This window comes from Fistularia commersonii, chromosome 6, assembly GCF_037954325.1.
Source record: "Fistularia commersonii isolate RoL2024-O1a breed Wild chromosome 6, RoL_Fcom_v1.0, whole genome shotgun sequence".
Classification (NCBI taxonomy): Eukaryota; Metazoa; Chordata; class Actinopteri; order Syngnathiformes; family Fistulariidae; genus Fistularia; species Fistularia commersonii.
This window is the reverse complement of record NC_141289.1, coordinates 20,758,893-20,822,403: the sequence shown is the minus strand read 5'-3', so window position 1 is coordinate 20,822,403 and position 63,511 is coordinate 20,758,893. Positions and strand designations below refer to the sequence as shown.

The window sequence follows — 63,511 nt, the reverse complement described above, 5'->3', positions numbered from 1 at the left end:
CACATACACACAGACTCACACACGCACACATACACATAGGCTCACACATGCACACACGCACACATACACATACACCCACACACACTGACACACACAGTCACTCACACTCACACATACACACAGGCTCACACACGCACACACGCACACATACACACACAAACATTCACACACACAGACACAAACAGTCAATTACACTCACACTCACACTCACACACACACATGCACACACACACACACACACACACACACACACACACACACACACATACACACACACGCACGCACACACACTCACACACATACACCCACACACACTGACACACACAGTCACTCACACTCACACTTACACACAGACTCACACACGTCACATACACACACAGACACAGATAGTCAGTCACACTCACACTGACACATTCACACACACACACACACACACAGACACACACACACACACACACACACACACACACACACACACATATATACATACCGACACACACACACACACACACACACACACACACGCAGTCACTCACACTCACACACATTAACAGTAACAGTGATGTCATAGAACATGGATGCAACATTTGTTTGTAATATGCCATTATTAGAATAATATTTTAAATGATTGTGCAAAGGTTTGAGTGATTCCAGTATCGGATTTAAATATCCATACTTTTGGGGTTTTTTTCCCTTAAACAAATCCAAAATCCAAATATTTTATATACATTATATATATATATTCCCGGCTCCTCCTGGTGTGTTCAAGTGTTGCAGATCAAGACGTCGAAGCCCAGCAGCCGGTGGACGGTTCATCCATGATCCATGAACCAATTTCCCCACGGGGATTAAAAAAAGGATAAATTATTATCATTATTATCATATATTTCCATCGTGAACGCTCTCCACGTGCAGGGATCGCTCACGGCCCGGTGATCGCCGGCGTCATCGGCGCCACCAAACCCCAGTACGACATCTGGGGGACGACGGTGAACCTGGCGAGCCGGATGGAGACCACCGGGGTCAGCGGCAGGATCCAGGTCCCGGAGTCCACCAGCTGCATCCTGGTGCAGCGAGGCTTCCTGCGGCAGCTGAGGGGCAACATTTACGTCAAAGGCATCAGCGAGCATCACGGCCAGGTGGGACACGCTCGCTATATTCACCTGGGATGAGATGGTTGGTGGCAAAAGTGAACGCAAAGTCTTGATTTGACGATCGGCAGAAAAGATAAGATAAGATAAGATAAGATAAGATAAGATAAGATAAGATGAGATAAGATAAGATAAGATAAGATAAGATAAGATAAGATAAGATAAGGTAAGGTAAGGTAAGGTAAGGTAAGGTAAGGTAAGGTAAGGTAAGATAAGATAAGATAAGATAAGATAAGATAAGATGAGATAAGATAAGATAAGGTACGATAAGGTACGATAAGGTACGATAAGATAAGATAAGATAAGATAAGATAAGATGAGATAAGATAAGATGAGATAAGATAAGATAAGATAAGATGAGATAAGGTAAAATAAGATAAGATAAGTTAAGTTAAGTTAAGTTGAGTTGAGTTGAGTTGAGTTGAGTTAAGATAAGATAAGGTAAGATAAGGTAAGGTAAGGTAAGGTAAGATAAGGCGAGGTAAGATAAGATAAGATGAGGTAAGATAAGATAAGATAAGATAAGATAAGTTAAGTTAAGTTAAGTTAAGTTAAGTTAAGTTAAGTTAAAATAAGATAAGATAAGATAAGATAAGATGAGATAAGGTAAAATAAGATAAGATAAGATGAGTTAAGTTAAGTTAAGTTGAGTTGAGTTGAGTTGAGTTGAGTTAAGATAAGATAAGGTAAGATAAGGTAAGGTAAGGTAAGGTAAGATAAGGCGAGGTAAGATAAGATAAGATGAGGTAAGATAAGATAAGATAAGATAAGTTAAGTTAAGTTAAGTTAAGTTAAGTTGAGTTGAGTTGAGTTAAGATAAGATAAGGTAAGATAAGGTAAGATAAGGTAAGGTAAGGTGAGGTAAGATAAGATAAGATAAGATAAGATAAGATAAGGTAAGGTAAGGTAAGGTCAGGAAAGATAAGATAAGATAAGATAAGATAAGATAAGATAAGATAAGATAAGATAAGATAAGATAAGATAAACTTTATTGATCCCCATTGGGGGAATTTAGAAGATAGCAAGACATCCATGAACAAATGTGAATTGATTCTTTTGAATTGATAAAATTGATAAACATTTTCCACAAACAATCCTGATTAAGACTACAGTTTAAAGAAAAGAGAATTGGGATGAATGTGCTTAAAACAAGAAAACCAATAAAAGAATCGATAAATCTTCAATAGATGAAACCACCTGGCGTGGTGGAGCTGTGGTTGCTCCCCGGCCTTAAAGCAACGCTTACTTTTATAAAAGTCCGTTTAGTGTGACGTTGAAACGTCAATGGAATTTTTCCATTATATTTTAATTGTCATTCTTGTCATAATACAATTCAGATTGTAATAGCTGCGTTTCCTTCAGGTTCGGACGTTCTTCATCAGCAGCCGTGACGAGTGGTCGGTGGTGACGGAACGCAGCGTCGGCCGCGGCGTCCTGCAGAGCCGCAACACCCTGGGAGCCGTGGTCTACAGCCTGGTCCAGACCAGGAAGAGGGAGAAGACGCGGGAGGAGAACGGAGGCTTCCATTTGGTGGAGGCGTCGTAGTGGCCGACGTCCTACACAGGTGGGAACCCAAACAAACCGTCGGGAGCGGGAAGAGTCTGGTGGAATCATCTGAGGGGAACCGGAAATATGTGGAGAACATCGAATTGGACCGGAATCGAGGTTTGAGAAAGCGGCGGGAGTCGTCGGGAAAGCAGACGCTCGCTATCGGGGTTGAGTTGAGGTAGAGGTGGCGACCCCGGGGCCTCCTCGGCCCCTCGGTCCGAGGCGAGGGTCCGGATCTTCTCGCCTATGGAGGAAGAACCCTGTTAGTTCCAAACCCATTCATCGGTCATAGAGAGTCCCTTTTATACAAAGAATGAACAATGCAGGCATTGAGAAGTACAATGGCTGCACACAAAACACACAAGACCGGTGTCAGACGGTACCTTTCTACAAGTCCAAGGCAGGACCTTGAGATGATTCATGGCGGTGAGAGCATCAGGAGGACTGAGTCTCAGAGAGAGTGGTGGGAAAGATCTCAGAAAATAGGATGGGAACAGAAAATTATCCAATTGGTCAGTTAAGGAGAAACAAATGCACACTCTGCAAGAACATATCACACACAGATCCATCCATCCATCCATCCATCCATCCATCCATCACTCTATCGTTGGATTTGGATGTGAATCAGGCCCCCATTGAGAGCCACTTCCATGTGCATGTAGTATCTGGTATCTCAGGGTTGGTGGAGCCCATCCTCCAGGTGGACCAGTCGCACACAAAAAGGCAATGTCATGTTCACACCTTTGGGCAAACTTGACTTTTGGCCAACTGACTTTTCCTGACACATGATCTGTGTCGGGAAGCCAAATCATCTGGAGGAAGCCGACCAGGCACGAGGAGAACATCTGGCCCGAACCCAGGGCCTTCACGCCGTGAGGCTGGAGAGTCGACCGTTACATCCCATAACTGCAGCAGAGTGTGGATGGAGATCACCAGGAGCATTAGCGCGTTGAGAATACTGGGATTTTTACGCCAATGGACTCAAGGTTGAGTCCCACTTACGGACCCAAAGTGTCGGGAGAAAACTTCTGCCAAAAGCACAATCAGACCAAGCAGCAGAAAAATAACTGATCATCAGTCGCATTTAAGCCAAGTCAGAAAATACTTTTGTTTTTTTTCAATGTGCTATTAAGAATAAGAATAAGAAAAATTAGCATCAGCTGTTTTTATTTAGATTTACTTTTTTTTTTTTTTAACAAAAACTGTCCTGAATCCATGAACAATGTGTCAATTTTAGAACTTTTACATTGTGTTTCTTTTTTATCCTTCCGTTTTGATTTGTTTTTTATTGCAGACGACAATAACGAGACTTCAAGGAACTGAAAGTTTCCTAGAAATGTGAGATGAGACAATCAAGGTGTTTCCTCTGAATGATCTCACCGGATAGTTTCGCGCGTCGTCGTCGTCGGCAGCGAGTAACCGGGATTTGCCGCATGTCCGTAACGTTTGTTGGGAAATAGCGTTCCGCTAATAAAGTTTAAAAAATGTCAGTGTGACTAACAGCATTTCAAGTTATGACATCCCTCACATGATTGATAGCTCAAGGTTAAGAACCATTCATGAATAGTTGGAGCTTTATTTCCCTGCGCTGCATAATTGAATGATAACAACAGGAAATCTGCGTTGCGGAAAAGATCTCAATCATCTTTCCTGTGATTGAAGCAGGACGGAGGCCCAGATCCAGGCAGACGTTCGCAAACCACAATCAACAACCGCGGTCACGTGTCCTTTTCCCGCCGTCCAAGATCCGAGGAACTCCCTTCCCGAGCGGAAGCTTCGGTTGCCATGGCGCCGACGTTCGGTGTTTATTTTCTCACCGCGTGCCGTTTTCTAACTCCGCCTATTTCGGCATAATGTCGATGTTCCGCTGCGAAGACATGCAACAGATTGTGCCTGTGACTTCCCTCTGGCATGTGAGCTATTTCATTGAAAGCAATGCGAGCGATAACCGCAGCAAATCCGAGCGTCCGAAACAATTCTTTTCACGACCTTCTTCACGTGGGGCGAGCGCCGGTCGATTGGCCACGGATGCTGGCCGGCAAGCTTCGGCGGCAGGATGAGAAATAATCAGCAGGTCTTCACCTCCGGCCATGATTGTGCTGAAACAGATGTTTTGCATCTTTGTTTTTCCACTCACGGCCTGATAAAACAGTTGGTTTTAAAGTCCACTTTTATTTACAGCGCAATCCGTTTTAATTGTGTTCGTTTCATGTCAACGTGGGAAAGTCCGAAAGATCTTCTCCATTCTTCTGGACGTCTGCTACATGTGGAGAAAAGGACAATAATGTGGAAAAAAAAAATCACCTTCCGTATGATAATATTAAAAAATAGTTATTGCAATTCGTCTTAAAATGGAAAAGCTCACATTGATTCAAATTTCAGATTCAACTCCCAGGTAGTACTGCTACAAATAATACCAAATAAGTAGAATAAGGGTTGAGGTGGAGGAGGGACTGCAGGAAGAAGATGGAGGACCAGCAGCTGGAAAACACCAGACGCTCAGGGCGATCTTCTTCTCAGTTGGTCTTTCACCTTTAGGGTCTCCACAGTGAATCCACCTTCTCCATCTCACCCTGTTCTCTGGATCCTCTTCTCTCACACCAACTACCTTCATATCTTCTCTTACCACCTCCATCCATCTTCTCTCTGGTCTTCCTCTAGACCTCCAATTCCAGCATCCATCCACCAATATCTCCACTCTCCCTCCTCTGTCCACGACCCAACCATCTTTGTCTCCAGAACATCTACCAAGTGCCGTCCCTCTGATGGACTCATTCCTGATCCTCTCCATCCTGGTCGCTCCCAAGGAGAACCTCCACATCTTCATCTCTGCCACCTCCAGCTCTGCCTCCTGTCTTTTGGTCGTTGTCGGTGTTTGTAGATCATCTTCCCATTGTCTCCTCCACCTTTCCTTTCCTTCTGGCTGATAGTCCTCTATCTCGTAGCACCCCTGACACTTTTCTCCACCCATTCCAACCTGCTTGAATATGTTTCTTCACGTCGTCCATTGCTTTGGACTCTTGACCCCGAGTACCTGAAATCCCCCACCTTCTTGATCTCCACTCCTTGTATCCTCACCGTTCCACCCAGGTTCCTCTCATTCACACAAAAACACCTTGACTTGCTGCGACTAACCTTCATTCCTCTCCTTTCCAGAGCATACCTCCATCTCTCTAGGTGTTCCTCTACCTGTTCTTTGCTGTCACTACAGATCACAATGTCATCTGCAAACATCATGGTCCATTGAGATTCCTGTTTAAGCTCATCTGTCAGCCTGTCCATCACCACTGCAAACAAGAAGGGGATCACAACTGATCCTTGATGGAGTCCCACATCCACCATGAACTTCTCTGTTACCCCTACAGCACACTTCACCACTGTCTCACAGCGAGCATACATGTCCTGCACCAGTCTAACATACTTCTCCGATGCTGGCTTTAAACCTTAAGACTGAAGACTTTGAAAATACTCCTGTAAAACAATCATCTCACATCTCAGGACTGGTATGCAAAATCTTGAATCTAAGCTTAGCTTTACCGTAGTCTTACTACGCTGAGACCAACAACTGTGGGTCTCGAGTCCAAGATTTTGAAAAGACTTGTGGAAAAGTACAACTTCTTTCAGCAATTCTTTTGCCACCATGAACTGTTTTCAGCGGGTATCTGCAGAGCTCTGCTATTTCAGTCTAAGAATCAGAATCAGAGGAAGAAACTTATTGTGCCCGAGTGCATTTGGGGGACGCAAAGGGTAGCATAGCAACCGACAACCGATGAACAACTCTATTAATATATCAAATAACTACAAATATATAAAGTAAAGGTCCAACATCACTAATACGCCTTCAATCAAATCTATTATTATGATGATCTTTTTTCCTGTAAATACCTGGTTGTTTACCTGAACAAAAAACTGGACCGGTCACATGATACTGATCAGATGCAGATATATTTATATTTCCTACAGCTTGTGTTTTGACAACGTCCTCCTTCGGCCGTGTGAATGGATTAGAAGCTTCCGTGGGATGTCAGGTAAAGAGCAAATGAAACACACACTTTCTCCTTCAAAAGACAGATGGTTCAGTTGAGTCCAGTGTTTTTCATGAATTCCGGTTCGTGAAAAACATTTTATGCAATCGTGCTGTTTTTTTTTTTTTAATGCACATTCTTTTTATTCCCTTGTGCAACATGTGGTGAGAAGTGATTCCGTAAGAATTGCAGTGTTTTTGCGTGCAAGAGTGTGTGTTTGTGTGTGTGTGTGTGTGTGCGCAAATTCCCTCAATTGTTTTCTAGCTTGCTGAACTACAGCAGTGATTACAGAAGTTATAGCTTCCACCCGGAGCTTTAACCCCACCGAGTAAACCGGCCTTTCTGACGCTTTACAACAAGCATTTCATCCTAATAGTTTTAAATCCGAGGTGTTGTGAATCAAAAACGATTCAAAACATACTTTGCAGCCATTCATCGGTCCATCCAGGATGTGGTCTAGGGAGCAGCAACCGAAGCAGAGGCCCGGCCCTCCCTCCCCGGCCACCTGGTCCAGCGGCTCCGGTGGATCCGGAGTCGTTCCCGGGACGGCCGGGACACAAAAAGTCCCCTAGCGGGTCCCGGGTCTTTCCTGAGGGACCGGACGCCTGAGCCACCTGATCCGAGGAACTCCTCAGTCGATCTCTGAGGTCCAGAGAGTCCAGACCTGCCGTGGAGAAAACTCATTATGTCCTTTTGGATGTGTGACCTTGCTCTTTCGGTTCTTCCCCACAGATGGTGTCCATTGGCGAGCTCCGCCTTCGGGTTCGGCTCCTTCTTCACCGGGACGGACCGGTGCAGAGTCGGTGCTGACACCGCATCCATCCTCCTGGGGTTGGAGGCAGGACCTCCTCCTGGTTCAGGCTGAGAACCACCATCTCAGAGTTGGAGGCGCCTCTCACCGCGGGCAACTCCGGAGCAGAGAAGAGTCCAACCCCTCTGAAGGAGACCGGACCTGGACCCGGAACCAGACCCGGACCCAGACCTGGACCTGGACCCCGAGCCGTGCATACGGGTGAGTCCGGCGGCAGCGAGCCGGAGCCTCTCGGCCTCGTGCACCTGCTCAGGTGCTTCCCTCGCCGGAGAGGTGACATGTCATGGAGCTTCTGCACCGAGCGGCTCACACTGACCCGACCCGGAGGACCTTCTCCTGGCTCGGAAAACACCGGACATTTCTCTTATCCGTTCGGACCCGTGCAGGGACTCTCAACCCGCCACCTACCATCAAATCACATTTGGTGAGAGCAGTGAACAACCTGCTGCAGCCCAGACTCATTACAACTGTGGATCACATAGAAACCGTGGATGGATGGATGGATGGATGGATGGATGGATAGATAGATAGATAGATAGATAGATAGATAGATAGATAGATAGATAGATAGATAGATAGATAGATAGATAGATAGATAGATAGATAGATAGATAGATAGATAGATAGATAGATAGATAGACAGGATAAGATAAGATTAGACTAAGATAGACTCTTTCATTGGTTTAACGTGAGTCCTCATAAGAATAAGAATAAGAATAAGAATAAGAATAAGAATAAGAATAAGAATAAGAATAAGAATAAGAATAAGAATAAGAATAACAATAACAATAACAATAAGAATTACAATAACAATAACAATAACAGTAACAATAACAAATAACAATAAGAGCAACTTCATTTATCCCGAAGGAAATTGTTGCGCCAGACCTTCAAGTAAAATATAACAATAATAAATACTAGTAGGAAAATGTATAAATAGTATAAAAAAGGAGGGAGAATAAGAAATACAAATAAACTATAAAGTGTCTAAGTAACACGTCAAGGCTATAAAGTGTCTTCAGTACCAGGTGAAAGATAAGGAGTGCACAAGAGTATGAAAAAATATTGCACATGCAGCTGTTATGAAATGAAATATCGCAAATTATGAATATATATGCAGATAAATTATTATCTTTCTGTCATTTAAACCTTTTATCAATGAGATCCATTATTTATGTATGACAAGATATATTTTGTCATCTGCGGTTTACCGTTACTTGGATTATTTACACCCACCTGGCCTTTCTACTTCCACTCTCCTCTCTTTTCTTCTAGTTTCAGCATGAAGTGTGATGCGCTTTAAAAGGATTCAAGTTGCCCGAATCCCACACGTTGTGGAGTTTTTTCTATGTTTTGGGTGGTTTTGTCGGGTTGGGTTGGACACAGATGACGTAACAACAGCAGTGCTCGTAGCTACAAGGCTCTGGTGATTTAAAGCAATAATGGCTTCCCTGGTGGGACGGCTGCAGTAGATCGAACCACGCCTGCTGGGAATCTGCAAAATGAGAGTCCGGGGAACTCAGGAGAAGACGTGGAGTAACGAACACGCATTGGTAAGATCAGAAATGAGCCCGGCGTCATTTGAAGGCGTCTGGATCCGCAGGCTCTGTCAGATTCCTGCGCTCGCAGAAAAGTAAAGGTGAAATGAACGACACCCTCACATTGGAAAGATCTGGAGCAGCGAGCGGTGAAAGACCATGACTGTGCGCATCGCCTGACTCCCGGCTGAACGGCTTCTGCGGCGTCTTTACCTCCGTGTGACTCGGATCCCGGGTCCAAAACGGTCACGCACTTCTAAAATTTGCGCAAAACTTTACCCGCGGGCTATTTTCAACACATTAATATTGTATCTTCTCTGTTTGAGCGGCTTTTCTGGTCACGATGAGTAGATTGTTTGGAACAAGTGCCTCTGGGCTTTTTGTATGAATAACAATGGTTCTCTGAAGCTCCCCATCGGGCCGGACAGAAGAATCTAGTCAAGGAAAAGTTATCAGACCCTTCAATTCTCCTAAATCAATTCCCAATCAGCTGTTTCCAAGCTTTTAAACCCACGGCGTCTGGCAGGTAGGAAACCAAATTCTCCACTGCCCCAAAGTGCTGACGGCACGTCGAACTGTTGGGTGGAGTGAATGATTTAGAGGGTTTTCAGTCTTCGGTCTGCTTCCCGTTCAACCTTTGACAGGTCATTCTTGAAATCCACAAAGCGTCAGACTTAGTTCAGTCAATTTGCAGCAAATCTGTGTTGACACCGCGTGTCACCATCGCTTGTGAAAAACAGACGGGTAAATATCCTGCTGCGTTTGCATATTTGATGCTCCTGCTGGGTGTGAAATGCTCCTCCTGCAGGATGGGCTCAAGATCAGCGCGGAAATTCCACAGACCGGGAACTGTTTATTGTTTATTTTCACAACTTCACTCCCCCAAAGAACCCCGAATCTGTTTGCTGTTTGTGCTCTGGTTTGTGCCGAGCTGTTCAGTAATAAGGTTAACGGCTTCTTCACGCCACGGGAAAAGGAAGCGACCTCCCGCCCGGGGAAAACGCCATGTTGCAATACTGAGTCAGGTTGGAACCACTAACTGTCACATGACGGCGTCTGGAGGGGGGGGGGGGGGGGGGGGGGGGGTCACTCAGCTAAACACTCACAAGCAGTTTGGTCAATGTTTCAAAAGTCTTTGCCCAAAGTTCAACGTCCGGGTCATAAAAAGAGCAATGAGCCCCGCGGGTTGAATTCCTGCAGAAACGGTAAACTTCAGCTTGTGTAACACGCCGCTGATTGCGTCCCAGAACGCCGCCGCTATAAACTGCAAGGTGGTCATGTGCCCGGCGGCCACGGGAGCCTCACCGTACCTGCACCAACCTGGGCGGGAAATCTAGCTCAGGTCCAGGAGGCCCGATGGGTCCAACAGGGAGGTAGAAAAGACCCTCGTGCGTGCAGAGCGTGCGCAGAGCGTGCGCAGCGCACGTGAATGACCTGCCGACATCAACACCTACTTTCATTAGTGCTCTTGGTGTTTCCTTCTGAGGGCGGCTTTCTTTTTACACCCTTCGCTCCCTTTTCACACCAGCTTCTCAGTCCGAGCTGTTTAAAGGAGTTAGATTAGTGATAAAACCCTGTGACAACAACTACAGCTACTACTACTACTACTACTACTACTACTACTACTACCATTACTACAACACCAAAGATAATAATAATAATAATAATAATGATAATAATAATAACAACAAACCAATAATAATATTAATACTACTACTACTACTACTATTACTACAACACCAATAATAACAATAATAATGATTATAATAATAATGATTCTACTAAACCAATAATGATAATAATACTAATAATAATTATGGTACTGTGACTGCTTTAACGTCTACAACAACGACAACAATAATAATAATAATAATAATAATGATACTACTAACTACTACTACTACTACTACTTCTGCTAATACTGCTACTACTGCTATTACTACAACACCAATGATAACAAGAATAATAATGATAATGATAATGATAATGATACTACTAACTACTACTACCACTACAACTGCTGCTAATACTGCTACTACTGCTATTACTACAACACCAATAATAACAACAATAATAATAATAATGATAATGATACTACTAAATCAATAATACTAATAGTAATAATAATAATACAAAACCAATAATAATATGAATAATACCAATACTACTACTACTATTACCAAACAAATGACAGTAATAATCATAATAATGGTACTGGGACTGCTATAACCACTACTACCACAACAACAATAATAATAACAATGATAATGATACTACTAACTGCTACTACTACTACTGCTTGTAGTACCAATACTACTACTACTAATCATAATACTACCACTAATAATAATAATGTATAATTATTTAAGAGTTGAGTCCATTTTTGATACATTTGATATTTCATACTTCTTTAAAAATCCCTGGCTTAATTCCATGAGACAAACTCTGCGGCAGCAGAACAAAGGGACGATTATTGATCACCTTTTTGTGAAAATCGATTGTTTGATTGAGTAACTAACCGTTGCTGATCTCATACCGCAGCAAACACTTGATCAGTCATCAATTTACCATCAAATAAATGTACGTATTAGTCTATCAGAGTTTTCTTATAATATTGCTGCAACTCCTGGCGCCCTGTGACCGAGTCAGGTGCAGCAATGAGGCGCTGGCAGAAGGGCTCATTTTTATAAATAAAATAGCCGTAAGACTTAATTAAAATTAAAATAAAATCTCATTTTAAACAAGCTTCTTCTTCCTTCTTTGCATCCCAATGCCAAACGGCCCGGTGCTGCCCGGCGGCTTGCCGCTCAGGGATTCATGCATTTATGGGAAAAGTTTTCATTTTTGCAGACGCAACATGTCATTACATAAATTGCATAACCCTAATTGCATAACCCTTGTTTCCATGTGACATCGTCAGGTGCCGGACGATCTCTGGAACCCGTAAAACTTTTGATCCTAGTTTACGGAAAACTACGATTCGCATCTGTGGCGCGCTTCGACGTTTTCACACCGACGCTTGGGTGGTCTGGTGGAAATCTTTAACGCAAACTGAGACACGCACTTTATGCATTCCTACATTTTCTGCTTTCGCGTCAAACTTTTCAGTCCCATTTTTAATGATAAATGGAATTTTTTTTTTTAAATAGTTATTTTGAAAGCAGTCATTATCCGCACCGCTAACCCTGGAGTATCCGAGCCTTTGCTAGCCTTGGTCGGTTGTAGGGCCACGCGTAGAGATGCACAATCTGCAGGAAGCAATCCTTTCCCGGAGGCAAGTCGTCCCCTCTGGGGAAGATGTTGAAGTATCTTGGGGTTGTGTAGACGTGGCTGTAGGACGGAGTCTGAGCCACGATATCGCCTCCGTCGTTGCTCAGACGGGAGCTCGGTTAGTTCACCCGGCTGAAAAGAGTCGCAGGATTGCCGGGGTCACCTTGAGAACCCGGGGTGAACGGGAGAGTGAATGGTTTTCGATCTCTCTCTCCGACGCCAATGGACTTCTCTGTGACGTGTGAATATGGATGAATGCATGAAGCGTCGTCTGTCCTCGTAGAGTGACTGGCTCTATGTCTCTTTATGACGCTTGATTTAAAGTCAAATCGAGAAGCCTTTCCCCAGGGGACACTTAGGCAGGACAAGACAGGACAGAAAACTGTAAAACAAGAGGGGGAACAGCAGAGTCAATAAATATGTAAACAAGTAATAAAGCGCCGCTGAAAAGGTGTAAAGATGTTTCCGAGGTGCTACTTGGGAGCGTGGCTGGTGTCAGAGTTCATCAGTGGAGTTGAGGATGTGGACGGTACAAAGGTCCTTCGGTGTCCTGCTGGCAGCAAGGCCTCTTAAAAACTGCAGAACTTCCATTATCAACCATCTTGTTCATTTTGTTATCTATTTTTTTACCCTTAATATAAGATAAGACATGATAAGATAAGAAATGATAAGATGAGATGAAATGAGATAAGATAAGATAAGATAAGATGAGATGAGATAAGATAAGATAAGATAAGATAAGATAAGATAGGATAAGATAAGATAAGATAAGATAAGATAAGATAAGATAAGATAAGATAAGATAAGATGAAATAAGATAAGATAAGATGAGATGAAATGAGATGAGATGAGATAAGATGAGATAAGATAAGATAAGATAAGATAAGATAAGATAAGATAAGATGAAATAAGATAAGATAAGATGAGATGAGATGAGATAAGATAAGATAAGATAAGATAAGATAAGATAAGATAAGATAAGATAAGATGAGATAAGATGAGATGAGATAAGATAAGACAGTACTTTATTGGGGAAATCATTGTCATAGCAGCACAACAATAACCATATCAATACATATGTTGTTATTTGTATATGTATATGTATATATAAGATAAGATAAGAACAACTTTATTAATCCCGAAGGAAATTGTTGTGCCAGAGTTACAGAAAATATAATAAATATATAATGTATATTGTATATATATATAATAAATAATAAAAAGAAAAAGGCAGATTTTGAAATAAAATAAACTATAAACTATAAAGTGTCTCAGTGAAACTATAAAATTGAAACTACATATATACATATATATGTATATATGTATATATATATTTCATCCTGTTTATCCAATTATCTGTTCCTATCCTTTTGAGTGTCTTTGTCCTTTTAATTGTCTCTTCTATTCATATATATATTCATATTTATTGATACTGTCATTGTTGCGCTGCTGTAACAAATGAATTTCAATCAATCTAATCTAATCTAATCGTATCTTATCTTATCTTAAACAGAGTGTTTGAGTGAGTGTTGAGTGTGTGGAGCCCGGGCTGAAGGCCGGCCCACTTCTCATCCGAGGACGGCCCGAAACAGATAATCGATGAACGATTCTGAATATCTCAGTATTTTCGGTTGTATCACAGAGCAAAACCAAACGCGAGGCAGCTGACGTTCGATGGAGACGGCGAAGCGGTGAACGCGAGTGTGTGTGTCGTCGTAGCGTTGGAAGTGACCGTCAGAGAGCCGGACATCAAGAATGTGTGGCCAATGGCTGTGTTATCGCTGCGTTCCACACACTTTCATGTCAATGGCCATTGCTGTGCGTCCGAGTTATAAAGAGGACGCGTGAGGGACGGATCATATTACTGCAGATCGGTGTTTTTTCCGGGCGCCTGAGTCATGGTGTTTGGCAGAGTCTGGGCTTTTGCTTCGTCAACATCCTCATTAAGGGCCGAGCCGGGGTTTCTCCCGCTCTCTCGCTCGCGGACCTCGAAAAGGCCACCGAGACCTTTGGCAGGACAGAGTGTGAATTTATTTCCACAGCATGAGGCAAAAGAGCCTTTTTATGCTTCAAGCGACAAAAGTGACCCAGATTTTTTTCAAGCTCATTCCATTCCTCTTTGTTCCAAAGACTTCACAGTGCAGCAAAGCTGTGGTTGATAATAATGAGAGATGAGATGAGAACAACTTTATTTATCCCGAAGGAAATTGTTGAATTTTAATAACAATAATAATAATGACAATAATGATAAAAATTACAATTATGCCAATAATAACAATAATAATGATACGACTACCGTTTATAATAGAAATATTATTATTATTAATAATAATAATAATAATTATAATAATGAAAACTACACTAATGATAATAATAATTATAATGATACTACTACCGCTTATGATAATAATAATAATAATAATAATAATGATAAAAATAATACTACTTTTACTACTGCTACTACTAATAACAACAATAATAATTAAAATAATAATAATGATACTGCTACTTCCACTTCTACTACTACAACTACTACTACTGCTAAGAGATAAAAATAATAATGATAATAATAATAATAATAATGATGATGATGATGATGATGATGATACTGCTTCTACTTCTACAACTACTACTACTACTACTACTACTACCACTACTTCCTCTACTACTACTACTAATAGTAATAATAATAGTAATTATAGTAATGTTAACAATAATAATAATTTAATAATGATAATAATATAATGACAATGATAATAATAATAATGATAATGATAATGATAATAACAATAATAATAATAATAATAATAGTAGTGCTTACAATAATGATAATAGTAATAACAATAATAATAATAATGATGATGATGATGATGATGGTGATACTGCTACTTCTACTTCTACTTCTACTTCTACTACTACAACTACTACTACTACTACTAATGGTAATAATAATAGTAATAATAATAATGATAATAATAATAATAATAATAATAATAATAATGATAATATTAATAATAATAATAATAATAATCATAATGATGATGATGATGATACTGCTACTTCTACTTCTACTACTACAACAACTACTACTACTACTAATGGTAATAATAATAGTAATAATAATAATAATAGTAACAATAATAACAATAATAATGATAATAATAATGATAATAATAATAATAGTGCTTACAATAATAATGATAATGATAATAATAATAATAATAATAATTCATGATTGTTTTAAAGAGCTGAGTCCATATTTGACTTCCTTTAAAATCCTTGGCTTAATTCTATGAGACAAACTCATGCAACACATATGTTTGTTCAGCAGACAATTATTGATCACCTTTCATTAAAATTGATCACCTGATTTAGTAGCTTACCGTTGCTGATGCACTGCAGATCCTGAAGGTATCATGACCCACTTGACCTCAGCAAACATTTCATCAGTCATCAATCTGCCACAAAATAAAAGTGCATACTATTTTCTCTGATTTTTCCCATGATATTGCTGCAGCTCGTGGGACCTCCAAACGTTCTCCCATAACTCTTCCACAGCTGGATGTCTCAAGGAATTTGAAGAGATAAGATAATACTTTATTACATCGCAGGGCAAGAGGACGGGTATTAATAAAAGGATTTAGAAACCCTGAACTTTTGAGTCCACAACCTCCACCCTCTCAATCCACCACCACCTCCTTGGTCTTGCTGGTATTGAGTTGAAGACGGTTGTGGCTCCTCCGCACAACCAAACCCTCCGTCGGACCTCCGTCCTCCTCCTCGTCACGTCCTCGATGCATCCCACTGTGGGAGAGTCATCGCGGAACTTCTGGAGGCGGTGGAAAGATCTGGAGAGGTCAAAGAAAGTCTCTGGCGCTGCTTCCCGCTGGACTCAAAGCGGTACTTTGGTACGAGTACGAGGAGATAACGCCTATCTCCCCTTGTTATCTTGTACCTTCTGCACGCCATGATCTGCAGGCTTCTCGTCAACGGTGGATTTTATTCTGATTCACTTTTTGGATTAGAATTGAGTCCATTTATTTAAAAAAAAAAAAAAACTGGATCCAATATTTTTAGTAGAATTATTATCATTTAAATAATTTCTACACACGTATTCCAAATGTACAAAGGTGCATTGATGGGAATTAAAAACACAGATAAGATAAGATATACTTTATTGATCCACCCTCTCAATCCACAAATTCTTTTGTCACAGCAGCGCAATAGTGACAATATCAATTAATACGAGTATAAAAACAAATAAAAGAGGCAATTGAAAGATAGCAAAAGGCATCCATGAATAAATAGGAGGCAGAGTGAACAACAACAACAACAAGGATGATAAAAAGGATGAGAATAGACAAACAAATATATTTGTGTGAAAACGTTTAAATCCTTTTTTTCTTCGTTCCACCCAATTGATATTCTATCAGATTCCATTTTACTACAATTACAAATCCAAATGTATTCTTTCATTCTTTTGCTTGAACTGTGTGTCTTAACCAGCTGAGTGGAAGTGGATCAGGGGTCAAAGGTCAGGTCTTGTGCTGTAATTTAGTCACAGATCTATAATAAGAAGGAAGAATCCGCCCCTATTTTTTTTTTCCTTTTTTTTTTTTTTTTTTTGCAGCAAATACTTGCTGACATTCGGACCGCGGGGTTTGTTTCCACTCTTGCTTGCGTGGTCCGGGCGGGCACGCTCCGTGGACACACCTCTCCCGGGCGGTCCCACGCTGACAAGCCCGGAAAGCTCAGTCAGATCTGCGGTGGCGGAGGCGGACCGAACCCGGCGTCATGGAGCCGAACGGGACCGAGTGCAATGACGAACAGAATTCCGAACTCGTCTTTTTCGTGAACGGAAAGAGGGTAAAGAATTACGCATTTCCATCTGTTTTGACGCGCAGGAAAAGTGCGATCGCGCTGCGGGTGTTCGCTTCTCCCGCACAACTTGTCGTTGTCGTTGCGTGGCGACTTTCTTTTCTCATCCAAAACCAACCAGACTGAAATAATATTCAAAATAATGCCAAAAAAAATGCACCTTTTAAGCTTCTGTTATTACACTTTCAGAGCTTTAATAACGCTGTCTGTCCGAAAATGAAAGTAAACATGCATTTGATGTAAATCCCATATCAGCCGGACACAAGTGTCATCAAACGACAATATTTAGAAAGATGTGAACACACTCGTTGTGTTTTCCCGTCGGCGAGACGAATGAAAGTGTGTGTTGCGAAGGAAACCACGGCGGGGAAAGGAAATAATGAAGGCGACAGATGCGGCGTTGGTGGTGTTTCTCTGGGGCCTTGAAACATTAGATAGAAGATAAGAAAGTGTTTTTCACTGTAAATGTGTAACGTTTCCTCGCCCAACTTGACAGAAACCTCAGAGCTGCAGTTTGAGGAGCTGAAACTAACATCCCCTTCGTCAGGAGAGCTCCAGACTAACATCCAAAGATCCAGGACATGATAGATACACCGAACTGTTTCCCGTATGTGTGTGTGTACATGTGTGTGTGTGTGTGTGGTCGCAGGCGTTGGAGCTGCTGCGCTCTCATTTCCGTGTTTGGATCCGGAGAGATTCCCTGTTGTTTTAGCCTCCATCTCCTTGCTAATCTGTGAGGCGTCCTGACGGCCGGGTGGAGGATAGGGGAGGTATCTTCAGACATGGCTGGAGGGAGCATGAATAACCTCAGGGGAATGGAAACCGCCGTTTTATGATCTGACTCAAACTTTGCAAAGGCGGCGTTTTGGAAGTTTACCGAAGCGATCCAACCTCTTTCGCTCTTTGGATTTCCGTGCGGGGCTGAGATGAACCCGGAGACGGCTCCTAAACGGTTCTTAAACACCGCCGAGGTCCCGAATGTCGCTCCAGTCTCGGAAGACGTGCACTTCCTGTCTGGAACTGTTGCGAGACGAGACAGCGATCAGCCTTTTAGCTCAGAGGGGTTATTAAATCCTGAAAATACACGTTTGTTTGTTTTGCTGAAAGGCATCAACGGTGCTGCGGTGGTGGTTCACAGCGGGGCATTTGCTTGCCGTCTCTGTGGGTTTCCTGCAGAATATCAACCGGAAATCCTTTCCCGAGTGCGCGAACGAGCGAGTGGACGGTTTATTTTTGGGGCGTTCTGGCGAGCGGCGCAGGTTGAACCCCGATTCTGCGGCCCCACGAGCGCCAGATGATGTTCTTCACCACAGATATCGTCTTCTGGAGTTCATCCAGCTACCTTTCGACCCGCGCCTCCACGCTGTTTTACTCATTAATGATTATTTCTGATACGCTGTTCTAGATAATTAATGATCGCTGCTCATTGATAACCTTTAATCGGCTCTTATTGAACTTCAGATGCCTCAGAAGCCGCTCACATGGCTTTTGTTTTTTCTGCTGCAGATTGTCGAGAGGAATGCGGATCCTGAAATGACCCTGCTGACGTATCTGAGGAGAAAATGTAGGCAGCACACACACACACACACACACACACACACACATACACAGACACACAAGCCAACCAGCACTTCCTCTCAGGCAAATACACACACACACACACACACACACACACACACAACGGCTAAATCTAAAAGCGTCAAAACAACCTGCTGACTCGCATTTTTGTATTTCGCCGATGTTTTCCATGTTCTGTTTCGTGACGCCGGCAACCTGCTGACCAAACTTTCACTTCTCTTTCTGGTGTCGGACATGTGAGCTGAGGCTTGCTGACTTCATCCGAAAAGCTGGAAGTGCAGATGTGAACGAGTAGCTGCACGAGACGGATGTTTTCATGCAGACCCGATGATGTTCTCAGCTAAAAACTGAGCATGTTCAGGCTTATTATCTTTTTACACACACAAGGAGGCAAACATTCACCTTGTGTGTGTGTGTGTGTGTGTGTGTGTGTGTGTGTGTGTGTGCAGTGGGTCTCACGGGGACGAAGCTGGGCTGTGCAGAGGGCGGCTGCGGTGCCTGCACCGTCATGTTATCCAGATATCAAAAACACACCGAGAAGCTGGTGTATCCTTGCAACCAAAGCTCACCCTGCCGTCTGTGTGTGTGTGTGTGTTATCAGAGGGTTCTGGTTCAGACATATTACTTGTAGCATCATAAGATCAAGTCTGGTCCACTTTGGAGATCCAGGCTCACAGGGATCTTCTTCAAAACTAGCAAAGGCCAAAGAATAGAACAGAATTTCATTTTCATGACGTCCTTTCCTTCAAACACGATTGATTTTAGAAGGTTTCTTCCTCTCAGAAAGGATTTGAGTTCTCTAGTTTGTCGACCTCGTGTGAGACAGACCTTCCGGAGGTCTGGGTCCACGGCTGGAAGCGCTCTGGTAGAGATTTCCACTGATACTGAGCGGCTTCTTCAGCATCCTCCTCATCCTCCTCCGGCACGGCGGCGCTAACCAGCTCCGTTTGACTCCCACGACCGGGCCGGCCTTCCTGACCAGACTGGTTAGTCCGTTAGCCGCCTTCAGCCTTCAGCCTTTGGTTCCAGCGCGCGACCACGTAGAAGATGATTCCATCTGCGGCAAAGAAAGACCCGAGTCTCCGTTCTGAGACGGCTGGAGAAAATAATGTGCGCAAAATGTTTTATCTTTCATTGATTCGGTCAGAGGTCGGCAACCCGCCGCTCTACGATCCCTCTGGCTTTTAAAAATAATCGCAGAGCATTAAATTAAAATGTATTTTATTTGAGTCAGTTTCAATTTGAAGATTATGGCGATCTTGTAACATCTAAATAAAATCATTCAGAGTCATTTCAGTTCATAAATACAAGAAGGACTCAAATAAACACAGTATTTTTCTTAAAAGTAACTTTCAAACAAACGTCATTTTTTCTCTGCAGCTCTTGATTGATTGAAAATAATTCCAACACATTTTGTTCATACATTCAAAGCATTTATTGATTTTATAGCATAAAGGTAATGAAAATATATAACGTCATATGCAGCGTTAGTTCCATTTAAATTTCATGGATCGTTTGCCTCCCGGTGTTTTCTTTTCTGCGGGGAAACAAACCCGGGAAGGTTTGCGAGCCCTGCATCGGACCAGTCGCTTCGACAAGCGTCGTCTCCGTCCTTCACGTCACGTAGAGACGTACCGACGTTCGGACTTTCCTTCACCGCTCGTAGATGAGGATGGGAAAACAGTCGTGCCGTCGCTCGAGTCCCACGTCGCTTTATTTTTCCAACGGTCCGAGATTCTTGTTTTGGACTTCCTGTGATTCATCGTGGATGCGGCTCCTGGAAGCTCTTGTGGTCCAGAAGTTGTGTGAAAAGGAAGGTGTAGAAAGACGAGATGTGGACGTTTCACAAAGCCTTAACGCGCTGCGCAGCCATCACGCCGTCAACGCCTGCCTGGCCCCGCTCTGCTCCTTACACCTGGCCGCCGTGACCACCGTCGAGGGCATCGGCAGCGTGGCGAGGAAGCTGCACCCCGTTCAGGTAGAACTTTGTGGTGAAACCAGAAAATAGAAACGGGATTTTAAAGGTTATTTTAATGGTTTTTCCGTCTTTTTCTGTTCAGGAGCGAATCGCAAAGTCTCACGGCTCACAGTGCGGCTTCTGCACGCCGGGTATCGTCATGTCCATGTACGCACTCCTGAGGAACAACCCCGCCCCGAAGATGATGGACGTGGAGGAGGCCTTCCAAGGTACCACGGTTCTCAAACTGTGTTTTTCGGTTTATTCTCCCCGGCTCGCGTTCCACTCGTATCCACACAGGAAACAGCAAACAAAAAGACGCTGATTACTCTCTCCAAAACGATTGGCGGTCAGGCTCCGGATCGCCGACCGGCGGCTCAAAGTCCAGTCAGGGCTACGAGCCCGGGGGTGGTCGCTTGCCGCCGCCGCAGGGCTTATCAGATAACGGCGCAAAGCGCAACCTGGTTGCTCCTCGCTCATGTTATGGAGTCTCGCCGTGAGGTCCTGAGGTCCAGGCGGCAGCCATGCAGACGCCGAGGTTCTGGGGTCGCCTCAGGGGAGGCAGGAGAAGCCGTGCCTCACTTGCTAAAGAAAAAAACCTGAAATGAAAAAAATAACAAACTGGTTTTTATCAGTTGTGTTTATCAGTGGTTTGCACTGTAAAGCTCCACCGCTTTTACATTGTTTTGGATTCAAATGGCTGGATTTTCACATTTACTGTCCAAATAGCGACACATTCGGTGACGCCGCGGACTGTTGAGCCTGAATGACGGCTGGCTGCTGGCGTAACACCGACCCTCTGCACTCACACCCGATCGTTGTATCTGTGTGTCGCTACTGAAAGCTTCAAACACTTTTGCTATTTGAATTACATTTCATGCGTGTGTTACTATTCGAGCTGGGCGATCAGAAAATGGCTGCCAAGTGCCGCTAAGTGAGGCAAGCAGTTCTCCTGCCTCACGCTAGCTGCTGCCAATCCAATGGCAAATCAGGGTCCATATGGTTGTAAATGTGAGTGTGTTCCTTCCCCACCCGTGACTTTGAGGAGACGGTTTGTCAGGAAGTGGTGAAATTTTAGGGGCGTCGTTTTTTTTTGTCTGCTTCGTTCACCTTAGGTAAAGAATCGGCTTCGACCAGGCGAACGCTACCGGTTGGTTTTTACAAGCCAACAGGGAAGATAGGCCGGCTGCCATGAACGCGTTCATTTAGCGCCAGCAGAGGATCCAGATAAGCCAAGGTCCTATCAGAGGTGCCGAGCTGCAGCCGCTGCTCCGTTGGTACTTTGCCAATGTTTTGCCAAAACATAAAAACAAGTGCGGCGCACCCTGCGCTCTGCGGCGTTTAGATCCGCCGAAACATGGCTTCTTCACCTTGGTTATTGTTTTGTTCAGATGTTTCTGTTAGCATTAGCCTGGCCCGCTAAGAGCCGGCCGTGTCCCAGGTAGACTCGGGGATAGGCTCAACAGAATTAGTTTAAAGAAAACAATGTTAAACATATTCTGTGTTTTTGTGATTGTTTTCAAATCAAATAAATGACTATTATGACATTTTATCCCAACAGAAAATGGTAAAACTTTTTTGGGTTGGTTGCATACAAAGACTTGTTGGCTGGGCTCTCCTTCAGCTCGGATATTTACCTGGTTTCATTCTTAAAAACAACAAGCCGCTCTTTTATTTTACGACTAAAACGGTCATTTACACTCCTAATGTGAGTTTGAAATGAAATCACGGAGGGAAAATTACAGAAAAAAAACATTTCAGTCTGTTTGAAACTGAATTCAGATGGCATGTGATTCTCACAGATTATATTATAGTCATGATTTTTTTTTTTTTTTAATTTCTGCATGACTGTTTTTATGTCAAACAAATTAGTTTGTTTTCCAACTTCCGATGAACCCGCTTTTTCCTGAATCGTTCTCAGGGAATCTGTGTCGATGCACCGGCTATCGCCCGATCCTGGAGGGCTACAAGACGTTCACCACGGTGAGACGCAATTCGTCGCTTCGCCCGAATAAAATAATAATAAAACACAGAATAAAATCCAGGAAGTGTTTCACGCGTTCCCTGGTCTGGAACCCCAGGACGGCGGCTGCTGCGGAGGACGGGGGAAGAACAGGAGCTGCTGCAAGAACAAACCCGACAGCATCACCGATCTGGACGTGAGTGTGTTTGGTCGCCGACGTCAAAGAGTTTGAAGCGCAAGTAACCCGGAGTTCTTTTTCCCAGGAGGCCTCCTCGCTGTTCGACGCCGCCAGCTTCGCCCCCCTCGACCCCACGCAGGAGGTGATCTTCCCTCCAGAGCTCATGGTGAGGAGCGCCAGAACATTTGGACGCGCGACGCCGTTCGGACGTCCCGCTTACCTTCCGCCTTCTCCGCTCCGGTCCAGTCTCTGAGCCTTCAGAGGTCGCCGTCGCTGCGTTTCCACGGCGACAGGGTGCTGTGGCTCCAGCCGGAGAGCCTGGATGAGTTCCTGGAGCTGAAATGGAAACATCCCGATGCACGTGTGGTGGGTGGAAACACCGAAGTAGGTGAGTTTGACTTCAAATGTCCAAAAAAAAAAAAAAAACCCAAACGTTCATCCCGTCATGCCTTCACACCGCGATCCCCGTGTGTGTGTGTGTGTGTGTGTGTGTGTGTGTGTGTGTGTGTGTGTGCAGGGATCGAAGTGAAGTTCAAGAAGATGTTGTATCCCGTCATCCTGTGTCCGGCGCACGTTCCCGAACTGGCTGCTGTGAATCACACCAAAGAAGGTGCGACGGCTGGATCGCTCACGCCTTTAATTTCAATGTATTTTATTTCAGTTTTGTCATTTTTGAAATGTCTTTTTAAATTTGAAGATCATGGCGATCTTGTAACATCTTAAATAAAACGTGTATATTTTGGTTCCTCTTAATAAGCGACTGCACGTGGCGGTCGAAGGACGTCAGCACGCAGAGGGACGACCACATTTCTGCTTTGCTGCCGGCGGATCTTCTTAGTTCATAAATACAAGAAGAACTCAAATAGACTCGCAGTATTTTTCTTAAAAGTAAACTTCAACCCGATGTTGTTTTTTTTCGGAGTTCAAAATGTTTCGTTGCATGCGGAATTTTTTTGTTTTCACATAGCATAAAGGAAAAAACAATATGTATCGTGTTAATTTTATTTTAAATTTCCAAAGGGTGGTGTTTTTACTTTACTGAAAAAACAAATCCTAATGTGTCTGAGTGGGAAAGGCTGCCGACCCTTCATACGGGTCATTAGACGTGAAGAAGCCTTAGAGATCACTGGTGCAACGTCTGCAAGCGAAGAAATTCAAGTCCAGTTGCCACAACAAGAAGATTTTGACAAGAATCGACACATAAAAACATTTGTAGTTCAGTAAAAGAAGAAGCGGGTAAACAAAAGGTTTGTGTCCGCAGGCATCGTGTTTGGCGCGGCGTGCACGCTCAGCCAGATGGGGGCGGCGCTCAGGACGGCGGTGGACGCTCTTCCTTCCGACCAGACGGAGGTGTTTGGCGCCGTCCTGGAGCAGCTGCGCTGGTTCGCCGGACTGCAGATCCGCAACGTTGCAGTAAGAAGAAATCTCAGATCACGTTTGAATGCACCAAGATGTTGTGTTTCTGAAATGCCTCCTCAAACTTAAAGCATTTTCAACCCTGCTGTAAGATAAGATAAGATAAGATAAGATAAGATAAACTTTATTCCCGTCGGGGAAACTCTTTTGTCACAGCAGTGTAACAGTTATGAGTGTCAAAGAAATATAGATATAAATATAAATATAAATATAAATATAAATAGACAGGACTAATAAACAGGACTTTCTCAGATAATTAGAATATTGTGATCAAGGTCCCTTATCGTCTGTAATGCAATTAAAAAAAACAAATATAAATATAAATATAGATATAAATATGAATATAAATATAAATGTAAATATACAGGACTTTCTCAGATAATTAGAATGTTGTGATCAAGGTCCCTTATCGTCTGAAATGCAATTTAAAAAAAACAAATATAAATATAAATATAAATATAGATATAAATATAAATATAAATATAAATATACAGGACTGTCTCAGAAAATTAGAATATTGTGATAAATTGCCTTATCTTCTGTAATGCAATTAAAAAAAACAAAAATAACTTTTTCATGATATTCTAATATTTTGAGATAGGATTTTTGAGTTTTCTTAAGATGTAAGCCATAATCAGCAATATTAGAATAATAAAAGGCTTGCAATATTTCAGTTGATTTGTGATGAATCCAGAATGTATGACTTTGTATGTATGATTTTTGTTTTTGTGATTGCATTACAGAAGATAAGGAATTTTATCACAATATTCTAATTTTCTGAGATAGTCCTGTATATTTATATTTTTATTTACATTTATATTTATATTCGTTTTTTTAATTGCATTACAGAAGATAAGGAATTTGATCACAATATTCTAATTTTCTGAGACAGTCCTGTATATTTATATTTTTATTTACATTTATATTTATATTTATGTTTATATTTGTTTTTTTAATTGCATTACAGAAGATAAGGATTTTTATCACAATATTCGAATTTTCTGAGATAGTTCTGTAAATATGAATATAAATAGAAAGACAGTTCGAAAAACCAAAAGACATCCACGAATAAATAGAAAGCAGAGAGAAAAAGAACAACACTGAGGATAAGAGTGGACAACAGAATAATAATAAAAAGGAAATGATCAAGTTTTGATTTTAAAGATGTTGGTATCCGTGTCTTTCCCAGGCCATCGGTGGAAACATCATGACCGCCAGCCCCATCTCAGATCTCAACCCCGTGTTCATGGCGGCCAACTGTCAGCTGACCCTGGCGGACAAAGGTGATTGGTTGATTTTCCACCAGGTCGCGTGCGCAAGATGTTTCCTAGGGTCGCTTCAATCGTGATTCAAGACGGCGACATTAACGAAATACGGCGACATTAAAAGAGCACAAATCCGTGCTTTCTGTAATTGTACATTTAAAGCTCGGCCGTGGCCGTGAAGGTTGACCTTTGACCCCGGTCTCCGCCAGGTGGCAGGCGTGTGGTTCACATGGACCACGGGTTCTTCACCGGCTACAGGAAGACGGTTCTTCGACCGCAGGAGATCCTGCTGTCCATAAAGATCCCCTACAGCAAGAAAGCAAGTCGTGACGAGCGTCCGCTTCCTGTTTACCGTCAGCGTCCCGGCGCGTCGCCACGGCAACGGGCTTGTCTTGATTCCCGTGTGCTTTCGCCGTCCAGAACCAGTTCGTCTCTGCCTTCAAACAATCCCCGCGCCGAGAAGACGACATCAGCATCGTCACCGCCGCCATGACGGTGACCTTCACCCCCGGGACCAGCGTGGTGGAGGACCTGAGGCTGAGCTACGGAGGCATGGCTCCGACCACGGTGCTGGCCAGGAGGACGGCCGAAAAACTTCTGGGGAAGTAAGACGCCCGCCTTGAAGCTGACGCTGACGGGAGAAGGCCGGTGGTTGTGACGCGGCGTGATGTTTCTCCAGGACGTGGGGGGAGAAGCTCCTACAAGAAGCTTGCTCTTCGCTGGCCGAGGAGATGACCCTCGACCCCTCGGCGCCGGGCGGCATGGTGACCTACCGGCGAACTTTGACCCTCAGCCTCTTCTACAAGTTCTACCTGACGGTGCTGCAGAAGCTGAAAGGGAAGGTCAGAGAAGAGCTCGTACCTTCAGCCTTTACTCACAAACGTGGTGGTTTGGTAAGATTTGTTGTGTTCCCAGAAACTGGCAGCTCAGGACCGTCAACCATCTTCAGTCACCGTCATAGAAACACATAGTAACTGGAGCTCATCAACCAGCAACCACTAGTTAACCGATTACTACCATCGATGCAGACTAGAAGCCGCCTCTTTCTCCGCACGCTTTGAACGCCGCGGCTTAAACAACCATGCGGTTCATTTGTGGATTATTTTGGGCTGACGAGCTTCACGCCGCCAAAACATTTCGCCTCGTCACTTCGCACCCACAAAACCAGCGTGGAATTCTGAGGCCGTTCAATTCCGACGGCGAAGAAGACGACTTTAACGGTTTTAGTGGGCGGGAGGAAGACCGAGATAGACATCGGCCGGAGGAGGAGGACAAAGCGGGGATAGGATTATTTAATATTCATCTTTTTCATCAAAAAAAAAGGCATTCCCAACACGAATGTGTGGATGTTACCGCTATGGATTTGATTAAAAGTTAAAAAAAAATGTTTTTGGGAAAATATCTGGTGTTACAGCCTGGACAAGTGCGACCTTTAAGAATAAGAATAAAGATAAGAATAAGAATATGAATAAAAATAAGAATAAGAATAAGAATAAGAATAAGAATAAGAATAAGAATAAGAGTAATAATAAGAATAAAAATTAGAATAAGAATAAGAGTAAGAATAAGAATCACAATAAGAATAAGAATAAAAATATGAATAAAAATGAGAATAAGAATAAAAATAAGAGTAAGAATAAGAATAGAAATAAGAATAAGAGTAAGAATAAGAATCACAATAACAATAAGAATCACAATAACAATAAGAATAACAATAAGAACAACTTTATTTATCCCAAAGGAAATTGTTGTGCTAGAGTTTCAAGTAAAACATAATAATAAATAATAGTAGGAAATTGTATAAACAGTATAAAAAAGGGGGGGAGAATAGGAAATACAAATAAAACTATAATGTGTCGAAGTAACAAGTCAAGGCTATTAAGTGTCTTAAGGTCTTAAGTACAGATATTTTGAGATTCCCTGCATGTGAAGGGAGATACATAGATTTATTTTGTTATTTCTAGCCGGTGCAGCTTCTCGCTAGTCCGTAAAGAGTGTACGAAGAACACATAAATATTGCCGTCACAGGAGTAACGCTGATCTCCCGGCAGGGTTTGCCAGCACCTACGCCGGATCTGAAACGTATCGTCCCATGTATCTTCTTATCCCTCGTCTCCAGGGCGTCGCCGCGGAGACGGTGAGCGCCAGCTGTCTCAGCGCCACGGAGATTTACCATCCAGACGTGCCGAACAGCACCCAGGTCTACCAGGTACGGCACGGCCTGGAAAGCACCGCAGGTAAACATCCCTTCTTTACGGGTCCGGCGGTTAAAAGCGGCGTCTTCTGCAGGCGGTGCCCAAAGGGCAGAGCGTGGAGGACGTGGTGGGCCGTCCCGTGATGCACCTGTCGGCCATGAAGCAGGCGACCGGCGAGGCCGTCTACTGCGACGACGTCCCGCTGTACGAGAACGAGCTGTACCTGGCGCTGGTGGTGAGCGGCGTGGCTCACGCCAACATCCTGTAAGTGTCATTCTGCGCCGACCGGGTTCCGTCCGGCGTTCGCCTCGCCTCCAACACCGGCTTCTTTGCGTCGCAGCTCTATCGACACGTCGAAAGCGGAGGCTTCGCCCGGCTTCGTCTGCTGCCTGTTCGCCAAAGACGTTCCCGGTAGCAACGTCACCGGACACGCCGCCTTCGACGAGACAATATTCGCCGACGGCAAGGTATTTTTCTTTCGTCCTCCCCGCCGGCCGAGCGATCGGCGCCCCGGCTGATGGGTCGTCTTCCGGCTTCCAGGTGACCTGCGTGGGTCACATCGTGGGGGCGGTCGTGGCCGACACCCAGAGCCGAGCCCAGAGGGCGGCCAAGGCCGTCGTCATCGAGTACGAGGAGCTGAAACCGATCGTCACCATACAGGTGGGTGTTCCTCAGAGGAGCTTCGGAAGGACGTTAGTCGCTAAAGGGTTTTTCCTACGCTTTGGGTCTCGGTGTCACGGCCTCCCGGTTTACGCTCCCTGAATTACGTGGAGATGAAATCAAACACTCACCGCCGGTTAGTTCGGTGTCTCCCAACCTTTTTTGAGTCGCGACACAGGTTTTACTTCAGAAACATCACACGGCGAATATGTCAAAAACTATATCCACGTCTCTGCCAGGGTTTGTGGCTGTTTGGATGAAGCCCTGAGTTCAGTGAAAGCTTCCAACACTTTCTCTTTTTGGTGGTTTTCTTCAGCAGCCGCCTGTTTCTCAGAAGCTTCACGCACGTGAACCAAATAGTCCGTGTTCTTATCTTGAAGCGAAGGCTGTTAATTTTATGAGATGGCGTTTAAGTTTGCTTGGAACCGCGGCGCCGTCGGACAGCTTTTCCGGCGCAACGGAGTGACCTCGCTGGGTTCCACGGGAAAAGTGAATCCAAACGCAATCTTTTTTTACGTTCTTCTGACCACTACTCATCCTATGTTGTCTGTTTGAGTCAGTGTTTGCAACGCAACACAACACTATGTGACTCACAACTCACAGCAGACGGCAGCAATGGAAATAGCATTTTTACTTCTTCTTAGAAAATACCTCCTTTTCCGTTGGACCCGACACCGTCAGCGGCGAGATGTCGCTGTCGAAAAAGAGAAAAGAGGACATAAAGTGAAGGGTTTTCCAAGATAACAGGACCACTTCTTAGTTGTTGGTAGAGGTTAATAAGAACCTCTGGGTCTGGACGCAGCGAGTTTCGGTGCCACGATGAGACTCGCCGTGGTGGAAAATACAACAAAAGAGAACCAAGAAGACAGAACTGAGGCATAGGGTTGTTGAAATTGCTTTTACTTTGGTTGTTTGTCATGTATTTTTTCATTATATATGAAGATCTTCATCATTTCTCTGTTCTCCTTTGCACTAAAACACGGGAAACATTTGGACTTGGTGTCACTTCTCGGTAATTACGCTATGATTTTACCGGTCCGGTTCCCTCGGCATCGAATAAGGCTGTAGTTTGAAGCTCCTGGACCAAGATGAGTTTGACAGCCCAGATCTAGTGGAGCACCTTTCATTGTTTCGTAGTTCTTCCTGTCCCTGCATGCTGCCCACCTAGACACATTATTAGTGTTGAATTAATCATTTTTGGATCAATCGGGTGAACGTGGGCACATTTCCACGGCTCACCTGATGATCTCTCACGGCACGCTGATGTGGTCGGGAAACACCAGGCCAGTTTATGGCCAGTAAAGGCGATGTGACCCACCGGGCCAGTTTACGGTGCATCCAGATAAGTATTGATCGTGAATAATACTGATAAACACGCTGTCGTCAGCTGATCTACTAACAGTGCAGGGAAACACGAGCAGATAAGGAAACCCTATTAGCAATACGTGCAAGTTACAGTCCGACGCAGACGTGCCCTGAGGTTGCTCTTGGGTATGGACTCCTGGAGATGGACCTCTTCAGTCGCGTCGGTCTCCAGAGACGGCGTCGGGGTTCTTGCGATCTTCTTTGCGATCTTTCCCCCTCGCTTCAGAGCAGCGGCGCCGCCGTTCCACGCCGTGACGCAGCTGGTTGAGATGCTCTCAGAAGATGCTGAGGATCTGAGACCTCTAAACCGTCCGCTTGGTGTTGAGGAACCGGGTGAACCGTTGGCAGAGGCGCAGAGGACGGCCTGAGGAGCTCAGCGGGATACAAAATGGTTCAGAAACAAACCAGAGGAAGTGTTTTTCATTAACAGGAAGCCATAGCGGCTCAATCCTTCTACAAACCAATGAGAACCATCCAGAGCGGCGACTTGGAGGCGGGGTTCAGCGAGGCCGACCACGTCCTGGAGGGTAAGACGCGTGCACGTGTGACCGGTCCGGCCGATCGCTCGTCGATAACGTCCTCATCGTCCGACAGGTGAAATTCACATCGGCGGTCAGGAACATTTCTACCTGGAGACTTTCGCGGCTCTGGCGGTTCCTCGGAGAGAAGACGGCGAAATGGAGATGTTTGTCTCCACGCAGTCGCCCACCGAGACACAGGTAGAACCTCCAGCCGCCGCGTCAATCCGCGCGGATCTGTAACGACGTGTGTGTGTGTGTGTGTGTGTGTGTCAGTCATTGGTGTCGAAGGCGTTGGGGGTTCCTGCGAACAGGGTGGTGGTCCGGGTGAAGAGGATGGGTGGAGGCTTTGGGGGGAAGGAGAGCCGCACCTCCATGCTGTCCACCGCCGTCGCCATAGCGGCAAACAAGTATGTCCATCAGTGGTCAATCTTAGCATGACGATGGGCTAGAAGGACATCACGGTGTGTGTGTGTGTGTGTGTGTGTCAGGCTGAAGAGGCCGGTCAGGTGCATGCTGGACCGTGATGAAGACATGCTGGTGTCCGGAGGAAGGCACCCGTTCTACGGGAAATACAAGGTTGGCAAGTACCTTTGGATTTTCCAAATAATCCTTCTACCGTTCTCTCCTGATGCGGCAGCTTCACCCAGAGATTCAAGGATATTTATTGTCACACCGGCTCACCGAGCAATCTGGGGGACAACATTCGTTCCCTGGTCCAGTTCAAGACATAAAAAAAAAAAAAAAATGGAAGCGCAAAAAAAAGATAAACGAGTAAAATGTGAACATGTAAAAAAGTAAGAGCGGCAATTTAGTCAGGCGAAAGTTAGCACTGTTAGCGCTGTTAGCACTGAAGTTACACTTAAAAGTAAGGAGGGAGTTTGTATTAAAATGTGGTTAAAATATGTAGGGCAGGTCCGTAGCGGGAGAGAGTGTGTGCGTGTGTGTGTGTGTGTGTGTGTGTGTGTGTGTGCGCGCATGTGTGTGTGAGAGAGAGAGAGAGAGAGAGTGAGAGAGAGAGAGAGAGTGTGTCTAAGTGTGTATGTGTGTGTGTGAGAGAGAGAGAGTGTGTGTGTGTGTGTGTGTGTGTGTGTGTGTGTGTGTGTGAGTGAGAGAGAGAGAGAGTGTGTGTGTTTGTGTGTGTGTGTGAGTGAGAGAGTGAGAGAGAGAGAGAGAGTGTGTGTGTTTGTGTGTGTGTGTGAGTGAGAGAGTGAGAGAGAGAGAGAGAGAGTGAGTGTGTCTAAGTGTGTGTGTGTTTGTGTGTCTGTGTGTCGGTGTGTGGGAGAGAGAGAGTCTAATTGTGTGTGTGTGTGTGTGTGAGTGAGAGAGAGTGTGTGTGAGAGAGTGTCTAATTGTGTGTGTGTGTGTGAGAGAGAGAGAGAGAGAGAGTGTGAGAGAGAGAGTGTGAGAGTGTCTAATTCTGTGTGTGTGTGTGTGTGTGTGTGTGTGTGTGTGTGCATGTGTGTGTGTGTGTGTGTGTCTGTGAGAGAGAGAGTGTGAGAGAGAGTGTCTAATTGTGTGTGTGTGTGAGAGAGAGAGAGAGAGAGAGTGTGTGTGTGTGTGAGAGTATTTTTATATATGTGTGTGTGTATGTGTGTTAGAGAGAGAGTGAGTATGTGTGAGAGAGAGATTGTATTTATGTATATGTGTGTGTGTGTGTGTGTGTGTGTGTGTGTGTGTGTGTGTGTGTGTGACTGTCTAGTGCTAAATCAGTCTGACCCCAAAGATGCTCCTCTCTCTGCTGCTGCTGCTGCTGGTGTCTTCAGGTGGGCTTCCTGAGCAGCGGTCAGCTCACAGCGTTGGACGTGAGCTACTACAGCAACGGTGGGAACTCCTTAGACCTCTCCATGTCGGTAAATATCAGAGCAGACCTTCCTCCATGTCGCCGTCCTCCGATGGCGTCCTGACTCGGCTTCCTGTCCTGCGAAGATCATAGAGCGCGCTCTGTTTCACATGGAAAACTCCTACCGCATCCCCAACGTGCGCGGCCGCGGCCTGGTGTGCCGCACCAACCTCCCGTCCAACACGGCCTTCAGGGGCTTCGGAGGTCCGCAAGGCATGATGGTGACCGAGAGCTGGATCACGGACGTGGCCCAGAGCCTGAAGCTGCCGAGCCACCAGGTTCGGAGAAGCGTCTCCGAGAAGACGTCCGGGGAAAAAGAGCGTCCGGTCACGGCTCGCTTCTTCTTGCAGGTTCGCAGACTCAACCTCTACATGGAAGGAGACTCCACGCCCTTCAACCAAGTGCTGGACCATCTCACCCTGGACCGCTGCTGGGACGAGTGCCTTCGCCGCTCCGACTACCAGCAGCGCAGAGACGCCATCCGGCTCTACAACAGGTGGCGCCCGGCGCTCTCGCTTGTATTTATAAAGCGCTAAATCACAACACGGGAGGTCCTGGGAGCGTGAAACCTTTCTGAATCTTTGTCTGCAAGTTCAGCACAAACTGACAGATGTTTCAACAACAGATATGAAACCAGCGGTCTACCGTATTCTCCAGACTATTGATCGCACCTGATTAGAAGACGCACCGGCTAAAACTACCTAAATAAATCTCTATAGGCTGTAAGGAAGCCGGCGACACAAAGCAGGTTCTCTCTTGTCACCTGGTGACAGAACGCAAGAACCGCAAGAGGCTTTCGCTTCCCCGCGAGAACAGATTTATTTATTTCTCTGCCGGCGATGATTTATTTTGTTATTTTTTTTAATCTGGTATTTTTCTCCATTTGCAGGAAATTTTTAAAACATTTTTGAAAATGTTCACAAAATAAGGAAAAAAAATAAAAAGACTTCATTTTAATATTTCGGCATTTTATATATATCCATTTCCAGACTATTGAGCGCACCGGAATATAAGCTGCAAGGCTAAAAATAACAAAATAAATCTAAGAATAAGAATAAGAATAAAAATAAGAATAAGAATAAAAATTAGAATAAGAATGAGAATAAGAATAAGAATAAAAATTAGAATAAGAATAAGAATGAGAATAAGAATAAGAACAACTTTATTTATCTCGAAGGAAATTTTTGTGCCAGAGTTAAAAGAAAAATATAGAAAAATAAACAATAATAAATAATAGTAGAAAATTGTATAAACAGTAAAACAAAAACGATAATAATAAAAAATAAAAAAAAAGTGTACATATATAGGCCGCACTTGTCTATAAGTCGCATGTGTCCACGTTAAAATCGTCCTTTCGCTGTCGGAATTGAGCGGGTCAGATTTTCCCTCCGGTTTTAATCCGTCCAAAGTGACGAGGCTAAATGTTTTGGCACCGTGAAGCTCGTTAGCCCAAGAAAGTCCATAAATGAGCCGCATGGTTGTTTAAACCGCAGCGTTCAAAGCGTGCGGAAAAATTAGCGGCTTATCGTCCAAAAATGCCGGTAAATAAAACGGAGGAAAATGTTTTAAGAAAAGTTTTAAAAAGAGTTTTTGCCTCCTGCAGAGAAAACCGGTGGACCAAGCGAGGCCTCGCCATCGTCCCCACCAAATTCGGCATCAGCTTCACGGCTGCGTTCCTCAACCAGGTGCGGCGCCCAAATGTTTTGCTATTGATGACCAATCAGATTGGCGTTGAGTTGCCAGAACGTTGCATTATAATTAAGCAACGTCTTCTTTGTTTACAGGCCTTTAAGCCAATTCGGTCAAATCAATGTTTTTTTTTCAGGCTGGCGCCCTGGTTCATGTCTACACCGACGGCTCGGTGCTGTTGACTCACGGCGGGACGGAGATGGGACAGGGTCTCCACACCAAGATGATCCAGGTACGGCTCCGATATGTCCCATGAAGTCGAAGCTTAGCAAGTCAGAATTCTGCAGAATAAGAATTGACTCTGGATGAGCGAGAACCTCCGCGGACGTGAGCAAGTAAGAGCAAATAATCCTCTAAATCAGGGGTTGGCAGCCTTTCACACTCAAAGAGCCATTTGGATTTTTTTTTTCCCGCAGTAATTATGTATTTCTTATTCTCTCCCTTTTTTTTTTTTACTGTTTATACAATTTTCCACTATTATTTATTATTGTTATGTTTTTCTTGTAACTCTGGCACAATAATTTCCTTCGGGATAAATAAGGTTGTTCTCATCCTTATCCTTATCCTTATCCTTATCCTTATTCTTATTCTTATTCTTATCCTTATTCTTATGCTTATGCTTATTCTTATTTTTATTCTTATTCTTATTCTTATTCTTATTCTTATTCTTATTCTAATTCTTATTCTTATTCTTGTTCTTGTTCTTATTCTTATTCTTATTCTTATTCTTATTCTTATTCTTATTCTTACTCTTACTCTTACTCTTACTCTTACTCTTACTCTTACTCTTACTCTTATTCTTATTCTTATCCTTATCCTTATCCTTATTCTTATTCTTATTCTTATTCTTATTCTTATTCTTGTTCTTGTTCTTGTTCTTATTCTTATTCTTATTCTTATTCTTATTCTTATTCTTATTCTTATTCTTAAAGAATACAGCGGGAGGCGCCCGACCCCTTGGACATTTAAAATGAATTACGTAACGTTATTGTTTTTGCATTTATGCTATGAAGAAACAAAATATGTGTCACTGAACAGCTGCGGAGAAAACAAAATGACATTCCTGCTTGCAACACAACATTTTGAGCTCTGAAAAAAAGATGTTGGGTTAAAAGTTACTTTGAAGCAAAATAATCAGTGATTATTTGAGTCCATCTTGTGTTTATGAACTGAAACAGCAAACTAGAAATGTCGTCTTCTCTCTGCGACCTGCAGCGTGCAGTCGCTTATGAAGAGCGACCAAAATATTTTATTTAGATGCTCCGGATTGCCTTAATAATCTTCACATTTAAAATGACATTTTAATCTCAAATGAAATATTCCAATGAAATACAGGATAATGTGGGGAGTTTTTCCCCCATTACATTACATTACATTACATTTGGCAGACGCTTTTGTCCAAAGTGACTTACAATAGAGGACATAGGGACTGCAAATACACTTGCAAATACAAGATGCACAGGAAATATACAGAACAGTAAGCTTGGGTTAGTGAGTTTTTTTGTTTTTGTTTTTATTTTGACAAAGACATACACAAACATACACACACACACACACACACACACACACTGTATAGCCTTACTTGGTGCCTAACTTGATCTGGGGCATCAGCGCGGTAAAAAGTCCTGAAAGCACAGTAAAAAGTCCTGAAAGTCCTCCAAAAACATGCGGTCGGCTCATTGGAGACGCGAATTCCCGGGTTTTGTAGACGTGACCCTGTGACGGTCAGACAAGGAATGAAGGTCAAGGCTGCGACCTGGTGGCTGTCGGAGAAACTGCAGTCTGAAATGACGCCCGAGCAGCGCCGGCCAATGATGTGTAACCCATGTTTCTTTCATAGGAAGTATCTCTTTGTGGTTCCAGGTGGCCGCAAAGGTGCTGGACATCCCTTTTTCTAAGATCCACATCTCAGAGACCAGCACCAACACGGTCCCCAACACCAGCCCCACCGCCGCTTCCGCCTCCTCCGACCTCAACGGAGCCGCTGTGAAAAACGCCTGCGAGATCCTCCTGGCCCGTCTGAAGCCGTACAAGGACAAGAAGCCCGAAGGATCCTGGGAGGACTGGGTGAGGAGGAGCCATGTTTTGAAAGAAAGCCAAAGAAAGAAGTAGGAAAGAGTTCATGTTGGAGTTGTAACAATGCAGTGTGAGGTAATGATTGATCCCATGTGGGTTGCAGGTGAAAGCAGCATACTTCGACAGGGTCCACCTGAGCGCAAACGGCTTCTACAAGTAAGTCCACCGCACCTGTTTGGTGCACGTTTTGTAAATTCGACCCGTTTTTGAGGATTTGTGATTTCTCCCGGCAGAACTCCGGATCTGAATTACAGCTTTGAGACAAACTCGGGCCGAGTCTTCAACTACTTCTGCTACGGCGTCTCGTCCTCGGAGGTGGAGATTGACTGCTTAACTGGAGCTCATAAGGTCAGCAAAGGTCCCACTTTATGAAGATGACATGGTTTTAGGGGTTTAAATGGTAGCACAAGATGAATAACCTAAAACTAAGAGATAGAAGAACATCAGCCAGAAGGAAAGGAAAGCTGGAGGAGACGGTGGGGAGATGATCTACAACGACCGAAAGACAGGAGGCAGAGCTGGAGGTGGCAGAGATGAAGATGCTGAGCTTCTCTTTGGGAGCGACCAGGATGGAGAAGATCAGGAAGGAGTCCATCAGAGGGACGACAGGTGGTAGATGTTTGACTGAGATGGTTGGGTCATAATAGTACATCGATCGGTAGACGGATGCTGGAATCGGAGGTCTAGAGGAAGACAGTTTCCTGGTAAGAACCAAAACAAACAAGAATAACTTTAATATTCATCATGGAAACGAGACGCCAGGTGAGATGCTGCTGCAGACGGAGTCGTCCAACCTGGGAAACTTGAAAGCCCAAGGACTCCGGAGAAGATGTGAGGTCATGAAGGGGCTCGAGCGCGAAGCTTTCCCAGGCTATTTTATACTAAAAAGAGGGTCCAACCCCACGATTGGAAGACGGCTGGACAGAAGAGAACCCACTCCACCCAGCGTTTCGGGTGGATTTTTATTTCATCGCTCAAGAAACTGCAGTGCAAATAAATAAACCGTCCGAATGCGAGGAGCTTTCGACGAAGCGAAGAAGACACAAAACACCATTTGAACCCGATCATAAACGCGACGAGGTCCGGTTTCATGGCTCCGAGGCAGCCATCGTCTCTTTTGAAGGAGAACTCTGGTCCGCCTCCGGTTTTGACATTCTCTTTCCATTTGGTCTGGTAGAACCTGAGCACCACCATAGTGATGGACGTCGGCCACAGCCTGAACCCGGCCATCGACATCGGCCAGGTCGGCCCGCCGCTCGCCGGAAGAGTCCGTGGATTTGACATGTTGTCCCGTGCGGTTCTGAGCGTCTCCGTGGTTGCAGGTGGAAGGAGCCTTCATGCAGGGTCTGGGTCTCTTCACCCTGGAAGAACTTCATTACTCTCCAAAGGGCGTCCTGCTCACCCGCGGTCCCGGCGCTTACAAGATCCCCGCCTTCGGAGATATTCCGACCCATCTGACCGTGTCGTTGCTCCGCGACGCGCCCAACGAAAAGGCCATCTTTGCCTCCAAGGTGAAGGACGAATCCTTCCGGGCGAAACGGAGGCGGGGATACGACCGGGACGCCCTTTGACCCGGTGGAAATGTTTGCTTTTCAGGCCGTGGGTGAACCGCCGCTGTTCCTGGCCTCGTCCGTCTTCTACGCCATCAAGGACGCCATCAGTGCGGCGCGGGAAGAGTCGGGCATCGGCGGGCCGTTCAGGCTGGACTCGCCGGCCTCCGCGGAGAGGATTCGAAACGCCTGCAGCGACCAATTCACCAAACTGGTACGGATCCCGATTGCTCGCCATGTGGTGGGATTGATGCGTGAAGGATCGCTGTGTGTTCAGAACAGAAAAGAAACATAGAGGTTCTACTCTGAACACAAGGTTTTTTACTCAAGTCTTTGTGGCTGTTCATCTCGTCTTCTTCTTTTCCTTTGGGCTTTTCCCTTCAGGGGTCACCACAGTGAATCCACCTTCTCCACCTATCCCTATTCTCTGGATCCTCCTCTCTCTTTGGTCTTCTTCGAGACCTTCTGCCCGACAGCTCCAACTTCAGCAGCCTTCTACCCAGATCTTCACTGTGGTTTGGACATGAACAGATGAGTGTTCATACCCAAACCATCTCAGTCGTCGCCTTGTCTCGGTCATACATGTCCTGCACCCCTGTGACAAATTTTTCTTTCTTGTCCTTTGGGCTTTTCCCTTCAAGGGTCTTCAAGGGTCTTCAAGGGTCTCAGTCAATCCACCTTCTCCATCTAACCCTATTCTCTGGATCCTCCTCTCTCACACCAGCTACTTTCATATCCTCTCTCACCACCTCCATCCATCTTCTCTTTGGTCTTCCTCTAGACCTCCAATTCCAGCATCCGTCTACCAATGACGTACCATTATGACCCAACCATCTCAGTCTAAGTCCAGAACATCTACCACGTGTCGTCCCTCTGATGGACTCATTCCTGATCCTCTCCATCCTGGTCGCTCCCAAAGAGAAGCTTCACATCTTCATCTCTGCGACCTCCAGCTCTGCCTCCTGTCTTTTTGTCGTTGCCAGTGTTTGCAGATCATCTCACCACCTTTTCCTCCAGCTTTCCTTTCCTTCTAGCTGATGTTCTTCTATCTTTTCGTACCCCGGACCCTTTTCTCCACCCATTAACCCGTTTCTTCGCCTCTTTGGACTCTGGACTCTGGATCCACCCTGGAGTGTTGACCCTTGAACTCCACTCCCTGTATCCTCACCGTTCCACCCGGGTTCCTCTCCTCTCATTCACACACATATATTCATTCCTCTCCTTTCCAGAGCATACCTCCACCTCTCTAGATGTTCCTCCACTCGTTCCCTGCTCTCACAGTGCCAATCTAAAAAGGGTCAACAGGACTTTTAAAGTGCTTTGTTTTTGGTGCGGATTGCATTTGAAACACTTGTGTATGAATGAAGAGTGGTTACCGTTGTGACACCACGTTTGCTGACCACTCCTTTTTCCGTGCCAGTGTCCTCCTGCCGAACCCGGTACCTTCGTTCCCTGGTCCGTACAAGTGTGAGGAAGAATACGGGAGTGTGTCCAGAGAGAGGCCGACGACAGCGGAACGTGACAACGAGGCATTCGATCCCCCGACAGATTCGTGAGCTCCAGGCGTGATTGAGCAGCGCCGCTGGCGTCTGGTGTTTCAACCTGATCCTGACATGCCATGTCAGGGAAAAATGTAGGAAGTGCTTTATCATGTTTGGATCTCACGAAATACCGTCTTTTCCACGAAAGGCGTAAACGTATTCTACATGTGTGTTCCGATGTAACCGCGAAGAAGAGGAAGAGGTTTTATCAGAGGATGCACTCTAAGGTACGTGGCCCTAAACTCTTTGGACAACTTTTATTGGGCTGACAGCACCTTGCGGTTAGGAACGGAGATGTTCTACTGCTTTTAGATGAAATGTGAATTATCCTCAAGCTCGTGTACAACACTAACACCGATGTACCGTCATTTTTACCGAAGAAAAGATGCATCTCCAACTCCCAACTCCTTCTGACTCCAATTTGCCTGAAAACTGGAATTGAGCCTGAACAGCACTTTCACTGTCACGGGGTTTTTTTTAGGACGCCGCAGAAAGAACCCAAATTCAGTAAAGGATTGAGAACGGGCGTTAAAAAGTCAACATTCAAAAGATCAGATCATTTCACGCCCGCGTAATAAAAGCCTGAATATATCCACATGCTCCACATGCTCTGCTAGATGCAAGAAATGCGTTCATCTTCCCGAGGTAGCAAAAAAAGAGAAGGTCAAAGGGTATCGCCATCTGTTTGGACCACCCAACAATCACTGGCCCTTTGCGCGCCGTTATAAACCATAGATTTTCAATCTTTCATATTTTTTATCCTCAAAACACCGAATTGGAAAAAAAGAAGTTCTTCCCAGATGATGTCGGGAGGAACTCCCAAGCCAGGTCTGGAAGGGCAGAGCTGGCAGAGCATGTGCAGGCCTTTAGCTGGAGGCTAAAATAATTAGCAATACATTGTTTATGTAGGTTAATGTCTGTCTGGGTTTATTTGTCATGAAGTTTGCGAGGGGTGGTTTGTCCTTTGTTAGAAGCATCACATAACGCACAAGAAATTAGCCAGTTTACAACGCCGCCGCTTGACTTGAGTGCAAACCCAAGAGTATTAGCCAAGCAAAGCAAAGGAAAGCTTTACTTAGCCGCCTTTGTGATGACACATTTCAAATGTCAGGAAGTCGGAATCCAGAATAGTCACAGGATTGATCACGCGACTTTGTCGTATGAAGGATATATTGAGGAAAATGACTTTCTCCGTGGTAAACTTGCGTTTTGCAGCTCCTTTCTCGCATGAAATCACTTTTTTAGATCTGATAAGATAGTCTGGTTTAGTCCCACGAGTGAGAGATGGAAGATGTCGTCGATGAAACTCGATGTATTTCCATCGCATCTAATTCTACAAATTAAACGCCTATATTTCTTTGTGTAACGTGGTAATGTGTCGCTAACTGTAGGATGCAGACGGATTCACTTATTGTGATTTTTTTTCAATCACTATTTCAGAGAACGTTATGAATCACATGATTTGTTTATTTGACCAAATATGAAATGATTTGCTGCACTTTTCCTTCATTCCTCTATTAACATCTTTTCAATCGTGTCTTTTTCATGGTTGTATTATTGCACTGTTTGAAGAAAATTAAATGGAAGAATTGCACCTTTCGGGTTGAACCTCCTTTCCTTCAGTTTTGCCGATTGATTGACAATGAACGAGGCAGGACGTTATAGAACCATCGACCTCGCGATCGATCAATCGATCGATTCATATATACACAAGTGTGTATAAAAAGGTGGACCCGGGCTTTTTGCAAGAGTTAATATTGAAAGAGACGTGATCATTTTGATGGTATTTCCAGATATGCAAACTGTTTCCAGCAAATCGGAGGGTATTTACGGACCAGGACATTGAATACTGGACACAAAAGTGCAAGAAGATCAGCTTCTTCTCTCCATGAAGCCGCCAACGTGAAGAACGGAACAACGAGACAATGTTGAGATCTGGCGTGGGAACGACGGTAGTCTAGCTTTGGTTAGCGAAGGAGATCTCGTCTTTGATTTATTTTAGAAAATGAATTTTAGTTTAATTTTACTCTTATTTTTTTTACTGTTTTTTTTTTTTTTCTTCTAAGGCTAGAGTATGGCTATTTCATCACGGGAAAAAATTCAAACACTGCCAAAAAAAAAACGATAAATCGCAAGAACTGAATAAAAAAGAAAAATGCAAAGGAGTAAAGGTGAAAGCTGAGCCGCGAAATAGCGTCAGTGCACAATGTACATATATATATATATACACTGCTCCAAAAAATAAAGGGAACACTTAAAAAACACATCCTAGATCTAAATGAATGAAATATTCTTATGAAATACTTTGCTCTTTACACACTTGAATGTGCTGACAACAAAATCACACAAAAATGATCCATGGAAATCAATTGTATCAACCCATGGAGGTCTGGATTAGGAATCACACTCCAAATTAAAGTGTAAAAACAAAGTCCAGGCTGATCCAACTTTGATGTAACGTCCTTAAAACAAGTCAAAATGAATCTGTGTCGCTTCCTGAGTGGACACTATGATTTCACACAAGTGGGATTGACTTGGAGTTACATTGTGTTGTTCAAGTGTTCCCTTTATTTTTTTGAGCAGTATACGTATGTATATACTTATAGACACTGCTCCAAAAAATAAAGGGACCATCAAAACAACACATCCTAGATCTGAAGGATTGAAATATTGTGATGAAACGTATTGACAAAAAAAGTCACACAATGGAAATCAAATGTATGAACCCATGGAGGTCTGGACTCCTAATGAAAGTGTAAAAACACACTCCAGGCTGATGTCATGTCCTTCAAACAAGTCCAAATCAATCCTTGTTGCTTCCAAAGTGGACACTTTGACTTCACACAAGTGGGATTGACTTGGAGCTACATTGTGTTGTTGAAGTGTTCCCTTTATTTTTATATACAAGGATGGATTGGCTCAGGAATGAGTCCATCAGAGGGACGGCTAGATGTTTGGGAGAGAAGGTCAAAGAAGCCACACTGAGATGGTTGGGTCATGGACAGAGGAGGGATAGAAGAAGAAGAGCAGGCAGAAGATCTATGGACGCGGTCAAAGAGGACATGAAGTTAGATGGTGTTGGAGGAGAAGATGCAGAGAGTGAGATGGAGGAGGTGGATTGGCTGTGGTGAACCCTGAAAGATAAGAAGAAGATACATACACACATATATATACTCTACATGTGTGTGTTCGTGTGTGTGTGTGTGTGTGCGGGCTGTAGGTAAGAGGTGGAGTTTCGAGGCTTGAAATGACTACCTGCCGCTGTCACAGGAAGCGGCGTGGGTGGAGTCACGTAAGCGTCGGCCGCTCGGAGGCCTTCGCGTGGACGTGTCACAGCAGATCAGAGCTTCACCTCCCCGCTAATTATGTGCAGAGAGTGTGAAGTATGAAGGTCTGCACATGATGCTGACATGTTGCCGCAGCAGGTCTCAGTCCAAGGAAAGCCTCCATGGCAGGATGGAAGGTAAGTCCACGCTCTTTACGGGGAAATTCGTGGGAGAAGACGTGGAATAACGATCAGCTCGGCTCCATTGGCTTCATCTCTCGTGGCTTGAATCTGAATTTGCTTTCCCTTTGGATATTTTGATTCATCACAAATACCAATGTGTTATAATTCATCCGGAGAAATATTGTTGTTTTTATGTGAACTGTTTTTTTTGTCCCACAAGGACAGTTCAATTTCAATTTGCACTTTTTGTCAATGGATGTAGGTTTGCTTATTGTCTTGCTAAAATGTGCATTTTTAATAAGAGCGCGATGATCGCAGGGGTTGAAGACGTCTTTAGGCTGCAGGTACAACAATGTTTTAGTTCAATTTAATGTCTCCCAAGCTGTTAATCATCCTTTTTTCACGATTATCCGAGTTTCCGCTTGTCTGTCCTTTTCACGCCGCTTTAATTCTATGTTTGTATTACGACTCCCATCTTTTCCCGTTTGAAAAGTGATGTTTATCTCATTTAATTCAGCTTCATTTCATGGATTCTTTTTATTTAAGTGACCTGGACCGACTTTTTCTGTAAAGCACCGGTTGAATGTGACAAAACAAGTGTTTGTTTCCTCCAGCTGAAGCTTAAGTCGAGCTCCATCTGAAGCAGAAGAGAGGCGGCCAAGAGACGTAAAGAGTGACAGACCGAGACTGAAAGAGAGAAAGCAAGAAAGAGAAAGAGAAAGAGAAAGAGAGAGAGAGCGAGAGAGCGATGGCCCGCAGGAGGATGGAAACCAAACCACTAATATACTGTCTGAAAACGCTGCTGCTGCTCTACTCCTTCATCTTCTGGGTCAGAAAATCCCTTTTTACCTTTTATCAACATACGTCAGTTCATTTTCTAATAGCATTTATCTTTTCAATTTATTGACATGTTTTAAATCTGAGATATCATTTATTGGACCATCCCCCCATATGTACATTTTTTGTTTTACATTGTTTAACGCCAAGGCCATTTCTTTTGAAAGTGTGATGTTTTCGGATCCGAAAAGAAAAATACATCCACAGACTACTTGAGGGCGTTTATATGACCAGAGGGTTTCTGGAGAGAGAAGTCCTGCCTCTGCTGTCAGAGTTGTGAGGATAGAGAGGAGCCGAGGTCAGAGGAGGAAGACGGTAATAAGCTGAGGAATGAGGAGGAGGACGAGGGCGAAGATCTGGCGCCGGCATGCTAATGAAGATCTGAAAATATAACGTGCTGGACGGGCTCGCCGCCGGGACGACTTTTAGTCTTTATTGGCAATTTATTTACAAATCGCCATCGCCTGATTCAGACTGCAAATGGGAAAAACGTCTGTAGTGGATTTTTAATTTTTTTTTTTTTTAATCAGCCCAAGTACAAAAAAAGCTTTGAATTGATGTTAGATTGAATAAAAGTCAAATGAAATGGCCTGAACCACCACGATAAACAAAGACTGACACTAAGAATAAGAACAACTTTATTTATCCCGAAGGAAATTGTTGTGCCAGAGTTTCAAGTAAAACATAACAATTAAAAATAATAGTAGGAAATTGTATAAACAGTAAAAAAAAAAAAAAATACAATACAAATAAAACTATAAAGTATCAAAGTCAAGGCTATAAAGTGTTTTAAGGTCTTAAAAAGTACAAAAATTTGAATATTCCCTGCGACTGAAGGAAGATATAAATGTGAAGGAATGTATTAAATGTTATGTTCACTTGTTATCAAAATAAGATAAGATAAGATAAGATAAGATAAGATAAGATAAGATAAGATAAGATAAGATAAGCCTTATTGATCCCCATAGGGGAAATTATTTTGTCACAGCAGTGTAACAGTTATAGTGTAAGTAAATATGAATATGATGTATAACTTCAGATTTGTAAAATACATAAATTCATATATATAATTTAATGATATGCTACTAATATTATGATATAACATAACACAAGATAATAAAATAAAATGAAACATAAATGTGTGCCGCCCCCCAGGTGACAGGTGTGGTGCTGCTATCCGTGGGTTTATGGTGGAAGTTCATGTTGGGCCCCTACACCTTGCTGATCTCCAGCGCCCCGTCCAACGCCCCGTACGTCCTGACCGGCACGGGCGCCGCCATCGTGCTGTTCGGCCTGTTTGGCTGCTTCGCCACCTGCAGGGGGCGCCCCTGGACCTTAAAGCTGGTGAGAAACCAGAATTCAGTTGGTGACCGATTGGGTTTTTGTCTTTTGGACCCCATCGTCTTATCTCATTGATGTACGGCAAAATTTATCGAGGGATGTCGCATAACATAGCAGGGACGCTAGCAGAGAATGTTTCTAGAATCTAGAAAATCATGTACGATATGAAAAAGTCCTTTCAACAACAGCTTGACCTCTTTCTGACCTTTGACATCCGGCAGTATGCCGTGTTTCTGGTTCTGGTCTTCCTGATCGAGCTTATCGCGGGGATCTCCGGATTCATCTTTCGACACGAGGTTTGAACTTCCGAAGCATTTTGTTGTTATCCGAGAGAACCTTGTTGACGGCAAGAAATGGAATAAGCCGACGCTGTGTGTTCAGATTAAGGGAACGTTCCTCACCACATATAGCGACGCAGTGGTGAAATACGACGGACGGGACGATAAGAGCCTAGCCGTGGATGACGTCCAGCGAAGGGTGGGTTTCTCCTCGTTATCAAGTTACCAAAAATCGATGCTAAGCCTCAGATGATGTCACATCACGATAATATCAGAGGTATCAATGTGAGCTGTTGTTACCAAAGTGTTCAGAATAACACGTGGCTCTGCAAGTTGCTTCATTAAATCTTCATGTTTGAAATCAAGTCACGCACAACTGACGCGGAAGTCTAAATAGCCAGTCTAAGATCCAACACCTATGACGAAATTTGTAATTTAACGTTACATGGAGAACCTCTAAAAAACTGGATCTTAACAGTAAAAAATGTTCTTATTCTTTCAATGCTCCATTTTTGGTGCGTCTTTTGTAAAAAGTTAAGCCGTACGCTGATGACGCCGCCATTTAATACGAAGGTCCTCTTGTTGCCGTAGTTGCACTGCTGTGGAGTCTATAACTACACCAGCTGGTTCACCAGTGGGTATTTTGCAAGCGCTGGAGTTCCCGCAAGCTGCTGCGTGACCTTGTCTGACTGCAACCAGGCCGACTTGAAGAACACGACCCGAGTCGGAAGCAAAGTCTACTCACAGGTGACAGACTTGACATCGAGGGAAATCTGCCAGAGTTGAAAACGGGATGCGTGAGTTCGCGGATCTCACCGATTTGAGATTTTCAGGGATGCTATGAGCTCGTGACGTCCGTCATCGAGAGCAACATGGGAATCGTCGCCGGCGTGACCTTCGGGATCGCCTTCTCTCAGGTACGCGCTCGACAAATCGGACACGATAACGAAACTAAGCTTCTTCAAAAGACCGCAGTTTCCGTGCGGTTTCTGAATCCAAAATGAATGTGACCATGTTAACATCTCCCAGTTCCTCGGAGTGACCCTGGCCTGCTTACTGTCTCGCTTCATCAATGCCAACCAGTACGAGATGGTCTGACACAGGTAACGCTCTCGCCGTCGCCCCTCCGTCGCCTCCCCTCTTCCCCTGCCTTTTGACCCTCTCCTTTCTTTCTGTCGCAGGACTCGGACAAGGCTGCGTCTGGCCACGGACACCGGAGCGAACGCCCTTCGCATCGAGTCAAACCTGACGATGTTGTGTGCAAATTTGTCTTTGTTTACCTCAGTAGCTGACGGTGCTCGTCTCGACGATTTCAATGTGAAATGAATGTTTGTATCAATTATACAGTACAAGGTTTTCTGCAACACGGAGTCCTTTAACCCAAACTGAGTGCCAGTTGCCTTATTTCTTTTAGTCACCTTGTTAAACACATTTAAACACATGAAACCAGAGACACCGTCAATGCCCTGAAGTACATGACTGTGGTCTTTAGAAATAAAATTGTACTGACTTATGTTTACTCATTTACTTCTATATTTTTGACGCTCATGCTCCTGATTATATTCAGTGAATTGTGTTTTGAGTTTTAATGATTTGTGAAATGTAGGTCAATAGCTTAAATAACAACCCATGGGGTACGGTCCCATGGGGGGCGGAGGATGCGATTAAGCCTTCGAAAGAAACTGAGCAAAATACCACCAGGACGTTTGGAGGACCGCGGGGGGAAAGGTCGGCGTGCCTCTCAGTGGAGGTCGGCTGCAGAGGGTTTCCGGTCGGTATGGAAACGGCTCAAAGCCGTAGGAACGACTGCGAGGGAGGGAATAATTGCAGCTCGCAGGAGAGAGACGGCCTCGCGGAACAGGAGGGAAGAATTCAGCAGGAAGCCCGGAGGATAAGATGACCAGCGACCTGGCCAACGCTGCCGACCTACTCTCGGCAGGGTGTTAGAGGTTCTGGGATCAACTGGCGACTGGTCCAGGATGAGCCTCGCCCAAGAACGGCCTCCCGGCACCCCTGACTGCAGATGATTTCGGATCGAATCGATTCAGTGATACATTTTAATTTGACCTCAGTGGATAACATGCAGAATGAAAATAATGCTGGATATTTGAGTAGTTATAAAAAAAAGAATTTCTTCACTTGAAGACATTTCACCCCTCATCCCAGAGGCTTCAGTTCTGAAGTGAAGAAGCATGTCAGATGAGGGGTGAATAAATAATATTAGAAATATTCTTTCTTTTTGGGATCATTTCCACATCAAATAAAGTCCTCTTATGGCATTTCTCAGAATTCATCAAGACCTGAATGGCCGAGAGCCTCCACAATAACCAAATAGACAATTTCTTGACATTTTTATCCGTTTTCAATGTACGTAGAATTCACGTGGATAGAAAAGTGTATTTCAATGTTTTGCATATTTTATTTCTTTTACTTTCACAGTGGATTTTGTTTGTTGTTTTGCGGTGGAATTTTCACCATAACGTTCCTGTGTGACGTCACGGCCATTGCCGGCCTGTGATTGGCTGCGTGCGGAGGTTCGGCCGTGCGGGATGCTAACGCTCCCGGAGGCAGGAACCGACGGCCACGGAAGGCGCTACCGCAGCACCGACGCGACCAGGACACAAGACCGGCACAATCCCGACACGACCCGCTGTTTTCGGTGAGTTCTGCGGATGTCCTTTCCGTCCGAGCGAACTGCGGCGAGTCAAACGTCGCCATCGGAAAACAAAGAACCGGCTCTTGATAGCGGACGATAAGTGATATGTTAAAGTCACATGGCGTATCCTAGCATTGTGGGGGATTTTCCTCTTCCATCTACCGGGAACCGGCTCGTTGAGTCTTGCTCGATGCCGGTTAGCTTTTATTACCGGCAGATCACAAGGACGTGATAACTTTTTCGCTTTTAGGCGTGGATTGCTTCCGTTTTCGGACGGCGTGAAATTTCCGCTCTATTTCCTGCGCTCTCTCGCCTCCGGCACGTTACTGCAAGGTTCACCCTGCTCTCGCCATGAACCGATGGACACGACCGCAATGGTATCTTTTGTAGTTAGCCTTCGCTCTTTTAGGCAGAAATCAAGTTAAGTTTGAACGATAAGCATCTATGAATTATCCTCTATGTGTTGAAGGAACACACGAGTAGTTGCTGACTCGACCGGGAAGCCAGCCAAGCCGTCCGATAATGGATGCTTTAGCTACTCGTCTTTGGGTGACTAAGGATGCCGTTTACCGTTAGCGTTAATTAGCATCACAACTATTAGCACCTAAAATTAGCTTGGCGCTAATGCTAAGGTAATCTTCTCTCCGGTTTCAGCTCACTACCCAAAGGTGAAAAAAGGTTGATTTGGAAATTATGTTATTACCTTTTCTTTCATGAATGTGTGTTGAAACAAAAATCTCCACTGTTCAATGTTACCTTTTAAAATCTAATCTGTTCAATCTGTTGCGTAATATACACCGTCACTGATTCCTGCCCTGAAGCCTTTGAATGCTTTTAAATCATATTTTTGTACAATAAGCTCTTGTTTCCAAACCATGGAAAAGGCAATCCTAAATAAAACCGTTGTTTAACCTCCCTCCTGCCGTTACTATGAAATTGATTACTAAAAAAGGATTTTTCCTTTTTAAATGTCAAGCCTCATCTGTTGGAACCACAGTTATAATTACAAAGTGTATTTTTGTCTGATCATAACATTTTCAGTCTTGGTAGTTTGTGCCTGCCAATTATCATATGATCCATAATTAAGTGGCTGCGACGAGTAATAGCAGGATCATTGCATAAGTGCATATTAAGATGATAGTTGGTTATTTAACACGTCCCTTTGTGTTTCTTGTCTTCTTCCATCATAAGGTCTGTTTTCTTGCCCCCGTCTTTATAACCTTGTCCTCTACCTAGAAGACGTTATCGTGCAATGATCAAACCCCGTGACATCATGTGTCTCCTGCCCATCCTTTGTGACATCACCCCCCCCCCCCCCCCCCCCATAGAACAATTTTTTTAAAACCTCTAAATAATGTTTCTTTCTCTTTGCAGCTTGTCTTTCAGGTCTCCCATCTTCATCTCCCTCGTTGTCTCATGCATGTCCGGGGTTAATTATAGCAGCTTGCTTCCAGCTCAGGAAGCTAATCCCGTGAGCAGCATTAGCGGCTAACTTTAGCTGGCCAAGATGCAGATGTCTGACTCTCACGCCCAGAAGAACTCCCTCTTCAGTGCCATGAGCCGCTTCATCGGCGCCGTCAACAACATGGACCAGACGGTGCTGGTCCCCAGCCTGCTGAGGGACGTCCCGCTGGACGAACGCCAGCCCGCCGCCGACGCCACCCCCTTGCTGCCACAGGACATGTACGGTTCGTACGTGCTGCTCAAGTCCATCCGCAACCATATGGAGAGCAGCGTGCCCTCTGCGGACGAGCGGCGGCGGGACAAGGCGGGGGGCGAGGCGGAGGACGAAGACCTGGAGAAGCAGTTCCACTTCCACCTGAACGGACTCCACGCTGTCCTGGCCAAGCTGACACGTCGCGCCGACACTCTGACCAGCCGCTACCAGCAGGAGATCGGGTACAGGAACTGACAGATGGCACCGTATGATGACAGCAGGTGACAGCTTGACAGACGGATCGCTGCAAAAAAAAACAACACATTGTCTTTCAATGTCAGTCTTTGAACGTCACACTTGTTTGACTGAAACCGTCTCATGCCTGCAGCTGCCCAACGAAAGAAACAGATCTGGCCCGGTGACAGAAGCGGCATCTTAATTTTCAATAATTCTGAATAATTAAAACAAATGTAATGTAATATAAATGCTAAAAAGATGAGTTTCATTCTAACTTTGCATCTTAATATTTGACTAAGCAATTATTAAAAAAAAAGGCGTACGTAAACTGACACAAACAGCCAAAGGTTAAGCGGACCACTGAGTTGTTGACTCAGTGCGTTTTTTGTTGTTTTTTTTCTAATCCCTCCTCAAAGTAGATTTTCAGTTCTGAAAAATTTGTTTTATAATGGATTCAAATTGAGTGAGAGAGAAATCATTTTCAGTTGAGAAGTCGACATGATCCTCGTGTCCTGATGCGCACCATGGTGGTGTCAGCAGTCCAATACCATAGCAATATAACAACCAAAACTGAAGTGTCCAAAGGATTTCATTGTAAAGGTGTAAAAAAATACCCACCGTCCGTGTACTGAGCGGGGGGGTCGGGTCAACCAGACTATTAACATTTGAAATGCTAATGAAAATAATTCAGCAGTTTGTAAAAAAAACAAACTCCCGTTTCTGCTTAATGCTCCATTCTGCACTCGATCTTATTTTGGTGTTTGGCTAGGTGTTCTTTGGGTAGGCATGTTAGACTGCGTTTACAAGGCACTGAATGTATCTAGTTTATTTCATCGCGTCACTGTAAAGTCTCTTTAAGTTCATTAAATGGCAAAGTATCTATTAATATGTTTTATTTTCATTTGTCTCTGTGAAATGATTCAGCATTTTCACCTCGAAAGAAAGAAGCTGAAAGGATTCTGTGTTCCGACAGGTCTAAGGTGACAATAATACAGAACCCTCAAGTGACAGCTAGTCAGGGTGCAGGATTTATTACTAACGTCCTTGTATTGTTTGTGAAGTTCTCTGCTAGATAAGCGAGGACCTTGCTGTTCCAGGAACAGCGGAGAGCGGGGATTCAGCCGCCATCAGGGTTACCGGGACACTGAATATCTTGTCTGGTCTTTTGCTTTGTGCCAAGTCATTGGAGAGTGTTGACCTCAGACCTCTGGACGCCGCTGCAAACATCTGGGACAAACAGGAAATACAGCAGGCGCTTTTTAAGTCCAGATGTTTTTTGATCTTCTCAGGATATGAAGGTAGAAAAAGGGGGAAACCCTTACAAGGATAAGAACTTCCCAAATAAGTCACACTTTCAAACATGAGGCCAAAAAAATGAGCGTCCAAATGTTAGCGTGGGTGAAGTGAAGATGAAGTATGTTGAACCAGAATTGGGCAAAAAAAAAAAAACATGCTTTCATCGATCATTTGAATCATTAAGAATATAATAATAACTTATTTGTAATGGTTTGTTGGTTTTTGACCGTCAATATTTAAAGTTTAATCTGCTCATAGTGATGATGGTGAGATTGATGGATTTGTTTTTTTTTTTTTACGTTCTTTGTATTGTTTTCACTCTTAATATTATTTGCATTTGCTTATCTGATTTGTGTTTCCATAACAGAAGATAAATGGAGATGTTGAAACAATTAATAAAAACTTAATGTAAAGAGCTCCGCTGACATTTTTCCCTTTTGTTTTCGTTGTATTTCCCCCGTTCAGTTAAAAGGTTTGTAATACTGTCTAAATATAAGAAGCATTTTTCGTGGTGTTCATGTTTGTGTTGACGTCCTTTACAGAAAAGTCTTGACTGCAGGAGCCAAGCGGACATCCAGGGCCGATAAACAGCAACTGTTGGAGGGATCAGGTGTCCACCGGTTTGTTTTTTTTGATAACACACTCGCACACACACACACACACATACACACCAAAGCTGTTTATTCACTCCGAGTGCAGCTTCTGCTTTTAGAGAGTTTGTCAAGATGTAATAAAAGTACAAGTTTAGCCTGACAGAAGCAGTAAATATATATATATATATATATATGTATGTATGTGTGTGTGTGAAGGACAGACTTTAGATGTCCTCACCGAAGGGTTTCTAAGGGTCAACGAAGTAAATCAAGGTATTTTGAGGTCAAACTGAAAAATTGGATCAAATTGAATCAGAGTGAGACCTCTGTTGGGTCGCTAACTGGCTTAATTTGTTCAAACCTCAAATGTTGAGCACTATCTGGAAAGAGAGTTACCAGTTTATTCATTTAAAGAAATATTTGATTAATATAGATAAAAATTTTTGAATATTCCATATAATGAAAGGTTTTCAATTTTTTTTTAGTGATGTGAATTATTGCTGAATTAATCTTTTGAAATTTGATCAATATAAATCAATTTTGTCTGGAACCCACATTCCCCCATGAGCAAGCACTAAACTGTCTTACTGGTTCAGAAACCCAGGATGGATCCAAGCTCATCGTGGCTCCAGCTCTTCTGTCTGGACCAGTTGGGGCAGAAAGCGTGAGAGGGGAGTTTGATGAAGATGGTAACAGGGGGTTTGAAGGTTGGGATAGACTTGTATGATTTTTCATCAGGATAAGGAGGCCCCTCCTTGAGGAGCCCCCTTATCGCAGTGGTGGGGTTTGTGTGTTCTGTAATCCAAGGAGCTATGTTGTTGTTTATGCCCCTGGTAGGGTCACCCAAGGCAAACAGGTCCTGGGTGAGGGACCAGACAAAGCCTGGCTCAAGAAGACCCCAATGAAGCAAAAGACTAATGGAGCTGGTTTGCCTCTGCCTGGACGTGGTCACTGGGACCCCTCCTCGAAGCCAGGCCCAGGGACGGAGCTGGATGCCGAACGCCTGGTGGCCAGGCCTGCACCCATGGGGTTCGACCAGAAAGGCCGACATTGGTCTAATCACCCATAGGAGGGGCCATGGGTGTCGGGTGCGATGTGAACCGTCGGTGACCAGAGAGGGGAACCTTGGCGGTCCAATCCACAGCTGCAGAAGCTGGCTCTACTCATGGAACGTGACCTCCAAGGAAAAGTCAGCCTCCAAGGAAAAGTCTCAGGGGAGCTGGAGAGGAGGCTCCAAGGGGTCACTGAACCTCGGATCCAGGAGGAGCACTGTGGTTTTGGTCCTGGCTGTGGAACCGTGGACCAGCTCCGCACCCTTGGCAGGGTCCTTGAGGGCACATGGGAGTTTGCCCAACCAGTCTACATGTGTTCTGTGGACCTGGAGAAGGCATTCGACCGTGTCCCTTGGGGAATCCTGTTGGGGTGCTCTAGCAGTATTGACCCCTGGAATAGGGGGCCGTTCGCTCCTTGTATGCTCGGTGCCAGATCATGATCTGCATTGCCGGTTGCAAGTCGGACTGGTGTCCAGTGAGGGTTGAACTGTCCTTTGTCACCCCTTCTGTTCAGAACTTTTATGGACAGGATGTTCTAGATGCAGCCCAGGTGCTGAGAGGATTCCATTTGGTGACCTCACGATCAGGTCTCTGCTTTTTGCTGATGATGTGGTTCTGTTGGCCTCATCGGACCATGATCTCCAGCTCTCGCCGGAACGGTTCGCAGCTGAATGTGAAGTGGCCAGGACAAGGAGGAGTACCTCCAAATCCGAGACCATAGTTCTCAGACGGAAATGGGTGCCCACTCCGGGTGGGGGAGGAGGTCCTGCCTCAAGTGGAGAGGTTCAAGTATGTCGGGGTCTTGTTCACGAATGAGGGAAGGACAGAACAGGAGATGAACGGGAGGATCCGCCCAGTGTCAGCAGTGATGCGCACCGGCCTGTCCTGGCGAGAGTGAGCTGAACCAAAAGGCAAGGCTCTCAATTTACCTGCCGATCTAAGTTCCTGCCCTCACCTGTGGTTACAAGCTGTGGGTTGTGACAGAAAGGACAAGGTTGCAGATCCAAGCAGATGAAGTGAGTTTTCTCTGCAAGGTGTCCAGGCTTTCCCTCTGAGATAGAGTGAGGAGTTTGTCCATCTGGGTGGGACACAGAGTAGAATCGCCACTTCAGGCATCTGGTTAGGTTAGCCACCTGGACGCCTCCAGGAGGTGTTCCGGGCATGTCAGACCAGGTGGAGGCCCTGGTGAAGACCCGGGACCCGCTGGAGAGACTGTTTATGGGCTGGTCTCGGCTCAGGATCAGCTCAAGATCCCCCTGGAGGAGCTGGACAAAGTGGACAGGGAGAGGGAAGTCTGGGCCTCCCTGCTTCGCCTGCTGCCTCCAGGACCCGATCCTGGATAAGTGTTGGAAGATGGATGGATAGATGGGTTGTCTATCACTAGTAATACCAATAGTGTTGACGTTTATTTGGTGATAGCTGAAATTAAACAACAATAGCCTAACTAGTCATAAAAGAAACTATGATGAGTCATAGAATGAATTTGCTGGAAAGAGTAGTGGAAACTAGACCGAGAGGAGAGGTCGGGAACACTTTCTTGTCAAGAAAAGAGGACTACAGATGCAATATTTTTGTTTACTTTAAGAATGCTGATAGAGAAGTGCAGAGAACGACATGTGGTTTTGTGTAGATTCAAAAAAAGGATCTAGAAAAAGCATACAGGAGGGTGTAGAGAGTGGAACTATGGTATTGTATGGGGAAGTCTGGAGTGGCAGAGGCATATGTTAGACGGGTGCAGGACATGTATGCTAGATGTGAGACAGTGGTGAGGCGTGCTGTCGGTGTGACGGAGAAGTTCAAGGTGAAGGTGGGACTTCATCAGGGATCAGCTCTGAGCTCTTTCTTGTTTGCAGGCTGACAGATGAGGTTAGACGGGAATCTCCATGGACCTTGATGATTGCAGATGACATTGTGATCCGTAGTGAGAGCAGGGAGCAGGTTAAGGAAAATCTAGAGAGGTGGAGGTATGCTCTGGAAAGGAGAGGAATGAAGGTTGGTTGCAGCCAGACAGAATATTTGTGTCTGAATGAGAGGAACCAAAGTACTATGAGACTCCAGAGAGTGCTGGTTGAGGATTTCAAGTACTTGGGGTCAACAGTCCAGAGCAATGGAGAGTGTGGGTGAAGAAACAGGTTCAAGCAGGTTGGAACGGCTGGAGAAAAGTGTCAGGGTTGATGTGAGATATAAAAGAATATCAGCCAGAATGAAAGGAAAGGTGTAGAAAAAGTGATGAGAGCGTCGCTGGTGTTTGGTTTGGAGGCAGTGGCATTGAAGAAAAGACAAGGAGGCACAGCTGGAGCTGGAAGAGATGAAGATGTTGAGGTTCTCTTTGGGAGCGACCAGGATGGAGAGGATCAGGAACGAGTCCATCAGAGGGACGACACATGGTAGATGTTCTGGAGAAGATCAGAGAAGCCATGTAGCAATGATAATTTTATGTAATAATTATAATCATTTGGGCCATTATAGCAAATGTGTTGTCTCCTCTACTCTTAAATACCAACTATTTTATAATTATTTTCATAGCTTTTTTTTTTTTTTTTTTTTTTAGATTAAATAAAATGATAGAGATTATTTCCAAAGACGCTGAATTTTTTTTTTTTCCATCCCCTTCTGGTTTTGAAGGCGAGACTCCAATTCTTCTGGCAGTGCGTTGCTGCCTCCAAGTGATTGTTTTCAGAAACTACATCCAGATCTCAGCGCCCCTTAAATACATTTGTTTCCGTTACTTCTTACCTTTCTGATGCCCGTTCATTGATCACTGAGTAGTTGTTCTGAAGGTCCACCTGAAGGTCCACCCGATTCTCCTGCTCCCCTGGCCGTCCCTGCGCTGGTCACCTTCAAGGCCACAAAAGAAAATTAAATCTTGCGTCTGTATTAAAATAAAATGACGGTCATTTTGTTTCTCCTGTAGAATCAATACACCAGTCAAAGTCTGTGGCAGGGAAATTATGGAAATTATATGTTTTTGTTTTCGCCGCCGTGAGACGTCAGGAAACCGCTGATCCCATTCAAGGGTGCTGCTCCTTGACCTCAGCTCCGCCTTTTGCACCTTAAAAGAATAAAAATATGTTTAATTGGCCAAAGAGGTTTCAGAATAAACGTCTTCAACAGATAAATTAAACACTTTTGTGTTAAAAGATACAACCAAGAATTCGTGCAACTTAAAACTGTGCAAATATTCCTTTGTTTATTAACGCAGCTGATCCTGCGCTCGGGGTCCTGGAGCCGATCCGGGCGCTGGCGGACCGGAGGCGGGTTCACCTCGGACCCGCCGTCTCGAGTAACAACCTGCATGTTTCCGGGCTGCAGGAGGACACTGGAGAACATTGGAGGAACCTCATGGAGAACACGGGGAGAACATGGAGGCTCCACACAGAAACCCATGCCAGGCTTGAACCCGGGACCTTCTCCATGGAGGCGCTGACCACTGGGGCCTCCGAGCCGCCATTGTATGGTATATTTCTTATCAAATTCTCATTATAACTCATTTACTTTTATAGATTACTATTAAGTAATTAAGTAATTAATTACTATTTCTGGATTAGAAGTTGCTACTTTGTCAACCATGCGGCTAATTTATGGATTTTTTGGGGCTAACGAACTTCACGACGCCAAAACATTTCCTCGTCACGTCGGACCCATGAAACCAGAGAAATTCTGAGGCTGAATTTATTTATTATTCATCTTTTTCATCAGTCGTGTTGCAGACACTGTTTAGAAGGAAAAGCATTTCCAGTACATATGTGTGGATGTTAGCTTGAATATCTCATGTTACAACGTGGACACCTGTGGCTAGCTTATTCCTGGTTCGGCTTTCGCTACTTCGCGCATTTTTTTTCTAATTTGATTATCGCAATTTAGCATTCTTTAGCATTTTTTTTTTTTTTTGCTGTATTTGAAACATTTTTTTGTGATGAAATAGCCAAATTCTAGCCTAAGAAGAAAAAAAATCTTGTCAAATTAATCTGAAATCCATGTTATAAAATTAATAAAATACAAGACCTCCTTTGCTAAACAAAGATATCCACGCCAGATCTCATGTGGAATAACATTGTTGTGATCCAGGATTATAAGGGTTTTTCAACAACTGAAATTCATCACGCCAAATTGTACAAGGCAGTGACGTGGCACACACTCTTGGAGGAGACGGCTTCTTCATGGACCGCCTTTCGGATCCGTTGACGGACGAGGACCGTCATTTTTGTCCCTTATTTTCAAACGTGTTTTTAAAAATATCCTGCAAATGGAGAGAAATACAAGATTAAATCAAAAAGAACTGTGTTCTCGCGGGGAAGCGAAGGCCTCTTGCAGTTCTCGTGTTCTGTCACTAGATGACAAGAGAGAATCGGCTTTGTGTCGCCGGCTTCCGTTCAGAAAGCATTCAGCAATTTTTGCAAAAAGCCGAGGTGAGTTTCGCTCCTCCAGAGGTGCTCCTGCACCTGGACCAGGTCTTCTAGCCTTCCAGCCTCCCAGCGAGAAGCCTTTGGTCATCCATGTGATGTCAAGCGGCTTGGAAGAGCTTCACCCTGCATTCTTGAGATGTTTGAGCCCCGAAAATAAGCTCGCTGTCTTCAGACGTGAGGTTGAAGGTTGCAAGGGAGCAGGAAGAGGTCAAGTGGGACGGTTAGCGGATTAGCTTGTATATTGTCTCTTAGCAACCGTAAGAAGACCTGACCGTTAACTGGAGCACAAATGTGCACGGTTAGTTTTCCTTCTCTTGGTGGTCAGAAGATCTTGGAGTGAGTGAGCAGGAGTGGATATTTAAGGAAATGCAATATATTTGACCGTCCTTCATTCATTCATTCATTCATTCATTCTCCTATCTTTCCAGCACGGCCTCGCTCTGCCTTTAGTTCGATCATCTCCGCTTTTGTCCGATCCATCGGACGCAGACCGGGTCTCGAGCAGGAAGATGAAGTCCAGTTTGATGCCCTGTGATTGACAGGTGGCCGGAGCGGGCCGATCGATTGATCCGATCGCCGAAGCGGATCGATTACGGACGAGGTCGCGTTTATTTCGTAATACGATCACGAGTCTTTGTGTGTGAGACGTTCTTGTCCGTTTCCGTCTCAGAAGTCGGACCAGGTGGAATCTGGAACTGTTGTCGCACCGATGCCATCTCTGCCCAAAGCCAGGAGCTTGTCTAGATTTCTGTTTTTGTCCAAAAGAAATCTTCAGAAAAAACCCAGTTCTTGCTGGACAGCTCGCTCATGGTGTCAGACGGACCTTCTGTCCCTCAGGGTTCACCGCATGGAATCGTCTTCCACCATCTCACACCAACTAACCTCATGTCCTCTTTCGCTCCTATAAATCTCTTTGCCTTCATCTTCGGATCATCTAACACGTGCCGTCCCTCTGACGGACTCAGTCCTGATCCTTCGCTCCCAAAGAGGACCTCATCATCTCTGCCACCTCCAGCTCTGCCTCCTGTCCGGTGTAAATCTGTTATTATTCATGAATCTGCAGCTCTTAAATAGTGATGTGATTCGCTGAAACGTTCTGTGAGGCAACACGTCTTGTGACCAATTTGTGTCAGTTTGCACGAGAACGTCCTTCTTCACGGTTAACTCCGATCTGAGCCGTCGGCAGCGACCTCTGCTTTCAACCTCCGCGTCCACATGAGAAGCCAAATGAAACAGGTCTGCCCCAACGCCGTTTAAAAGACAGCCGGGAGGAATTTATCTCTTCTAAAATCCATGAGATCTCTGCCGTGACGAGGCCTCGGGATGATGCGCGTGTAGAAAAGCCGATCCTAGGACACCGGATCCACTGGTTTCCGAGGAATGCTAGGAAATCAAAAGGGTATCAAAATGGTCGCCCGGATAAAAAAATCAAACACGACGGGCGACGCTCTGCCTTCTCTGCTGTTCGATTGGCGCTCACTTTCAGGACTTGTTGGGAAAGTCCTAACCCTGGACGACGGCTCACGGAGCCGCTTCACCCCCAGCTCGCCGCTGACGGCCGCAGGGTTTTCTGCATCGACTGAAAGCCGCCTCTGGCTTCGAGTGATAAGGAGAGTTTGATTTCTGGCGGTTTTGTAGCGAATCTTCGCATCGACTCCGCAGACTTATCGTCCCGTTCTCCGGCTCGGCTTTTTCGGCGGGGGTTTGAGTAAAGAAAGGATTCGCTGATGGTGAGACGGGGGTGTGAGAGGCAGAGCTGAGCAGGATGTTGACGAATAATTCGACTGCTGTGCAAAAAGGCCTTGCAGTGTAGATTTTTGTGTTGAAATGAAGAACAATGTCTGTTGTTATCTAAGCAGTTTTTTTTTGTTGTTTTGTTTATTTTGACGCAGTGAACGCGGCATGGAGGATCAATTGTTTCTGATTTTAGTAAAATTAGCTTGAAATATCGGCACGTTTAAAACGAGTCTTCAAAAGATGCTTCTAAACAGAGAGATGGAAGTGCCAGAAAGACGTGAGAGGAATTCAATATTATGTATTTTCTGGACTATTGGGCGCACCTGAATATAAGCCGCACCGGCAAAAAATAACAAAATAAATCTTGACTAGAAGCCGCAGGTGTCCAGGTTGTAACATGAGATAGTTACACACAAACCTTTTTTTGACTTATTTCGCGATAGAACACGAGAACGGCAAGAGGCCTTCGCTTCCCCACGATAACAGATGAGAAGGATTTATTTCTCTGCCAGCACATTTTATTCAATCTTGTTTTTCTCTCCAGTTGTACGAAATTTTAAAACATTTTGGAAAATGTTCACAAAATAAGTAAAAAAAAAAAAAAAATGTATATATTTAAAATATTTAAATTAATTTTAATGTTCCAGCATTTTAATATACCGAATTCCAGACCATTGAGCGCACCTGAATAAAAATAACTAAATAAATGTATGTGTGGCTATTTAGGCCGCACTTGTCACATTGTAGAATGAGATATTTACTTTTAATTAAATCCATAGCGGTAATATCCATGTGCTGGGAATGCTTTTTTCCAAACAGTGTCTGTAACACGGCAACGACAAAGATTTATAATAAATAAGACAATCCATCCATTTTTTCCGTCCTCCAGCTGATGGCGATCTCGGTCACTAAAACCGTTAAAGTCGTCTTCTTCTCTGTCGGAATTGAACGGCCTCAGAATTTCACAGTTATTTGTCATTTTCTTTTTTTTTTTTGAACCTTTATTAGAACAAGTTCCCTGACAGAGTCACACACATTCTTACAAAACCTCATGACAAGATACACATTATACAATATTCTTTATAGGTATAATTATTTCTACCATTCATTTAGCAATTCACTTATTTCCTCAATAGCAAGCGGAAAAAAAAAGAAAAACATCTAGCTCAGTCAAATAGAGATGATATTCTCAACTCTCCAAATATTTTTTGACGGGTGCCAGTATAGGTCTGTATTTGTTATTTTCAAATGTCGCCCGCTCATCAAACCTACAGTTCGCCATCAAACGTAGCTTTTCCCAGCCTGACTGCCGTCACAGCGCCGGTGATGATGGCTGTCCTTGGCGTTCTTTCAGCCGGCCCGTCGTCACGGCGCCGGTCAAGAATGATCGCATCATCGGTTCACGACGTCCGGCCGAAGGGCTCCATCATCCCGACAGCCGTTTCTCCGAATCCTCCCCTCTGCTACCGGACCTTTACGGCGGCTCGGCCGACGAAATGGCGAGAAAGTCAGATGGAAGTCTTTTGGGCTGCAGGTGAGGCCCTCGCCGCTGCGCCGACTGCCTCGCTTCCAGAGGTAAGCCCAGCCTTTCTAGCGCTACCCGGGCGTGGCAGCCTGCGTCTGTCATTCTAAGCATGTTTGGTTTTATCTACTTTATCTTATTAAAATGTTACATCTATTTACTCATAGGAAATGAATGCTCCTCTTGTAATGTCATGTAATGTAATTTAATGTAATGTCATGTCTTGCAAAGGTGGAGAATTTGAATTCATTGAAATTATTCTTATTATATATTCTTATACTGAGGTGAAATATTTGATCATTTAAAAAAAATCAATAAATAGGAAGACAAACAAACAAATAGATGAGGTGATAAAAATAACAAATCCCTTTTGTTCGCAGGTGGATTCAATGATTCTGCAGCGAAACAAAACCTGAGAATGAAAGTGAGATCCAATGGAAGATTCTGTATCAACATGGGTTCACACACACACACACACACACACACACACACACACACACACACACACACACACACACACACACACATACACACACCCACCCATACTGAGAGACAGAGAGAGACCGTTAATTAGTCTGTGTGATTTTCATTATAGCAGCCAAAGGCCCGAGGTGTGTGTTCGGTGTGTGTGTGTGTGTGTGTGTGTGTGTGTAAGTGTGCGTGCGTGCGTGTGTGTTTACATGGATGCTAATGAGCAACTGACCCACTTCTTGACATCCCTGAGGACCCGCGCACCCACACACAAACACACACACACACACACGCACACACACACACGCACACACACTCACACACACACACGCGCACACACACGCACACACACACACACACGCGCACACACACACACACACACACACACACACACACACAAACCGACAAACACAAATGCGCGCACTCATAGCTTGTTGTTATACAGTTGTGAAGACATTCACTCACTCTTCTCTGAGTCTTACACACACACACACACACACACACACACACACATTTACCTAAGGTGGTGTGGCTGTATCAGATCACATGACCCCGTGCCATCAACCTCGGGTTTGACCTGATTTTGTCTTTTAAGCGACTTCACATTATGAACGCTGTTTTCTTGTGAACAGACGCCTCCTTTTCCTCCACTTTCACTCGACTCTAATTTGAAAATCCTGGTGGACGAATATCAGGGATGAGCGGAAAAATGACACAAATTCACTGAAAATATTAATAATAATGACGATGATGATGAGAAGGATATCGACAATATTATTATAAAACGATAACAATTATAAGAAGAAATGATGGTATGGGTAATAATGATGATGATGATAACAACAGCAACAAAAATGTGTTTTTTTAAATTGCTATAATAATAATAATTCTTGTTATTAGTAGTAGTATTACAATGAAATATGATGGAAAAAGATGCATTTTAAAATGATTTAGATGTATTACAGTCATTGAATTGTGTTTTATCTTAAAGGGCATAAAAACGTTTTTTTTTTTTGAAACATATGCCTTGATAGCAGTTTACTTCAGTCGTCATAAAGGTTGATTTAATATTTCAAACTGTTGAAAATGAAGGTCATACACGGATTATAATGCAGTTGTATTTTTCTTCCCGGGGTCGGTTGTGGCGTCTGTGACCCGGCGTGACCTCGGCGCTCCAGACCAGGTGGGCTCAACCAGCCGAAACAAACTCACCTTTCTTCTCCTTGCTGATAATCAAATTACTTCCTCGGCCAGGAGACGAGCCCCGGAGCGGGGAAGACGCTGCAGCGTTCGCTCCAGTTGTGGTCCCATGAGACACACACACACACACACACACACACACACACACAGTGATAATTAGTGGATAAACACATCATGCTTCCTGCGCTAATGTCGTGTATTTATTATACATGAGTGTCAGATCCATGTAAGTCACAATTGATCCCAGAAGGGAAACTCTGGTTTTACATCCCGATGACACATATTTGAGTTTGAGGTTTGGCTCGCGGTCGCTTTTAAAAGTCACATTTGACTTAAACATGAATCCCCGAGGAAGACGAGCGCTTTGTCACTTCCATAAAGCGCTTCCAGGGTTCTTCTCCTGCGAGGCGGCACGTCTCCAAGCCTCTACCTGCTCCCGCTCCGACTTATATGTCACTTGTTTTTAATTGCAATACATGATTACACGTAATCACAAAATGGTTATTGTTTTAATCCCCAGAATCACGGGACACCCGGGTTGCGTTTTGGCGCTTAAATATAAATTCTGACTTACTGTTTTACTTTCTCGAGCGCTCATTTTTTTCTTTTTTTTTCCTTTGCACTGATCCGTCATTTTCTTTTTCTTTCAGCTTCAGTTTTGCTTTCGATGCTGTTCCGTCACCGCCGCCGCTTCGCTTCTGATTCCAAGGTAATTTCTCGCTGCTAAATCCGTCCTGTGCAGGTAGTCCTTTGTTTTCTTTTGTTTCTCCCGGCTGCTGTGCTAGTTTTAAGTTTGTCTTCAAGCTGTCGGATAACTCATAACCATAACCGCGGTCACACACAGCCGGGCGCACACTGCATATTTACATACATGCATATTATTTCAATTATTCATGGATTTAAAATGAGCCAAAGAAAAAATACATAAATCTGTTTATGTGCCTTGTACATCTTTGTCAGTGATATCTGATGAAAATTATAGCGCTCATAAAAAGACGGACCTAAGAATGTCCTGATGATGGAGGGAGCTGAGGAGGCTGATGACGTCCACAATCATCTCCTTTGTTTTCCTCAGGAGGCTGCAGAGGTGCTTTTCTCCACTTTTCTCCAGAGGTTCCACCTCATCATCGTCCGTGATGCGTCCAACCAATGCTGGGTCCTCAGGGGAGCCAAGGGAAGGAAGGAAGGAAGGAAGGAAGGAAGGAAGGAAGGAAGGAAGGAAGGAAGGATGGGAGGAAGGAAGGAAGGAAGGAGGCAGAGGGAAGGAAGGAAAGAAGGAAGGAGGGAAGGAAGGAAGGAAGGAAGGAAGGAAGGAAGGAAGGAAGGAAAGAAGGAAGGAGGGAAGGAGGGAAGGAGGGAAGGAAGGAAGGAAGGAAGGAAGGGAGGGAGGGAGGGAGGGAGGGAGGGAGGGAGGAAGGAAGGAAGGAAGGAAGGAAGGAAGGAAGGAAGGAGGGAAGCAGTGGGAAAGAAGGAAGAAAGCAAAGGGAAGGAAGGAAGGAAGGAAGGAAGGAGTGGGAAAGAAAGAAAGGAAGGAAGGAAGGAGGGAAGCAGTGGGAAAGAAGGAAGAAAGCAAAGGGAAGGAAGGAAGGAAGGAAGGAAGGAAGGAAGGAAGGAAGGAAGGAAGGAAGGAAGGAAGGAGGGAAGGAGGGAAGCAGTGGGAAAGAAGGAAGAAAGCAAAGGGAAGGAAGGAAGGAAGGAAGGAAGGAAGGAGTGGGAAAGAAGGAAGGAAGGAAGGAAGGAAGGAAGGAAGGAAGGAAGCAGAGGG

General features: G+C 44.3%; 4 protein-coding genes and 1 long non-coding RNA gene across 10 annotated transcripts in view; all 5 read left to right on the top strand.

Annotated features, from left to right (window-relative positions):
- The window catches only part of LOC147233639 (adenylate cyclase type 8-like), a 21,602-nt gene extending 16,910 nt beyond the window's left edge, over nt 1–4,692 (top strand). Inside the window, exons 22-23 of the mRNA XM_086148635.1 lie at nt 916–1,139; nt 2,514–4,692. Of these exons, the coding sequence (XP_086004761.1) occupies nt 916–1,139; nt 2,514–2,696 (407 nt within the window). The 3' untranslated portion in view covers nt 2,697–4,692. The remainder of the gene's footprint in view (nt 1–915; nt 1,140–2,513) is intronic.
- A 12,249-nt stretch (nt 4,693–16,941) lies between these two features.
- Nucleotides 16,942–40,614, top strand: xdh (xanthine dehydrogenase). Of its 2 annotated transcripts, XM_086148633.1 has the most exons (35): nt 16,942–17,209; nt 18,728–18,785; nt 19,249–19,345; nt 20,669–20,777; nt 20,860–20,986; nt 22,678–22,739; nt 22,838–22,915; nt 22,983–23,063; nt 23,144–23,285; nt 23,415–23,507; nt 24,159–24,310; nt 25,503–25,596; nt 25,788–25,897; nt 25,999–26,183; nt 26,258–26,420; nt 27,698–27,787; nt 27,868–28,037; nt 28,114–28,240; nt 28,314–28,433; nt 30,229–30,325; nt 30,393–30,517; nt 30,593–30,726; nt 30,808–30,895; nt 32,083–32,169; nt 32,246–32,437; nt 32,510–32,655; nt 33,763–33,844; nt 33,985–34,080; nt 35,712–35,915; nt 36,028–36,080; nt 36,158–36,272; nt 37,102–37,167; nt 37,247–37,435; nt 37,521–37,688; nt 38,895–40,614. In XM_086148633.1, exons 1-35 carry the CDS (start codon nt 17,138–17,140, stop codon nt 38,943–38,945), a joined length of 4,023 nt encoding a protein of 1,340 aa, XP_086004759.1. In that variant the 5' UTR covers nt 16,942–17,137; the 3' UTR covers nt 38,946–40,614. The 2 variants fall into 2 exon arrangements, with proteins under 2 accessions (XP_086004759.1, XP_086004758.1); XM_086148632.1 differs by having other exon boundaries at nt 32,246–32,655.
- On the top strand, nt 39,158–46,408 carry LOC147233637 (tetraspanin-7-like). Its single transcript, XM_086148634.1, has 10 exons — nt 39,158–39,242; nt 42,236–42,478; nt 43,078–43,292; nt 44,456–44,644; nt 44,863–44,937; nt 45,023–45,118; nt 45,511–45,666; nt 45,753–45,836; nt 45,949–46,022; nt 46,101–46,408. The coding sequence occupies exons 3-9, from the start codon at nt 43,212–43,214 to the stop codon at nt 46,015–46,017; spliced, it is 750 nt and encodes a 249-aa protein (XP_086004760.1). The 5' UTR covers nt 39,158–39,242; nt 42,236–42,478; nt 43,078–43,211; the 3' UTR covers nt 46,018–46,022; nt 46,101–46,408.
- A 1,031-nt stretch (nt 46,409–47,439) lies between these two features.
- Nucleotides 47,440–51,180, top strand: LOC147233636 (mid1-interacting protein 1-B-like). 5 transcript variants are annotated; one of them, XR_015106302.1, is made up of 4 exons: nt 47,454–47,578; nt 48,950–49,513; nt 50,394–50,449; nt 50,531–51,180. XR_015106302.1 is itself a non-coding variant. In XM_086148631.1 (3 exons), the coding sequence occupies exon 2, from the start codon at nt 49,083–49,085 to the stop codon at nt 49,485–49,487; it is 405 nt and encodes a 134-aa protein (XP_086004757.1). In that variant the 5' UTR covers nt 47,454–47,578; nt 48,950–49,082; the 3' UTR covers nt 49,488–49,513; nt 50,531–51,180. The 5 variants fall into 5 exon arrangements, 3 of the variants coding, with proteins under 3 accessions (XP_086004755.1, XP_086004757.1, XP_086004756.1); XR_015106301.1 differs by having other exon boundaries at nt 47,440–47,578; nt 48,950–50,449; XM_086148631.1 differs by lacking the exon at nt 50,394–50,449.
- Nucleotides 51,181–55,786: 4,606 nt separating this feature from the next.
- On the top strand, nt 55,787–60,610 carry LOC147233635 (uncharacterized). Its single transcript, XR_015106303.1, has 3 exons — nt 55,787–55,867; nt 59,908–60,128; nt 60,456–60,610. It is a non-coding gene; the product is annotated as an uncharacterized LOC147233635 (long non-coding RNA).
- Nucleotides 60,611–63,511: the final 2,901 nt, after the last annotated feature.

Excerpts from the sequence above, each read along its gene's own strand:
- LOC147233636 (XM_086148629.1), top strand. The coding sequence starts at position 49,083 with ATGCAGATGTCTGACTCTCACGCCCAGAAGAACTCCCTCTTCAGTGCC.
- xdh (XM_086148632.1), top strand. The coding sequence starts at position 17,138 with ATGGAGCCGAACGGGACCGAGTGCAATGACGAACAGAATTCCGAACTC. Across the intron at positions 28,241-28,313 it reads CAATATTCGCCGACGGCAAG|GTGACCTGCGTGGGTCACAT; the intron begins GTATTTTTCTTT and ends TCCGGCTTCCAG. Across the intron at positions 37,436-37,520 it reads AGGCCATCTTTGCCTCCAAG|GCCGTGGGTGAACCGCCGCT; the intron begins GTGAAGGACGAA and ends TTTGCTTTTCAG.
- LOC147233637 (XM_086148634.1), top strand. The coding sequence starts at position 43,212 with ATGGCCCGCAGGAGGATGGAAACCAAACCACTAATATACTGTCTGAAA. Across the intron at positions 44,938-45,022 it reads GATTCATCTTTCGACACGAG|ATTAAGGGAACGTTCCTCAC; the intron begins GTTTGAACTTCC and ends CTGTGTGTTCAG. Across the intron at positions 45,837-45,948 it reads TCGGGATCGCCTTCTCTCAG|TTCCTCGGAGTGACCCTGGC; the intron begins GTACGCGCTCGA and ends AACATCTCCCAG.